At 37.3% G+C, this 71909-nt stretch overlaps 5 protein-coding genes and 1 non-coding gene across 9 annotated transcripts; 3 read left to right on the forward strand and 3 right to left on the reverse strand.

The window, feature by feature from the left end:
- The first annotated feature begins 11736 nt into the window (after nucleotides 1-11736).
- LOC113272628 (transcription termination factor 4, mitochondrial-like) lies at nucleotides 11737-12257 on the forward strand. The gene is made up of 2 exons (XM_026522440.1): nucleotides 11737-11832; nucleotides 11892-12257. Exons 1-2 carry the CDS (start codon nucleotides 11737-11739, stop codon nucleotides 12255-12257), a joined length of 462 nt encoding a protein of 153 aa, XP_026378225.1.
- Nucleotides 12258-34175: 21918 nt separating this feature from the next.
- On the forward strand, nucleotides 34176-36042 carry LOC113275736 (probable GMP synthase [glutamine-hydrolyzing]). The gene is made up of 5 exons (XM_026525288.1): nucleotides 34176-34645; nucleotides 34792-34849; nucleotides 34979-35062; nucleotides 35151-35292; nucleotides 35376-36042. Exons 1-5 carry the CDS (start codon nucleotides 34267-34269, stop codon nucleotides 35664-35666), a joined length of 954 nt encoding a protein of 317 aa, XP_026381073.1. The 5' UTR covers nucleotides 34176-34266; the 3' UTR covers nucleotides 35667-36042.
- A 488-nt stretch (nucleotides 36043-36530) lies between these two features.
- Nucleotides 36531-36602, reverse strand: TRNAT-CGU. Its single transcript has one exon. It is a non-coding gene; the product is annotated as a tRNA-Thr (tRNA).
- A 58-nt stretch (nucleotides 36603-36660) lies between these two features.
- Nucleotides 36661-40715, forward strand: LOC113275738 (calcium/calmodulin-regulated receptor-like kinase 2). 3 transcript variants are annotated; one of them, XM_026525292.1, is made up of 10 exons: nucleotides 36661-36677; nucleotides 36803-36868; nucleotides 37655-37806; nucleotides 38134-38520; nucleotides 38732-38885; nucleotides 39055-39181; nucleotides 39355-39440; nucleotides 39539-39610; nucleotides 39799-40002; nucleotides 40118-40715. In XM_026525292.1, the coding sequence occupies exons 4-10, from the start codon at nucleotides 38192-38194 to the stop codon at nucleotides 40418-40420; spliced, it is 1275 nt and encodes a 424-aa protein (XP_026381077.1). In that variant the 5' UTR covers nucleotides 36661-36677; nucleotides 36803-36868; nucleotides 37655-37806; nucleotides 38134-38191; the 3' UTR covers nucleotides 40421-40715. The 3 variants fall into 3 exon arrangements, with proteins under 3 accessions (XP_026381077.1, XP_026381078.1, XP_026381079.1); XM_026525293.1 differs by lacking the exon at nucleotides 36661-36677 and having other exon boundaries at nucleotides 36743-36868; nucleotides 37657-37806; XM_026525294.1 differs by lacking the exon at nucleotides 36661-36677 and having other exon boundaries at nucleotides 36757-36868; nucleotides 37664-37806.
- Nucleotides 40716-41220: 505 nt separating this feature from the next.
- On the reverse strand, nucleotides 41221-45796 carry LOC113275737 (phosphatidylinositol 4-kinase gamma 7-like). Of its 2 annotated transcripts, XM_026525290.1 has the most exons (3): nucleotides 45577-45796; nucleotides 44430-44869; nucleotides 41221-43831 (listed from the first exon to the last, which is right to left on the reverse strand). In XM_026525290.1, the coding sequence occupies exon 3, from the start codon at nucleotides 43540-43542 to the stop codon at nucleotides 41605-41607; it is 1938 nt and encodes a 645-aa protein (XP_026381075.1). In that variant the 5' UTR covers nucleotides 43543-43831; nucleotides 44430-44869; nucleotides 45577-45796; the 3' UTR covers nucleotides 41221-41604. The 2 variants fall into 2 exon arrangements, with proteins under 2 accessions (XP_026381075.1, XP_026381074.1); XM_026525289.1 differs by lacking the exon at nucleotides 44430-44869.
- Nucleotides 45797-47845: 2049 nt separating this feature from the next.
- Nucleotides 47846-51397, reverse strand: LOC113272629. The gene is made up of 6 exons (XM_026522442.1): nucleotides 51208-51397; nucleotides 50656-51114; nucleotides 50526-50607; nucleotides 50028-50418; nucleotides 49436-49530; nucleotides 47846-47909 (listed from the first exon to the last, which is right to left on the reverse strand). Exons 1-6 carry the CDS (start codon nucleotides 51395-51397, stop codon nucleotides 47846-47848), a joined length of 1281 nt encoding a protein of 426 aa, XP_026378227.1.
- Nucleotides 51398-71909: the final 20512 nt, after the last annotated feature.

The following is a 71909-nucleotide window of genomic DNA, read 5'->3' on the forward strand; positions in this document are numbered from 1 at the left end:
TAGAGTAGATGAAGTAGGTGGGGAAGGAGAAGATGAGAATGGAGTTGGGTTTCTGTTCGTGAAGATATTTTGGGAGAGAAAGGGGGAGGTGATTTGGTGCTGAGCGAGAACATCAAATTTAAAGAAATGGGTCTAGAAACAGGTCAGGCTCTGGGTTTACTTCTTTCATCAAGCCCACCTCTTCTTTTAAGCACTATGCAAACCAATTGTAAGAGAAATTGCAACCGTATTTTGCGCGACATTTCTTCTACACTTCTCACATCCATTTGTTTGAGGGTGAAAACAGTTTCTGCTGATTTTGGTAATTTCGAGTGTGTGGGTGAGAAACGAGTCTAAACCCTAAACAATGTACTGCAAGGGGGTACTTTGATTCGAGAGATCAATCTGTACAAATCCGGCCTAAACCAAGAAATGGTCGTTCCAGACTTGCTTTGGTCACAAAGTGAAGGAGAAGGGTTGGTCTAGGGAGGGAAGCGAAGAGAGTGTTGAGACCAAAATAGTTGATTCGGGAAGAGTAGTTGTTTGATGACTTGTATCAGAAAGTGGAAAGCTAACATATGGGAAAGCTAACGAGTGATTTATGAGTGTTATATTCTCCTAACCAAAACCTGTTCTTTGGTGGAAATGGGTGAGACCTATTTATACAAGTCACAACGAAACGTACCCTGGTCTCGTAAAAAGTGGAAACAATTTGAGTAAATGGAAGAAAGCGGTAACGGGTAACGCCTGGAAGCGATGTTTTCATAATAAAAGCAACGTTTCACCATTACTTCTTGTATTTAAGAAAGTCCTCACTCTTATGACACTTTCTTGTAACGGGCATAGTGTACGCCGCACGCTGTAAACCGCCATACCAATACCCTGATGAGCATCCCCCAGTTTGTGACATGTTTTGATGTATCGAGTGTTTTGTGTAGCATGTTGCTATTGTTTGGAAAGTTTATCTTGGGAGGCTTGCCGGTTCGGTGGTGATCTTCGACGGTCGAGATTTTTCATCTTGAGAGGAAGGTTAGCCTTTGATTGTGGTTACCTTCCGTTGGTAGCTAGTGGCGTGGCCACGGTGTTGGCATGGATTGCGCTTGCTCTTGGCGTGGCTAATTAGGGTTTGGTGCCTTGACCATAGAATTGGCATAGATAAATGTGCGCCCTGGCCAAAGAGTTGGCAGAGTAGCCAAAGGTTGCCACAAGTCGTTTGGTTTAGTGGCGAGCTTGTACGGTTGATATTTGCATCTCAGAAGCAAGGATAGTCGTTGATTGTTGCAACTTTCCGTTTGGCAGCCAGCGGCATGGAGGCATGGCCGGCATGGCTTTGGCGTGGACAAATTAGGGCTTTGGCACCGTGGCCAAATTAGGGTTTTGGCACCGTGGCCAAGAGTTGGCACCATAGCCAAGATATTGCCACAAGTCGTTTGGTGGAAAGTTTGTACGGCTGAGATTTGCATCACAGAGGGAAGGGTAGCCGTTGATTGTTGTAACCCTCCGTTTGGAAGCCAGCGTCATGGAGGCACGGCCGGCGTGTCTTTGGCATGGTTTAGGTGCGACCAAGCTAGGATTTTGGCATAGTTTTAGGCGCGGCCAAAATTAGGGTTTTGGCATAGTTTAGGCAGGCCAAAATTAGGGCCTGGCATTGGGCCAAAAGTTGCCACGCGTTTGGTGGCGAACTTGGACGGTTGAGATTTGCATCTCACAAGGAATGGTGGCCATTGATTGTTGCGACCCTTCGTTTTCCAGCCAACGGCATGGAGGCATGGATTTGGCGTGGTTTAGGCGTGACCAAGCTAGGATTTTGGCATAGTTTTAGGCGCGACCAAAATTAGGGTTTTGGCATAGTTTAGGCGCGACCAAAATTAGGGCTTGGCATTGGGCCAAAAGTTGCCACACGTTTGGTGGCGAACTTGGACGGCTGCGATTTGCATCTCAGAAGGAAGGGTGGTCGTTGATTGTCGCAACCCTTCGTTTGGCAGCCAGCGGCATGGAGGCATGGCCGGCGTGGCTTTGGCATGGTTTAGACACGGCCAAGCTAAGATTTTGGCATAGTTTTAGGCGCGGCCAAAATTTGGGTTTTGGCATAGTTTAGGCGCGGCCAAAATTAGGGCTTGGCATTGGGCCAAAAGTTGCCACGCGTTTGGTGGCGAATTTGGACGACTGATATTTGCATCTCAGAAGTAAGGGTGGTTTGATTGTTGCAACCCTTCGTTTGGCAGCCTTAGGCATGGCCGGCATGGCTTTGGTGCGGAGGTGTGGCTGGCATGGCATGCCATTGGCACTATGGTGTTGCTGGCACGATTGGTATGCCTTTGGCGCGAAGATGTGGCTGGCATGGCATGCCATTGGCACGGTGGTGCGGCTGGCATGGTTGGAATGCCTTTGGCGCGAAGATGTGGCTGGCACGACATGCCATTGGCCCAGTGGTGCGGCTGGCATGGTTGGCATGCCTTTGGCGCGAAGATGTGGCTGGCATGGCATGCCATTGGCACGGTGGTGCGGCTGGCATGGTTGGCATGCCTTTGCGCGGAGATGTGGCTGGAATGGCATGCCATTGGCACGGTGGTGCGGCTGGCATGGTTGGCATGCCTTTGGCGCGGAGATGTGGCTGGAATGGCATGTGATTGGCACGGTGGTGTAGCTGGCATGGTTGGCATGCCTTTGGCGCGGATATGTGGCTTGCATGGCATGCCATTGGCACGGTGGTGCGGCTGGCATGGTTGGCATGCTTTTGGTGCGGATATGTGGCTTGCATGGCATGCCATTGGCACGGTGGTGCGGCTGGCATGGTTGGCATGCCTTTGGCACAGAGATGTGTCTGGCTTGGCATGCCATTGGCACGGTGGTGCAGCTGGCATGGTTGGCATGCCTTTGGCACGGAGATATGGATATTAGGGTTTAGCGTGTCGAAACCCTAGTTTAAAATATGTGGCACGCGTGATTGGAACGTTTGGCTAGCATGCGCGACTGGCATGTGCAGATATGATGCCAGTCAGCACCGAGGGCTCTGCCATGGAGCATGGCATATAAAAAGGTATCCCGTTAATTTTACGCAGACATGTTGAGTGGTTCAATAAATGTGCTAGTGGCGATATTATTACTCAAGTGTGACGTCACTGTCTGACTAAGGTTTTACAATTTTAACCCTAAGCTAAAAACCACCATCAACACCATTCCGCGAAGCTCTTGCTTTCTGCCTCCGACCACCAATTCATTGCTCCTTTCTCTTCTCTAAGCTAAGCATCCAAGCTTTATTTACTACCTAAAATCGTAAAATTATATTAGATACAATAACTATACTTGAAAACAATAAAATACAACATTCGGCATAAAATGGGAATAAAGCACACAAAATGAGATAAATGCCAATAAAATGATAAAGAATTATGCAATATTTGGCACCTATCACCCATTCCTTCTCTCATAAAATATCAACAGTCGGCGTGGTTTTAAATTATCGACCTTGCCGACTAAAACACATAAATCATAATTTTTGATTATCTAACCTAATATAACAATCATACAATACATCAGAATAATGAGTTTCAGTTTAGAAATCACTTACAGTCTTCTTTTCGCTAGTGGATGGTTCTTCTCAACATTCTCAGGGATTGCATTCTCGGGTTTACTCATTCCAACTTTTTCTTTACCTTTTCCCTGTGATTCGGATCTTTTGATGTTACTTGTTGAATCTCTATTGCTACTGGATCGTTTAGAATCAACCATTTTTTGTAGAAAATCAAAGTTGAAATTTTTGGTTGATGTAATAAGATGAAGGAAGGAGAAGATGAGAGGGATTAGAGAAGATAGATTAGGAGAAAGATTAAATGGTTTTTAGTTTTTAAGTTTAGGGTTTAGTTTTAGGTTAATTAGTGCAGGGGTACTGAAGTAACTTCATCAAGTTTTGGTCTCCCATTAGTAAGGGCACTATGTCCATTTAAATCTGGGTATTACCCTAATTAATCCGGGTATACCCCAATCTCACCAGGTTTCTTAACGACTGATTAATTTTCGGTTAATCAATGTTTATTAGCTGTATAGGATGTGAAAGTAAAATCAACCAATGATAATCGACTTTGAAAATATGAAACAAATAGTAGAATTTGAATTCTTTTTAAAAACACCAACCCAAGTCCAGTGGTGTTCACGGCCACGTAGACCGATTCTGGGATGGTGTTCTTCATTCATGAAGAAAACCTATCGGTAAGAATTTATTTATATATAAGCTATTATAACAGTCGGCAGATATGAATGTTTTTATATCCTGATTGTGACATTTATTTATATAGATTAGGCAGTAACCCATGTTTCGCACCGGGTGAAAATAAATTATGCTAACCGTGGTGAATTTCCACCGGCATGGGCACAGGTTAGTGTTTTCTTCGTCTGGTTCCAAGTTTTTAGCTTGGTTGGTGATTTTGGGAATAACTCATGTCGCGGAATCCAAAATTTGTTTCCATTTTATTAACGAAGGAAATTAAAGATTCCTAAACACTTGATCAACACAAATGTACAAAAACACAGAATCATTTGAACAAGAAGATGATTGAGTTTGGGGTGAAAGGGGGTTACCCTCTATCCATAGTATGACCTAATTTGATCAAATTTGATGAACTCTTTAATTTTGAAAGAGACTCTCAACTCCTATAGCCCTTTCTCTCAAGATTACCTAAGTCATCTTAGATATTATCAGCAGATAAAAACCCATCTTTGATATTAGCACCCGTGTTGGGAATAGGAGCCTCAACAATCGTGCTAACATCACCACCATTTCCTTTAAGGGAAGCTACAACTTCATAATCCTTCTCTTTTTTCAGAATCCATATTTCACTTTCTTCTGCTGACATAAAATCGAGCCGTAATTAAAGTGCAACTTGTTCACAGGTATCACCCGAGTGATCGTTAATGAAACATTAATCACATGAATGGTATGGTTGCTTTTCTTAGTGATATTTGAATCAAGATTCGAATCCATATTCTGTTATTAACCATGCACTTCTCTTAAGTGGGGAAGTTAATTCTTTTTAGATTATGACCTTCACCAATCTGCCAATCCTTGGATGAGCATTTGGAGAATTTATTTCAATTTTTTTCTCTCCTAAGTATTGAATGATCTCGTTCACCAGAGACATATTAACATGTTCCAGTTGTAGGTTTTTAACTAAACAGTCCAGTTTTGACAAAGAAATTTAGTGTCTGCCAATGAGATTCTTGAGTTGAAGATACAACGAGCAAGTATTCTTTTACTGTCCAAAGAGCTTTCTTGATGATTTATTCTTGTTCTTTGGTCGAGCTAAACTTGAAGATGAAGAGATTAGGACCCATAAATTTTATTTACTTATTTTTATATTTCTTCCAAATCGCATTTTCCTCATCTATTACTTCTCTAACATCTAAAACCTCTAGGAAAAAGATCTTGCCAAGCCCGCTGTTGGTACAACCATCAGCAGCAGTTTGAGTCTGTTGACCACTTGAGCAGAACCAATGGTTCATTTATGTGGCTTGAAAACTCCAATATTGTTATGTTGCATTTGTGAGGTGATGCCGGAGACATAGATTTAAGAGTTAGTCACCATTTGAAAGCACAGAGAGTTGCACGAGTTGAATAGAGGGGTGTTAGAGATAGTTGTGGACTTAGGGTTTTATGTTAAGAAGGAAATGAAATGAAGAGGTTATTTATAAGAAAATATTTATTCTCTAATTTTAGAAGGATGGCACTGTTTCATTTTATCTATACAAGCTCTGATAAGTATAAATTGACAAAACATTTATATTACATATAAGTATAAAGTCCGGCAATAAAAACCGGAGAGTTACACTAAAATTTCACCAAAAATTCTCCCAAGTTAAAATTATCCTGGTGTCTCGGTCCCGAACAAGACAAAAACAAGATTAGCTACATTACTCTTACCAACTAATGTACCCAAAAATTATTGGGTGTAAAATCATGCTACAACCCCTTATTTGTATTATATCCACAAAATATCTCTTACAAACGAAAAAGACAAACAAACAACAGTTTTACGTTAACCGGAGATATGCCATGAAAATTATCTTATGACATAGTCTTGGACCCATCACAAAGAATTATACGAGGTGTTGTTCACACCAGTGGGGCCCATCAGGATTATGTCTTATAGGATTTCTCCAAGAACTACAGACACAATAAGTATATCATTTTTGGAAGAAAAAAAATGTGCACCTCAACCTTATAATTTGAGTAACGTCATCATCGTTTTGATTCATGTGATAGTGTATCTAAACAGTCATACTCAAAGCCTAGGCGGATCCATAAATAGTCTATGCATTTCATCTTTCCTTTATAGATCCATGTTTATTATCTTCCCTAGTTTGAGGTCTATGCCTTTTATTTGAAGCCTATTAATAAAAGACAACAGCGAGTCATTATGAAAAAATTTCAACAACCCCTTATCTACCTATTTTAGTTAATTACTAATATGCCCCTAATTAATTAGTGTTCATCTAGTTGATTAGTAGTAAAAAGTCGTGTTAGATGTGAAATTAACTTGTATTAATGAATCATCAGAATATGAAATTTTTTGAAATTTTGATTTATTTAAAAAAAACACCAACCTAGAATCGATTGATAATAAGGCGCCATAAACCAATTTTTGGTTGGTTCATCCACCAAGACCACTAAGAACCAGTGTATATTAAGTGCTTATATAACCGATTTTGAAAATTACACTCCAGAATCAATTTATGTTGATATTGGTGTCAACCGATTGTAACTTCAAACACATATACAAAATAGAATTTTTTTTTTACCTAGAATATGTTTATATGAAACATCACATCTACCGATTACGATGTTGAAAAACATCAAACACAATTTAATACATACTTCTTATATATAATCAAGTTAAGAATGAGTTTGAATTCATACTCATTACCATGTCAAGTAGTAATCATACCCAATTTGAGAATGAGTATGAAGTCATACTCATTTTCATTTCGAGTATAAATTATACTCATTTTCGGTTTGAGTATAAAAATCCAGGGATAAACTTATACTCATTCTCAATTCGGGTATAAAATTGTTTTCAACAATATCATTTTTAGTTCAAGTATACATTACCAGAATCGATTTACGTTAGTTCCCACATCGACCTATTCTAGGTTGAGTTCTTCAACCACGAAGAACACAAACCAGAATCGGTTTATGTGAGAGTCCATGTGAGCCGATTCTGGTTTGTTCCTTCAACCACGAAAAACACCAATTGAAATCATTCGATATGTATATGATCATCGACTAATTATATGGAATTGGTTAACGTATACATGGACATCAACCGATTCTGGTTAAACAAAAGAAATATGGATATCTAAATCTTGAAAAAATCAATCAAAAACATAACAAAGAAATATGGGTTACTAAAACTACATTACCATATTAATGCACTCGGCTGTTGATGGGGCAAAACGATTTGCTGGTTTTTTAAGAAAGTGAAAAGACGACCGTGAGGAAAAGACTTCTCGAACGACCAAATTCCTAAACCTCAAACAGATGTACTGCACGGGAGTGCTTTGAGTTCGAGAGATCAATTTGTGGGACTCCGGCCTAAACCAAGATAACAGCCGTTGCAGAGTCAATTCGGTCACAAAAAGGGAAGAGGGTCGATCAGTAAGAGGGAAGCTGAGAAGTGTGTGAGATCAATGGTGATCAAGGATCGTGAATGTGTTGTAGGTTTCTGCATATGAACTGCTGGGTTCAAATAAGTTTGAAGTATGCTTATTTGAGAGTGATTGTTCAGATGAGAATTCTTGCGATAATTCCTGTATATTTGTGCTTGTTTACACGATGATTCTTGGTTGTTCAATCGCGGATTCAGAAACTTATTTATATTGATAGAATGTAGACACAATGATTTCCAATAAGTGTGACGGTTGCTCGAGTGAAAGAATGGGAAAGTGGGAAATCGTGGTTAAACCAGTTCTAGGTCGTGTGGAGACTTGGTTGATTGTCCACCCACTACTTTGCTAACTACCTCAACTGCTTGCATGACTTACTCACATTTCTCATCGTGGATGAACACACATGCCATAGGCCGCCAGACCAAAACCCTAATTAATATTCCCTCATGTGACATGATTGATGCCTCACGATTGTGGAGTCTGCAAGGCAGACGTTTATTTAATTAGTCAGTTATTGACTTTACTAGACAATGAGTCTTAGCCTTAACGAGTCGAGCATAATGAACGAATGTGGTATGCTCTGAGACTCATGGATTGAAGATAAGATGTCTGCTGGGACAACAATGATGTTCAAATGTTGAGTCTTAATATCATTTTACCAGTAGAGATAATAATGATATTTTGATAATTTGGATCGATCGTCCGATGAAGTTGCTCGATAGAGGACTTATTTTGATATGACGAATATTCGACAGGAAATCAAAAATATTGTTGAATTATATAGAATGTTCTGATATATCATAAATGATGGAAGGATAAAGTAGGAATCAGGAATATTGGATGTTCGTCTGTTCAAACCATGTTGCTCAGTCGAGCAAATTATTAGTAGCAGTACCAGACATTAAATAAATTAAAATATTAATTGCTGGACCAATATAATTCTCCAATGTTAATAGTTGAATCTAACATGAAGAATACTTCTCAGTCAAGCAATTGATAGTTGAATCAATGAGTTTTGGACCCAATTGAATGAGCAAAATAAATATTGCGAGTTTAAGCAAATATTGCTCGATTCATGAATTACTGGTAGCAGGACCAAATAATATAATTAAAATACTGGCGGCTGACCGAATATTATTAATTAGGATGTTGATTGCTAGATCAACATAAAATTATTAGGGTTTGAACGTGTTCAGAATTAAGCTTTACAGAGCATTTGATTTGAAACCCTAATTTTGGTCGATTGTTGATCAATTGATGATTTACTGAAAATAAACCAATGAGCGGGAGAGGGACATGCTATATGGTATGATGGCCGACCATTTAGCGGGTAGGTGCTCGAGTGAGCGTGCACCTAAGTCCTTTATAGGCCCATTGGTGGAAGGATGATTAAATGATCATTTAATCATTATTGAAATAGTGCTCATCTAAGCATTAGTTGGTAAAACCTAATTATTGAGAGAGGAGGACCGGACAAGGGGTATGAGATGGGCCCTTGGTGGTCGTGGTACCGGCTAGTGGTCAATTGATCAAGTTCCAAGTTGGTTGGAAAGAATTTTAACCCAAAATGAACTGTAGAAGATTAATTAAGTCAAAATCATTAATATGATGTGGGACCCGCTCCTTTAAGCCTAAGGGAAGACCTTGGTCGGTCAAGGTGGCATGCCCATGTCACCATATATTTCGTGACTTAGTTATGAGAATTTGGGTATTTTCTGGTGCGCGTTTGAGAAATATTTTGGATTTTCAGAAGAGTTTGATCTTAACTGAAACTCTTGATTTTGCTTGAGTGAGCAAGTAAAATTTTGCTCGCGCGACCAATATTTTAAGAATTTTAAAATGAATGATATTTTAATATTTGTCGTGGAAAGCCTTGATGACTTTTGGGTTTTAGATAATTTTAGCAATATTTGAGAAAATGTGAAAAAACCAGGGTTTTTGCTCAAACGAAAGAGTTTCATGAGATGAAGGAAGGAATTATAATAACAAAATAAGGAATTGAGAGGTGTGGGACCGGCCAGGTTATGGAATGGCCGGACGGCACATGTGCTTGGTCCCGTGCTCTTCCCTATTTTATATTATTAATTTTCATCACTTGAGAAAATATGGAGAAACTAGGAGTTTTGCTCGAACGAGGAAGTTTACTCAAACAAGGAGTTTTCAAGAGACAAGGAAAATAATAAAATAAATTAAAAATAAAAGAAAGAGGCGTGGGACCGTCCACGAGGCATGGCCGTCCGGCCGGTGGGTCCGGTCCCATGCGCGCCTCTTTATGATTTTTTAATTATTTTTCTTCTCTGATTTTGCACAGGTTTCCTCGTTCGTCCATATTTTTGAATACTCGTTTATGCATTTGGGTACTTGTTCGTGCATTATTGTTAAGTACACTGGCACCGTTTTCTCGGGGCTTACTCGGTGGTGGCTCAGATTCCCGAACAATGAATATTTATTACTAATTTATGGAATTCAACTGAGAATAAGTCACGAAACAGAGTAATAAAATAGGTTGATTATCTATTACTAATTCATGGAATTCAGCCGGGAATAAGCCACGCAACGTAGTAATGGGATAGATTGATTATCTATTACTAATTCATGGAATTCAGTCGGAAATAAGCCATGAAATGGAGTAATGAGATAAAATGTATTATTTTTCTAGGAATTCAATTGATGAATGTCACGCTAGAGTTAATATATGAATTGCTCTATACTAGCATGCAATACGTCTAGGAGCGAGTTTATTCGAGAATCGAGGTATAAGATGATGGAAGCATCATACTCGTTCTGAATATTGGTCGTGTATAGTCAGGGAATAATATGATAATCTGAAGACGTTAGCGCTCTATACTAGCATGAAATATGTCTCGGAGACATCCAATCATTAAGAGATGCTATACACATTCTACCTATATAGTCAGGAAACAAACAATGTAACGTCCCGAAGATGTTAGCGCTCTATACTAGCATGTAATATGTCTAGGAGCCGTACAATCGTTTCGATTCTATGTAGAGGTGCTGTTGAAATATGCCAAGTATAGAAAAGCTAAGATGAGAGGCTTTACGAATAACATATTCATCATAGCTCAGAGAGGATGTTCGCTCAGTCAAAGATCGTGAAATGGTTTATGAATCATAAAATATGAGTTTCACATACATTTCTGAAGCCGTGTCAGAAACATGCAGTATCATGATTTTACGGTTTTAGCCTTTGTCGAAAATCCACCATTAACATTAAGTCCCCTGCTTAGTGAGGGACATTCATGTTCCGCAGTAAGCACTGAATGGTGATTTTCCTGTAGACGAGATAAGTAGTTCAACTTTGTCGTAAAATGCATTTCCAGAATCCCCTATTTGCTTCAGTGATGTCATGTTCAAGAAAATAACTAGATAAGGACTCCGGCAGTATGATAGAATGTCATCCCATGAGTACGGAGAGATGAGGCACCACTGATTTGTGCGGTCGGACGCCCAATTTTGGTCGGTTTAGCGTTTATGGTCCCGTGCCCAAAAAGGAAATTCTTGTGCAGGATCAGATGTTCGTTCATTCATTAATTTAAGAAACAAACAATAATCCCTAGCATAAGAGAGATTTTTTTTAATAGACCTGCGTCTAATGATAAAAAATTTGTCTATGAGCTTTCACGAAAACTATTTTTTTTTAATATGTGAGATTTCACAAAATGGAATAAACTCTCGTTTCAAAGTTGGATGCTCATACGAGAGATTTTTTTTTTTTTTTTTTTTTGCAAAAATCAAATTTTGATTTTGAATAATCATTGAAAATAAGCAATTATTTATGATGAAATAATGTCTTTACGTGAACGTCTTCCCAAATTTTAAAAAACTAGTGGATGTTTACACAGTAAAATTCACGTGAGTTGTTTACGGTTTTATGAAAATCAAATTTTGATTTTTGAATAATGAACTTTGCTCATCTTTGAATATTTGAAGAAACGAGCAAGTTATTGAAGCTTTTGCGGTATAATCACTATTGTTAGTGAAATTGTAAACATGTATGAGTTAGATTATTACCATTTTTGTTGCATGTTTGTTATTGGTATATCCATGTCTCCATGTATTTCATCTCAGATAATGATGACTTTTAGCTACAACCACTCTGCTGTCTCTTCCGGAGAACACTCCAGAAATACCAAGCCAAATATGAAGACTTATGCAGACGTTTATGCCAAGGTGAATTAACCTTCCAGAGATGCTGGAAAGATGATACATGGTATGTATCTCGATCATAGAAGAGAAAAGCTGAGGATGAAAAGCTTGCAGCTTATCATCAAAAAAGGCACCAGCTTCAGCAAGTGAGACTATCGGTTGAAGATGCAGTTCGATCTTGCGCGGACGGTGTAGCTTCTGATTCAGATGTGGAGGAAATTGAATTCGTCTGGAAACCTATTGAACGTGAGGTTGAGCCATATCCACCTAGTAAAAGGGTTGAACGATTGTCCAAAGATGATTTCCGAGCCGAATGTGATGAAGACGACTATTTGGATGCAACTTATGATGATCCCGAAGACCATCTAGAAGAAGTTCTCGAAGAAAATTCAGAAGATGCTTCTGAAGAAGAACTTGAAGAAGATTCTGATCATGAAGATGATGACTGACGATCAATCATTGTAGTAGTTGAACATCTTTTGATTTTTGTAGGTGCCTTGATTATTTCAGTATTTTTACTTCATGAATATCAGAAACCTTGCTTGTCTCTTTTCCTCTGATTGAATAGGGTGGATGTCCGTCCATATGCACGAAGGATCACGATTCTTATTCAGACAATTTTAGCTTGTTCATCCAATTGATGTGAATTTTGGACATGTTTTAGTGGACCTACGTGTGGAGAAAATGACATGTCCTTCGATTCTTCATCAAATACTCCAAGTTGTCGATTTGCGCAGGATAATGCAAAATTTTATTAGATGAGCTTGTTGCAAAAACACCCATATGCTTACGTCTTCGAAACTTATGGAGCCTTCATGGTGAGACGTGCAGTATCACGGTGGTATACTGTGAGTCCACAGTATTGGTGGGGATCTAGGGGATGTCGCTTGACTGTGAGTGTTATGAATCCCGTCTAGAAATTTCTGCTTGTACGTCATTAATGAGTGCTAAAAAGTGCATATTTCTATATATTTTTCTTGGCATTTAACTCATCTTTTGTGCAGTAATTCTACATTTTATCCCATATTCTGTATTTTCATTGTTTTCAAGAATAAATATTTTTCTTACTTAATTTTGCATTTTTAGGTAATAAATAAAGTCTGGATGACTTGCGGAGCGGAAAAGAGCTGAAGAGTAGTGAAAGGCCGGAAGAAATTACGCAAGGAAGCCGCAAAGAATGGAGCGCACGTCCAAAAAGCTAGGAATGGGCTCAAGAAGGAAGAATTGTTCTTAAAGAAGATATGGGCTTGGCATACCCAAGGCCCAAAACCCTTACCCAAACCCATTTTCTATATCCATACCCGCCTCCATTCTCAGCCGTTAGATCGGATCCATCTCATCATCCAATGGTCGCTTCTTCATCGTTCATCAAAATCTGAAGTCCCTGCAAAACACCATAGTACCTAAATTCCAAGCCTTCATATTAGATCACATTTAGATCCTACGGTCGCTTCTTTGCCTGCTCATCAAATCTCGATACTTCCGCTTAACACTACAACACCTAACCTCGATCTTCGCCGTTAACTTTGTTGTATTTCACAATCCAACGGTCGAAGTGATTCATCTCTCATACCACCGTTAGATCTACCAACCATCTTCACATCCAACGCGTCTCCTCGCTAGACATCAAAGTTTGATGAACCCGCTCAACACCTTAGCCATCGAACCCATCGACCTCAAGCCAAACACCCTCTTCTTCCCAAATCATTTTCTTTCCCCAAAACTTCTTCTCCACCACCATACCGCCTGCAACTCCACTGCCACCACCATCTCTTCCATCACCACCTCGAGCTTCACCATCTCCATTCTCTCGACCAAATCAGAGCCTTCACCATCATCCAGCTCCCTAGTATTCCCCTTTCTTGTTCTTAGCATCAACCCTAGGTGCTACAGATAAGAAAGAGAAAAGCTAGGGCATCAGTAGACGCAATTGGGAGCAGTTCGAGCTGAGGAGGAGCAGAGGGAACATCAACAGGTCATGGGTCGAGCAGAATTCACACATGGGTGAGAGAATTTGATTTTCCCCAAATCAATTTAGGGTTTTCAAATTTTAGGGTTTCTCAAAATTAGGGATTTTGTTGTAAACTATAAGTAGGAACTGATGTAGGATGTTAAAGGGTGTTCTTGGTTAGCCGAGACACCCCCTAATTGGGTTAATTTAATTTCACTGTTAATTTTTAGGGTTCTTGTTTTGCAATTTTCATTCACTGTTTAGTAGTTTAAATGTTGTGTTGTTCCTGTTAAATGTGTGTTGTTCCTGTTAATGTGTGTTGTTTACATGTGTGTTACTGTTTTTCCATTCTAAATGTGTTCCTGTTAAATGTGTTGTTCCTGTTAAATGTGTGTTGTTCCTGTTAATCATGTTTAGTTCCATTGTAGTGTTAATTATGTTCTGAGTTCACTGTTGAGGCTCAGATGAAACCTTAGTGCACTAATGAATGATGAATTGCTAGGAAGGCCTGTTTTGCTTGAGTAATGGGAAGAAGTTGGTGCTCTGATATGCCTGTGATTGACTGTGATTTCAAAAGACAGTCAATGCTAGGGGCAAATCAGTGAGCAAGCTGATTCTCTTCCCATTCTAGTTGGATGCTTAAGTTTTTGCATTGTTTAGCTAGGACACAAGGTGGATTCTAAGCCTTAGCTTAGACACAACTGCAACCTCCTCTCTGCCCTTGGCTCATAGCCTTGGTTTACTTCAATACCATTGCTTCACATCATCTTCACTGTCACCTTTCTCTTACCACTTTCTTTTGTAACTTACTTTGCTTCGTTGGCACTTTGCCACTGTTAACAATCACCATTTTACTACCATCTTCATTGTCATTGTAAATGCCATCCTTGGCCCTGTGTGATTTTGTTTCCTGTCTGCCTTTGCTTCTGCTGCCTTGTTCTCCCCCTGCTGCTACTACTTGCCGTTGCTGTTCTGCTGCTCTCCCTTTCCCTGCTGAAGCCACTGCTGCTGCTGCAACTGAGCTTGGCTCAGCTAAGACCACAGTTCAGGTTAAGGCCCAGCCACAGTTCACTGTGAAAGCCCGCTCACAGTTCACTTTCCAAGCTAAGTCCTGTCACTGTCAAGCCCAGATCCTCATACAAGCCAACTGAGCCCAAAGCTCACTTCAACACTGAGCCCAAGTTCAGTTCATTGAAACCAAAGGCTAAAAGCCCAGGTTTAATCCCAAGGCCAGTGCAATTCAAAAGACCAAAAGCCCATAAGTTCACAGTCAATCCAAAAGCCCACTGAGCCCAAAACCATTTCATTGTTAAAAACAAACCCATTAAGCCCAATTTACTCAAAGGGTATTCAAAGCCCAACAGTTCCAAAGGTATTCATAACCCATTGGTGCCACACCCTTTGATACCTAAAGCCCAATAGCCAACTAGAACCCAAAATAGCTAACACTCCAAACACACCCATCTCTGTGGATCGACCCGTACTTGCACGAGCTACAACTGACGACCGTGCACTTGCGGTATTACTGTAGGCCCGTTTTCATTTCACTTCAATTTTATACGCTTTCCCGGGCCACCAAGTTTTTGGCGCCGCTGCCGGGGATTGGTGCTGTGTTTTTCTTGTAGTTTTATTAGCTATTTTTGCATTTCACTGCATAGCATTTGCATCTGCATCTGCTTCACTTCATTTGCTGTTGGACCTGCTGTTCTGAACCTGTTTTTCCTCTGCTGGGACGCCACCAAGGAAAAGAACCAAAGCCCAACTGGGTTTTTGCAACAATATCAGAGCAGCTGGGCTGTGCTTAAAAGGTAACCCATTTAAGAGAACCCGAATTGTGGGCTTCCAATTTTTAATTGTGGGCTTGTAATATTAAAGCCAATTTTTGGGCTTTTTATTTTCTGTTGGGTTTGTAATAATTATTTTGTGGGCTTGTTTGTTTAATTTGTGGGCTTGTATTTAATTTTTGTGAGCTTGTTTAATTTGGACTTGTATTTTGTATTCTGGGTTTTTAAACCCAGCTGAGCTTGTAACCGATCACGCTAGGTTAACTCGTTAGTGGGCCGAGTACCCAAATTCTAGGCCGAGATTTTGGACTCAGTTTCACCAAACGTTTTCAAACCAGCTGAGCCAAAGCAAACACAAAACCAACAGTGGGCTTGCTCCCATTCAAAAACCAAATTTTATTTTTTTTTAAAAAAAAAAAAAAAAAAAAAAAATTTACTTTTCTCCCATTCAAAAACCAAATTTTACTTGCTCCCATTTTAACAACCAAATTTTTTCTTCTTTATCCCATTAAAACCAAACTTGCTCCCAAATTTTAAAAAACCAAAAAAATGTCTCCAAAACCAAATTTTTCCCAAAAATCCAAACCCTTTAAAAACCAAATTTTTGACTTTGTACATTTACTTAGCTTTTGAGCCAATCATGTCTAGATTTTGGCCTGCTTCGGGGAGTGGAAACAAAACACTTAGAGAACTTGCTTACGGGCCAAATTCACATTGTGATCCTCCCCCATTCCATGATGTCAATAGTTATAGGAATTATATGGACATTTTCAAAGTCCCGAGCCGCAATACATGAACCCTAATGACTATTCATACATGCATCATTCATCGCAACGTGAAAATGAACATTTGCTGCCTCACTCACACAATCATCACTTATGGATCAAATAGAAGCTCGAATCACAGCTTTAGAAATGCAATCACATGAGGAATCTGTCACATCTAATTTTCTTAGGCAACCTGAAATCTATGCATGTCCCGCATGTGGTAGTTTAGACCACCCTGTTGAGAATTGTCATATTTTGCATAATTTTAGGCAATCTAGAGAAAATCCAAGGTATGAAATGCCCATAAATTGTGAGAATGGTAGTCATTGGGACCATAATCAATCCTTTGAGGGTTGCGATCAATATTTTGTAAACCCTAATGACCATGCACACATGTACCATTCACCACAATTTGAACATGAAGAATTTGTACTCCCATGAATTTAGACTCCACCACAGAAGCTTTAAGACTCTGAGCAAAAGACTATGATAGATCTACATCACGAATTCATGCATATTTAGATCAGATTTTGCTTCACCTACAAAAGGAGGAAATTCATGAGGAAATGTATGTTGTCCCTAATGAAGTGTCTAGTCCCATTCATGTAAATAATGTTGAATATGAACCTAATTTAGAGGAACATGAATCGACTAATGACACCACCACTGTTAATGAGGACCAATATGCATGCTACCATGATGATGATTTATGATGATATGTTAGAAGAACATGAAAATATTGTGGAACCTGTTGGTTCAAAACATATGGCTTCTCGCCCTCGACCTTCATGAATGTTGTTTTTCTAATACTCATTGTAATTCATATGATTTTGATATTGACATGGGATTCGTACAATTATTCTGTGAAGATGAGCATGACATAGGAATAGTTGAATCTTCTGTAGACACTAATATGCATGAAAATATATTTGATGTGTCTGATTCTCTACCTAGGTCACATTGTGATATTTCTCCTGATTTGCCGATGCATGAGAATAATGTTGATGATGTTGATGACTCTGATTGTGATCTTGCCAATTTGTTTGATGATTGTGAGCATGTTGTGACACTTGTAGAAGACTTAGGAGATGTTGATGTGATTAGTAATGATGTGCCTATCTTCCTACATAAGTCACAATCTGATGGCCTTCCACCCAACCTAGATTTGGTTTGTACCCATATTGTCAAACCGACTTTTCTGAGAGTCCCTAATCTAGGTTTGGAACTGTGTGCTTCCCAAGTCCTCTTGGACTATTTTGCTTCTAAGTATAATACATTTGAGGAACCACAGTTGGAATTAGCATGTTTGCCCGTCCCTAGCACAGTTCATTTCGAGCTAGACCTTGTGCATGATGAACCCCCGAAACTGCGCGATTTTGTTTTCAAAATTATATCTTCTGTAAAATCCAGGTTTGGGGGTAGCTCATTTTGTTTCACAGCTTCACTTGCATGCTATCATATTATTATTGTGTGAAGCTGTTGAAACCTCTACACTTTGTCTTTTGGGTTGATCCTCAACTCTTTAGATTGTTAGTGTATGGTGAATTTTTGTATATAATCCAGTAGATAAAATTTCTTAAAAACCCTTTTGTTCCTTTTGTATATTTTGCTAATCCAATATGATCTCGGCTGACATATGTTGGATTTTGCCTTGAATAACGGAGTTCTAATATTGCTTTCGCCGAAATCGGGTATTCTCTTTTTTTCTCTACTCAACATGATCCTCTTCATATGTTGTATTATAATTTTGTTCATATTTTGAAACATTGAGGACAATGTTTAGTTTAGGTTTGGGGGTGAAAAGTAGATACTTTGATAATATGCCATAATTGAAAACAAAACTCCTTCTTTTTGAAAAATTGAAAAATTCCAAAAAAATTGAAAATAAAAAAAAATTAAAAAAAAATAAAAAATTAAAAAAAAACATAAAAATGGAGCTCATTTACCTTGAAATGTTGACTCTTGTGCAAATATGTAATTATTAGGAGTCTTAGTCTAGATATTTAGGCACCCTGATTCTAGCACAATTCACATAGTGATAAGAAATTTGCACGCGCACGATCTACCAATACATGTATGGCCTCGATCTTCAAGGTGTTTGATAGGAAGTACGATTGCCAATCACTTTAGAATACTGAACGAAACTTGACTAGCTTGTTCTTTGGTTGGTTGGGATAGAAGGTGGAGGTTACATTAAGAAAGACAACCATCGAATTTAACTGGGTGCATCAAAAAGGGCTACCTCTTGCAAAGTGTCATGTAATTTTTGTTTCCTTTTGTATGTATCAAAAGTGTTTCTTTTCAAAAAAAAAAAAAAAAAAAAAAAATCAAAATAAAAAAAAAAAATCAAGTATTTATCAATTCCATCTCTCTTGTTCCAAAAATAAAAGAGAGTAGTCAATGTAAATAAGAGTCATGTAAAGAGTCATTTTGTTGTTTCATTGTAATAAGCAAGGAGGGTGTATGCCATTGATGTACAACGCGAGTAATTGTGAAATACCTCCAACTCATTCACAATTCTCGTAAAGTCCGGACAGCTAGCTAGATTTCGACCTTGGTTCTTAGCCTGAGAAACTATCTCTTGGTGATTAGTAGTCATAACTTCAGATCTTTCTTTACACATGTGTAGATACACTTTACACTCTTATCACATGTCTTTTTTGTTATCAGTGCTAGGATTGTGCCTTCGATAGCTAGATTGACATCTCCATTTTGCTGTGAGCTTAACTGACTTGCACATGTCACATTTGATGGAATCTGAGCTATATTTTGACCTAGAACTTTGTAGGTACGTTCTAAGCAAACCTTCACGAGACTTCAACTCGTCCACTAGGGACACTTAGTGGTTTAAAAGGCTTAGTGCATACGCTAAATGCATTCGAGAGACCAGCGACAGTGGTATAGGTAGGATTTCCTTAGTTTTGTTTTACTTGAGGACAAGTAAAATTCAGGTTTGGGGGTATTTGATGAGTGCTAAAAAGTGCATATTTCTTATATTTTTCTTGGCATTTAACTCATCTTTTGTGCAGTAATTCTACATTTTATCCCATATTCTGTATTTTCATTGTTTTCAAGAATAAATATTTTTCTTACTTAATTTTGCATTTTTAGGTAATAAATAAAGTCTGGATGACTTGCGGAGCAAAAGAGCTGAAGAGTAGTGAAAGCCGGAAGAAATTACGCAAGGAAGCCGCAAAGAATGGAGCGCACGTCCAAAAAGCTAGGAATGGGCTCAAGAAGGAAGAATTGTTCTTAAAGAAGATATGGGCTTGGCATACCCAAGGCCCAAAACCCTTACCCAAACCCATTTTCTATATCCATACCCGCCTCCATTCTCAGCCGTTAGATCGGATCCATCTCATCATCCAATGGTCGCTTCTTCATCGTTCATCAAAATCTGAAGTCCCTGCAAAACACCATAGTACCTAAATTCCAAGCCTTCAGATTAGATCACATTTAGATCCTACGGTCGCTTCTTTGCCTGCTCATCAAATCTCGATACTTCCGCTTAACACTACAGCACCTAACCTCGATCTTCGCCGTTAACTTTGTTGTATTTCACAATCCAACGGTCGAAGTGATTCATCTCTCATACCACCGTTAGATCTACCAACCATCTTCACATCCAACGCGTCTCCTCGCTAGACATCAAAGTTTGATGAACCCGTTCAACACCTTAGCCATCGAACCCATCGACCTCAAGCCAAACACCCTCTTCTTCCCAAATCATTTTCTTTCCCCAAAACTTCTTCTCCACCACCATACCGCCTGCAACTCCACTGCCACCACCATCTCTTCCATCACCACCTCGAGCTTCACCATCTCCATTCTCTCGACCAAATCAGAGCCTTCACCATCATCCAGCTCCCTAGTATTTCCCTTTCTTGTTCTTAGCATCAACCCTAGGTGCTACAGATAAGAAAGAGAAAAGCTAGGGCATCAGTAGACGCAATTGGGAGCAGTTCGAGCTGAGGAGGAGCAGAGGGAACATCAACAGGTCATGGGTCGAGCAGAATTCAACATGGGTGAGAGAATTTGATTTTCCCCAAATCAATTTAGGGTTTTCAAATTTTAGGGTTTCTCAAAATTATGGATTTTGTTGTAAACTATAAGTAGGAACTGATGTAGGATGTTAAAGGGTGTTCTTGGTTAGCCGAGACACCCCCTAATTGGGTTAATTTAATTTCACTGTTAATTTTTAGGGTTCTTGTTTTGCAATTTTCATTCACTGTTTAGTAGTTTAAATGTTGTGTTATTCCTGTTAAATGTGTGTTGTTCCTGTTAATGTGTGTTGTTTACATGTGTGTTACTGTTTTGCCATTCTAAATGTGTTCCTGTTAAATGTGTTGTTCCTGTTAAATGTGTGTTGTTTAAATGTGTGTTGTTCCTGTTAATCATGTTTAGTTCTATTGTAGTGTTAATTATGTTCTGAGTTCACTGTTGAGGCTCAGATGAAACCTTAGTGCACTAATGAATGATGAATTGCTAGGAAGGCCTGTTTTGCTTGAGTAATGGGAAGAAGTTGGTGCTCTGATATGCCTGTGATTGACTGTGCTTTCAAAAGACAGTCAATGCTAGGGGCAAATCAGTGAGCAAGCTGATTCTCTTCCCATTCTAGTTGGATGCTTAAGTTTTTGCATTGTTTAGCTAGGACACAAGGTGGATTCTAAGCCTTAGCTTAGCCACAACTGCAACCTCCTCTCTGCCCTTGGCTCATAGCCTTGGTTTACTTCAATACCATTGCTTCACATCATCTTCACTGTCACCTTTCTCTTACCACTTTCTTTTGTAACTTACTTTGCTTCGTTGGCACTTTGCCACTGTTAACAATCACCATTTCACTACCATCTTCATTGTCATTGTAAATGCCATCCTTGGCCCTGTGTGATTTTGTTTCCTGTCTGCCTTTGCTTCTGCTGCCTTGTTCTCCCCCTGCTGCTACTACTTGCCGTTGCTGTTTCTGCTGCTCTCCCTTTCCCTGCTGAAGCCACTGCTGCTGCTGCAACTGAGCTTGGCTCAGCTAAGACCACAGTTCAGGTTAAGGCCCAGCCACAGTTCACTGTGAAAGCCCGGCTCACAGTTCACTTTCCAAGCTAAGGCCTGTCACTGTCAAGCCCAGATCCTCATACAAGCCAACTGAGCCCAAAGCTCACTTCAACACTGAGCCCAAGTTCAGTTCATTGAAACCAAAGGCTAAAAGCCCAGGTTTAATCCCAAGGCCAAGTACAATTCAAAAGACCAAAAGCCCATAAGTTCACAGTCAATCCAAAAGCCCACTGAGCCCAAAATCATTTCATTGTTAAAAACAAACCCATTAAGCCCAATTTACTCAAAGGGTATTCAAAGCCCAACAGTTCCAAAAGGTATTCATAACCCATTGGTGCCACACCCCTTTGATACCTAAAGCCCAATAGCCAACTAGAACCCAAAATAGCTAAACACTCCAAACACACCCAATCTCTGTGGATCGACCCGTACTTGCACGAGTTACAACCGACGACCGTGCACTTGCGGTATTACTGTAGGCCCGTTTTCATTTCGCTTCAATTTTATAGCTTTCCCGGGCCCACCAGTCATCCGCTCTGGAAGTTGTTGAAACTTCATACGATGTCGTAATTCGATGCTTGACCACAAATTTCGAATCTAAGAGACTGAGAAATCATATGCAAAAAGAATCCTTCATTTTGGATATGTCTAGGGCAGTCAATGACACATGCACATTCATAACTTGTAATCCTGTGCAAATTTTCAGATTCCATAAAACTGAGTGTGGAAGCCACATCTTTCTGATCGTATGTCTAATTGATGTGCCCTTTTGGTATTTCGTAGAAAATACATAGACGAAAATCTTTTGTTGAGGAAGGATTGTCCAATTCATCACACATTGGTACGTATATGCAAACCCATGGCCTGAAGTGAAGTGTGTTGTATATCATTTGTAGAGGTGATGAGAACATCTTGTAGAAGACTTTGGATTGTGCCCGCCCATCGTGCAAGATTTGGGAAGACTTTCATGTGAACATGTTTTCATGTATACACATCTTGATATGAATCATTAGTGCTTGGAGAAGTCCGCTTCATCGAGTAACACTTTAGAGAATGGTTAGTTGATGAAGCCCTGTCATGAGGATGTTGCTCCTGAGACCGTTGTTGATGCTGAGATCACGATTGAATTTTTTCCAGACATTCTTATTGATGCTGAGACTATGGATGGAGTTCCTCTAGAGATAATTGTTGATGTTGATACTATGGTTGAAGTTGATCAAGAGACCGAAAAAGTTAGAACCATGATTATCGACATAGTCTTTGATACTCCATCCGATGAGCCTTTATATTCACAAACTAATTGATTAGTTGAGCATTTCTAAGATGAAGGTGTACTGGGAGTTCAACCCAAATTCTCCCGAATAGTATGACTTTACTGTAAAGTGGCTTTTTCAGGGAATCGATGTTGTTGCGGCAGATAACAGCGGAAGTTTCCATTCCAGATGTGATCGGTGAGGAGAAAAAGTTCCTTAGTCGTGCAAGGTTTGTGATGTAGAGAGGTTCCTTGATGGCGTTTCATGGCATCACATCAGGTTTCAATGACTTTTTATATGGAACACATTTATTGAAATAGATCTGAATTGATCTTTCCAACAAGATCAAGTCCCCGAGTGCATCCCGGAGGTATTCATCTGCTTAGAAAAATATATATGTTGAACGAGTTTGCGCCATCCATGGACGAATGATGTTGCATCTGCTTTAGAAGTCTTGCCATGGGGATAGTAAAGACTTATCGATTGTAGTACAGTTGCACTTTGATCGTCTTGGTATTGAATCAGTGTGTCAGCGTCGCGATATTTGTGCTGAAGCTATATGCGCTATTATCAAAGGTGTACTCTTTGATTGGGGATACACTTTGAAGGCTTCTGAAGAATATAACACTCAGAGATGAGAGGTTTTTGACTTTCGGTTGGCCTCAGAGAAGTAGGTGATTGACAGTTGTAGGGATTTTATTTTGGTTTGATAGGTTCAATTACTTAATGCAAGCATTGCATATATTTTGGAGGAATTGAAAATAACGGATAAGTTAAGAAAATCCTAAATGCTTCAAACCTTAGATGCTTGAGCGTCGAAGTGTCATATCCCTTAAGCGTCGAATTTCTTAGGCTTGAGCGTCTCGGCCCCGAGTATCCTCTGTTGATTCGGCATTCCTTTTGCGGTGGGATTCCACACTTGTGCAGACATTAAAGCTTTCTGATTTTGTGGCACATATGGATACTCATGCAAAAGTTACGGGGAATACCTAAGATATTTTTTGTCGTGCTTGAAAATCATCTCAGTAATGAATGTCTCAGTGAGATGCTCGATTCGGAGAGGTGTCAGATTCAACCACTTAATAAAATATTTTTGTGGTGAAGCTACCCATTCATAACGTCTTGCAATAGCAGAGTTGCTAGCAGAATTGAATCCCCATACTAGGATAGCATGTGAGAAAATAAAGGACATAAATATGGGAGGAATGAGACTTGCCTGAGTGTGGAATCTCTTGATGAATATCTATGCATCTTTTGCAGGTTTTTGTTTCAACCTCGTCAAAGTTCGAAATTCCTCCAAGAGTGCTCTGATGATGGAACGTCCGCCAAATCTTCTGGATCAGAACTTTCTTCATTGGAGAGATGTGCAACCAAATAATCTTTGTTTCTAGCCATTTTTTTAGCATGAATCCATGCTCGTCTTAGGATCATGTCATATATTGGATCTTCTTGATTATGTGAAACTTGGTTTCAGTCCAGGTTGAACCCATTTTCACTTTGAGAGTGATGTATCCATAAAGATATTTGAGCGCTCATTCATGGTCTCCGATTGAGATGGGAGCATGAGTAGCTTCTTGTCGAGTGATGCGTGCGACTCTGAGGGATTTTAGTGGAATAATGTTGATAGGGGTGCCAGCATCGATCAACATTCTCCCAAATTCGTTTCCTTTGAGATTAACTGTGGTAAGTAGTCCCCAGTCGTACATGTCTTTGTATGTGGCCAGAGGCTCATGAAATATTTCTGGAATGGACTTCCTGAAACGATGTGATTCAGTGCTGCGAACATGTCTCTCCTTTGTGTTTTCGAAAGATAAAGCAAGGTTCATATATGCTCGACCAAGGATTGAAATGCTTCATTGAAAGGTTGTTCGGAGAGATTAATGTCCCGATTGGGAGAGAATCCATGTGCACTCCTTCAGTCCCCAGTTGAAGCTATTGTGGATCAACCTTCTATTTAAAGATGTACTTCAAAATATTGCAATTACTTGTTGGATAATTGATGAAACTATGAAGGCGAACATACCTGGTATACTTCAATTCTTTTTCAGTTGGCTCTCTCCCGATGAACGACAATTTGATTGCACCATCTTGACCCTAGACTTTCAGTAACTTGATCACTTCTTCAATGAGAAGATGAAAGTTTGAGTATGTCTGATCATTTCCCCGTTTGTTGATGCCGGGTCGAGGTTTGTGAATTTCAGGATTAGTTATCCTTTCTTAATACTTTTGCAGACTGGGATGTTGGATAATCGTTCCTAAGATGCTGTGCCTCAGATTTCATCTTGCTCCTTTAAGCAACAACATTCGTGGAAGGTTGGAGATTGTATTGCTTATTAATCAGGCGCCTGGTGCTGCTCGAGTTTTTCGCGGTTCCTCAATTTTTGTAGTTTTTGCTCTTTTCAGAAGGCCATAACAGTGGTTGTTGATCGTTTGGCTTCTTCATGAAGCTCTGAGAAAGTCTAGAATCGAAGATTTTCCAGTAAAGCTCTGTATATCGAGATCATTCCGTTAATGCACAATTCTACAAGTTGTTATTCAATGATATTTGGATCGTGACAATCCAAAGCTTGGACTCTGAATATTTTGTCGTAATCATAGGGATGTTCATTGTTCCTCTGAAACATCCTTCCCAAATCAGAGAGTGACTTGCTCCGAGAAAAAAAAGTACTTTATTTAGAAAGAGTTAATAATTTCTCCCCAATTGGTGATGCTTCCTGGTGGGATGTTGTTGTACCAGGTGTATGCTCTGCCTATCAGAGACTTTGAAAATTCTTTCAAACGTTGTACTCATGCTCTCCTAATGATTCCAATAACTAGATATGTGTTCTCGAGCATTGCATGTTCCATCATAAAGTGTAAACGTTGGAGAAGTATAATCTTCCGGGAGAGAAACCTTCTGTACGACAGAAGGGTATGGAGGTTGATGACGGTGGACAGATGGTGTATTGTCTTTTCCTCGATCCCCCATGAAATGTTCTAGATCTTTACGAGTGATGGAACTTAATGGTTCCTTTGCTGGTGTCTTATTTGCAGCATTGCGGACTTGATTATCTTCTACAACATGAATTAGGGAGATTTCTGGATCAGCAACCGAGGATGTTTCCTAAACTTTTCCTTTCTTCTGAGTTTTCTATGATATCTTGTTCGTGAGAGTTTTGAGATAATTACACAACTCTTTCTGTGTTGCATCCATGTCAATCTGATTTTTGGACAGAGTCTCTTGCACCTTCATGAGATCAACTATGGTAGGAGAATTTCTCTGATTTCTTCAGGAGACCGGCCGAAAATAGGATTGTTTCCGATGTGGGTTTGAGGAGGACTAGTGTCACCAGCACCGTTGAAGCGGGGAGTACCACCATTGTTGCTAGTGCTAGCACCATTTGGTTTAATATTTGTAACTGAACCCGACCTAAGATCAACCATTTCTGGTTTTTTAGGAAAGTGAAGAGAAGACCGTGTGGACGGGACTCCTCGAACGAGAAAATTTCTTAACGTTAAACATATGCACTACACGGTAGTGCATTGAGTTTGAGAGATCAATCTGTAGAACTTCGGCCTAAACAAGACAATGGCCGTTCCAGAGTCAATTCGGTCACAAAAAGGGAAGATGGTCGATCTGAAGGAGGGATGCTGAGAAATGTGTGAGATCAATGGTGATCAAGGATCGTGAATGCGTTGCAGCTATCTGCAAATGAACTGTTGGGTTTGAATAAGTTTGAATTCTGCTCATTTGAGAGTGATTGTTAAGATGAGAATTCTTGCGATAATTCTCGTATATATGTGCTTATTTACACGATGATTCTTGGTTGTTCAATCGTGGATTCAGAAACTTATTTATATTGCCAGAATGTAGACACATTGTTCTCTAATAAGTGTGACGGTTGATCGAGTGAAAGAGTGGGAAAGTGGGAAATCGTGGTTAAACCAGTTCCAACTCATATATAGACTTGGTTGATTGTCCACCCACTACTTTGCTAACTCCCTCGACTGCTTGCACGACTTACTCATATTTCTCATCATGGATGAACACACGTGCCGTAGGCCGCCATACCAAGACCCTAATTAATATCCCCTCATGTGACATGATTGATGCCTCATGATTGTGGAGTCTGCAAGGCATACGTGTATTTAATTAGTCAGTTATTGACTTGACTAGACAATGAGTCTTAGCCTTGATGAGTCGAGCATAATGTACGAATGTGGTATGCTATGAGACTCATGGATTGAAGATAAGATGTCTGTTGGGATAGTAATGATGTTCAGACGTTGAGTCTTGATATCATTTTACCAGTAGAGATAATAATGATATTTTGATAATTTGGATCGATCGTCCAATGAAGTTGCTCGATCGAGGACTTATTTTGATATGTCGAATATTCGACAGGAAATCAAAAATATTGTTGAATTATAAATAATGCTCTAATATATCATGAATGATCGAACGATAAAGTAGGAATCAGGAATATTGGATGGTCGCATGTTCGAACCATGTTGCTCAGTCGAGCAAAATGTTGGTAGCAGGACCAGACATTAAATAAATTAGATTATTGATTGCTGGATCAATATAATTCTCGAATATTGATAGTTGAATCAAACATGAAGAATATTTCTTAGTCGAGCAATTGATAGTTGAATCAATGAGGTCTGAACCCAGTTGAATAAGCAAAATAAATATTGTGATTTTAAGCAAATATTGCTCGATTCATGAATTATTGGTGACGGGACCAAATAATATAATTAAAATACTGCGGCTCACTGAATATTATTAATTAGGATGTTGATTGGTAGATCAACGTAAAATTATGAGGGTTTGAACGTGTTCAGAATTATGCTTTGCGGAGCATTTCATTTGAAACCCTAATTTTGGTCGATTGCTGATTAATTGATGATTTACTGAAAATCAACCAATTAGCGAGAGAGGGACCATCTGCATGGGATGATGTCCGGTCATGTAGCTCCCAGGTGCTCGAGTGAGCGCGCACCAAATTCCTTTGTAGGACCGTTGGTGGAAGGATGATTAAATGCTCGTTTAATCATTATTGAAATAATGCTCGTCTGAGCATTAAGTGATAATACCTAATTATGGAGAGAGGAGGACATGCCAAGGGGTATGATATCGGCCCTTGGTAGTCGTGGGACCGGATGGTGGTCGATTGATCAAGTTCCAAGTTGGTTGGAAAGAGTTTGAACCCAATATGAACTGTAGAAGATCAATTAGGTCAAAATCATTAATAGGATGTGAGACTGGCTCCTGCAATCCTAAAGGCCGACCTTGGTCGGTCAAGGTGGCATTACCGTGTCACCATATTGTCCGTGACTCAATTATGAGAATTTGGGTATTTTCTGGTGCACGTTTGAGCAATATTTTGGATTTTCAGAAGAGTTTGATCTTAACTGAAAATCTCGATTTTGCTTGAGTGAGCAAGTAGAATTTTGCTCGCGCGACCAATATTCTAAGAATATTAAAATGAATGATATTTTAATATTTGTCGTGGAAAGCCTGGATGGTCATGTGATCATTTGACTTTTTGGTTTTTGATAGTTTGAGCAATATTTAAGAAAATATGAAAAACCAGGGTTTTTGCTCAAACGACGGAGTTTCATGAGATGAAGGAAGGAATGATAATAATAAAATAAGTAATTGGGAGATGTGGAACCGGGCAAAGCTAGGGCGTGGACGTCCGACCCATATGCTCGGTCTCATGCTCTTTCCTATTTTATATTATTATTTTTCATCACTTGAGGAAATATGGAGAAACTAGGAGTTTTGCTCGAACGAGGAAGTTTGCTCAAACATTGAGTTTTCAAGAGACAGGGAAAATAATAAAATAAATTAAAAATAAAAGAAAGAAGTGTGGGACCGACCACGATGGCATGGCTGGCCGGATAGTGGGCCCGGACCCTTGCGCGCCTCTTTATTATTTTTTTAATTATTTTCCTTCTCTGATTTTATACAGGTTTCCTCGTTCGTCCATATTTTTGAATGCTTGTTTATGCATTGAGGTATTTTGCAAAAGGGTCGTATCTTTATAATCTAATTAGGGTATGGGTCGTGGAAGATGCAATTGATGCATTTGGGTCGTAGACTAGCTTTGACCGTCTAAGTTTTTATCAAACTTCCTTCAATAATAGTTAAATGACATTATACCTAATTTTGTTAAAATTTAACAAACGACATTTCCTCAAACACCATGACTGCATTTTGAAACCACCATATGTATACATTGAGTTTCTTCGAATTTGGTTAGTTATCTGCAAACATTCCAAAATGAACAACATCCGGTAGATGTATCAAGTTGAGTCGCAAAAGCAGTAAGCTACATAAGACTCGAAGATAAACCAATGATGGAGATTTTTGCTATAGATTATTATAACCTTCATGAATGAAAAGTAAACATAGTCTTTGCGCCCAAATTTTAGAGTATCAAAAAAAAGGTTAACCTTGTTGTTCAAACAAAAAATAAAAGGTGGTTTTTATGTAGGACTAACCCCAAGTGGAAGAGCCTCCCCCAAATCCACCTGAACATTGTTGATCCAAACCCCGAGAGAACCTAAATAAGAAACACAAAACTGAGAGAGAAGAAATATGGAATTTTTAGGGTGGATGCATACTTATTAAGTACTTATTTGAAAGCAATAGCAACGGCTTAACAATATTTTGTGAAATGTAAAATCATCAAGTGGTAGTGCTGAATCAGTCCGTTGATTTGGAGATTAGAAATAGAAGACGACGGAAAGGACAAGAGATTATGTCAATGCTTTCACAGTATTTGAACGGCTTTTAGAGCATAGCTCGGTTGAACCCACCAAGCATTGGTATGTCAAGTTTGGTTTTCATATTTTAGTGAATCAAAACTCATTTAAAGAGTCGCTTGATTATTTACTAGAGTCAATTTCGTATAAGTTAGCTAGAAAATTACTAGGATATGAGACTTACGAGTATTACGTGAAGACTTGAAGAATGTGAAGAAGTAAAGAGCTACATCAACGACATCATCCTTCCTCTTGAGGTTAGTAATATTTGACTTAAAATGTTTCATTCCTAACGTATCTTTCAAGTCGTGCATATTGAAAACATAACCGCGTAACTGTGAATGATTATACTCTAGTTATACATAGTATTAAGGAATTACAATACGAAGTATAACGTCTATCTTTTGAACTTCATATATAAGACATCGACATAATCGTATGAATGCTATTGTGATTATGTAAGGGTACGGGTGAAGATTTCGTCCTAGGAAACAATGTTTTACATTCGTTTAAAAGAAGTGCAATTCATAAACTTGTTTTGTGAATCGAAAGGGAAATCGCTAGGCTTATTGGTATTATTATTCATTGCAAATCTTTGGATTACCAATATGTGTGTTTAGTATAACCGCTCATAACTTGTTTATGTATCTTGGTAAAACTATTCACAATGCCTGACTTTTGTATTGGTATGACTATCATTAGTGAAACCGATCTTAAGTAATCACCTGAGATGGTATGATCGATATGTTGTAATTGGTATGACCAACTATAGACATTGGGGAAACGATCCTAGTAAGAGGTGCAACCGATCACAATTATGTGGAATCGATCCTTGTAAGAGGTCTAACAAGTCTTAGTAATTAGTAACCGATCATATGACTTGTGCAACCGATCACAAGTAAAATACCATAATTATGTGGTAACCGATCCTAGTACCTAGTCAACTAATTTTTGGAAAGCTAGTATGACTGATCCTAGTACCCACATGGAGGTAGAACTGAAGCTTTGTGTTTTGGTAGAACCGTGAAACCCATTAATGGTGATTTGATAGGATAAACCAATTCTAAACTCGTTTGGAAGTGTGGCAAATTGGTTCCAAGATTGTAAATATGAAAAAGGATTCACAAAGTAAAGATGCCCGACATACTTTGAACATGTGAAGTAACTCTTATATTTTATTGTTCAAAGATATTCCTTAATAAGAATCTCGGATCGAAATAAATTGAGAATCTTTTAATTAAGGTTTTTAGTTTTTATATGCTTTTAATTTCCAGCAATTAAATGCATATCTTTAGAAAATAAAAATTAGTAATGTGCATTTACTAATTGGAGATTTTCTACTGAGATTTCGGTCAATATTTGGATAGTGCATTTCCAGGAATTATGAAAACCGATTTTGGCTTTATTGCATATCTTTGAGAATATTTGGTTTTGGAAATTCCTTGGTGTCCAAACTTCCTTGGTCTATAAATATTGAAGTTTTCATTTCGAGCAAACTAATCCTCAGAGCCAGCAAAACTACCTAGTTGTGTTGTTACTGGTGGAGCCGTCTATTCGGAGAGGAAAGTACCCTAATTAGGCGAAATATCTTACGACTACTCGTTTTAAAGACTTCTTTGGGATTGAGAAGCTCTACGAGTACCGTTGGTGGGAAACTAGATAATTGCAGTTTATTATTAGTTTTCGATTGATTTGATTGACTAACAGTTGTTGAACTTTGATTGCACCTAGTTTGTTTGTGCTTGAGAATCTTCTCTTCTGATATAAGATTCACTCAAACTAGATCGAAGTGTCGACGGGGATCTTTAGACTGTTTTTAGATCTAAAGATGTCCTGTGATAATCCATTGTTAACAGACATCGTTCTGTGTGTGATTGATCATAAGAGATTCAAGTTGTTTGTGTGCAGGTGTTTATTGAAGATCTAAGAAGATTTGAAGACAAAAAAGATTTCTTATTTGAGTTCATAATCTTTGGTGTGCACAAAACTTGATCGGTTGGGGATCCAACTATAATTGGTTTATCTTTGTGATAACCTTGATTGGTTGGTTGAGTAGATCGACATCAATACATTTCTTTGTGATTAAGAGTATTGATTGCATAGTCTAAACAATTACTTTGGTAGTTGTTGAATAGATAGATCTAAGAACCCGACAAAGCAGTTTATTGAGATAAACGGAAGAGCCTTTTGTCAAACTCATATCACGTTATTTGAAAAGAGTTGTTAGCGAACAAATTTTTTGTTCCTTTACTGTTTGGAATACGAACCAAAGGAATTTTTCCAAGTGCGTGACTTATTACAAGTTGGAGGCGCAAGGATACTGAGGGAACTAGGTGAACTATAGGTTTAGTTGCTTGGTCTCAGCTATACGAAGTTGGTTTAGATTTTGTATAGCGGCTTAATTCTGAGAGTATTCAATTATGGACAAGGTCCCGGTGTTTTTCTGCGTTTGCGGTTTCCTCGTTAACAAAATCTTGCTATGTCTTTTACTTTTCTATTTCCGCAATTATAATTGATTTATTATAATTATAAGTAAAATACACAAACGTTAATTCCTAATTACTTGATATCAATCCTATAGTGTTTGGTTAAGTCCGAACCTATTACCAAGTAATCATACTTGGTTGTTGTATTGTATCGATCTTGTATCCATAGTCAATCACGCAAGTTATCTTGTTGTCGTATTGTCTCGATCTCGTATCCATAGACGATCACACGAAGTGTGAACCGATTAGTTGTATTGTCTCGACTCAGTCCATAGACAATCACTTTCGGAGAAAGGGCTTATAGGTGGAAAAGTTTTAGATTGAGGTATATTTGGTTACCCTCGTCTTTTCAACGGTCAATGCTTTTCAACTGGTGGTCATGGTGTTATGCAAAATAAAAAAAGTCAGCTAGCCATTTTCTAACGGTCTCTGGTTAGTCTCCGACCCAAATGCATCGACTGCATCTTTTATGACCCAGACCCTAATTACATTATAAGCATACGACCATTTTACAAAATATCTCTTATGCATTTGGGCGCTCGCTCGTGCATTATTTTTAAGTACACTCGCACCATTTTCTCGGGGCTTACTCGGTGGTGGTTCAGATGTCCAAACAATGGATATTTATTACTAATTCATGGAATTCAGCTGAGAATAAGCCACAAAACAGAGTAATAAAATAGATTGATTATCTATTACTAATTCATGGAATTCAGCCGGAAATAAGCCACGAAATGTAGTAGTGAGATAAATTGATTATCTATTACTAATTCATGGAATTTAGTCAGGAATAAGCCATGAAACAGATTAATGAGATAAAATAGATTATTTTCTAGGAATTCAGTTGATGAATGTCACGCTAGAGTTAATCTATGAATTGCCCTATACTAGCATGCAATATGTCTAGGAGCGAGTTTATTAGAGAATCGAGGTATGAGATGATGGAAGCATACTCGTTCTGAATATTAGTCGTGTATAGTCAGGGAACAGTATTACATCCTGAAGACGTTAGCGCACTATACTAGCATGCAATATGTCTAGGAGCCGGCCAATCATTAAGAGATTCTATACACATTCTCTCTACATAGTCGGGGAACAAACAGTGTGACGTCATGAAGACGTTAACGCTCTATACAAGCATGCAATATGTCTAGGAGCCGTCCAATCATTTCGATTCTATGTAGAGGTGCTGCTGAAATATGCCAAGTGTCGAAAAGCTCAGCTAAGAGGCTTTACGAATAACATATTCATCATAGCTCAGAGAGGATGTTCGCTCAGTCAGAGATCGCGAAATAATTCACGAATCATAAAATATGAGTTTCACATACATTTCTGAAGCCATGTCAGAAACATGCAATATCATGATTTTACGATTTTAGACTTTGTCGAAAATCCACCATCAATATCGTCGCTTTTAGTTTAAAAAGAAAATTTAAAATCAAACGAGAGAATGAATTAATTTGATAGGTGTATTTAATTTTAGGTTTGATCGTTGAGAAACATATGATTTTAGTGAAGTGTTAATTGAATAGATTTGATTGTTAGAAAGTTTATGTTTAGATAAGAATAATAAGGGTATTCATTACTTTCGCCATTTTTAGACACCCCTTATCCTTTTCTATTGGGTAAATGAAGAAATCTATGTGCCTCAAATAAAAGCCATATAGGCCTCAAACTAGGGAGGTTTATTATCTCTCCACTTTTCTTCCTTCATTCATCCTAAACCTCCATCTCAGAATTGTATTAAATGAATGCAAACAAGATATCAAAAACATTCTCGATCAAGCTTTGCAGAAATGGTAGTGAAGAAAAGATGGAAATCTATTTTTTGTGGGATGGGATTTCTTTATCTAATGTGGCAACAAGTATGTCTCAGGACTAGTTGAAGTACAATCTAAGATTATACAAAGACCCTGCAACCAAAACTAGGCTTCTTTTTCTTCATTTCATTATCTACTTTATAAATAAATTATCAATATCTCAACTCTACACTCACATTTTCATTCCAAAGATACCCCAACTCGAATTTTAATTAAGAGGAAATATACATTTCATTGATAAAGATACCATGTTGCTAATACGCTATAGGGTTGTCATAATGCATGGATTGCAAGTTCATATCACTAAATGTGGGATAAGAAAAGAGTGATTGATGTATTAAACCTTATTACAAAGCAAAGCCCACCATTTTTGAAGAACAAATTTCCTTAAAGGCTAATTAAGGGATCAACTAGTTTATTTTTAGTATTAATAGGTCTACAAACAAGTGACATTTCACCAAACATTTCCACTTATATATGTGTACCTAAATTCCTTCTCATAATCCATATTTATTTAATCTAATTATATTTATTTCAAAACCACCAACTTCCCAAGTTTTGCGAAAAAAAAATTAAAGGAAAGGAAATTTGATCAAGTATGGTAAGGAAACATGTTTTCGATCACCGGAATAATAATAATAATTCAAGTTTCAGAGAGAAAGAGAAACAAAACCAGCCAGGAGGAGGAGGTTATTTATCATCACCCATACATCTTAGGAGAGTGTACCCGATAGGGATTGAGAGGAGTAACTCATCGTTCTCACTTTCTTCATCACTAAACTCAAATGATTCTTCTCTTAAAGGTTCTATCATCCTTGGAGATTGGAAAATACCGGTACGTCGTCATGAGTTAAGTCGCCCGCCACCTCCACGAAAACTCGTGAAGTCGGTACATAATGTTGTAGCTCGACAACTTAGCCATAATGTATCTGGTGATGGAAGTTTAACTAGGTGCCATTGGATCACTAAAACAACTGGTAAGCTATATTTTCGCAGTGTGCACTGTGTAGTGTACTGGTCCAAATCGGCAAACCAACAACTATATGTATATTTTACTGTCCCGTTTGAAATGCTAAAAGGCGGCCTATTATCTTGTACTGACGATCGCGGTTCATTTACACAGATGAAGTTTACGTTGTTTACCACGACCAGAGTTGGGGAGTTCCAGTATATGATGACTTGTTAAGTGATTTCGTTCTTTTTTATTTTCATATATATATATATAATATATATATATATATATCTTTTCTTTTTTATTTCAAACATTTTTATTGTAGTAATTTTGACAATGCATGGAATCTGTGCAACAGCCAATTATTCGAGCTGCTCGCGCTATCGGGGATGCTGATGTATCATTTCTGGATCGAAATTATCAAAAGAAAAGATTTGTACAGGTTCAGTTCCTTCCCAATACAGTCTCACCAACATTTTTAGAACTACTAGAGCACATAATAATTTGTGTGTTTTGTACGTATAATGCAGAGAAGCTTTTTCCAACTTTGATCCTTACATAGTAGCGAAAATGGGAGAGAAAGAAATCAAAGAAATCAGTTCTAACAAGGCATTGATGCTAGATGAAAGTCTCGTCCGTTGCATCATAGACAATGCCAACTCCATACTAAAGGCAAGTCTTCGAGCTATTGATAGATACATACATACCTCATTTCGGTAACTGGTCATAACTCAGTTTTTTTTTTGTACGTGCAGATTATAATGGAATACGGGTCATTCAGTGATTATTTATGGGGACACATGAGTTACAAACCGATGATTAGCCGGTACAGACATGCAAAAAGTGTCCCTTTGAGAAGCCCCAAAGCTGAAGTTATCAGTAGGAATTTAGTGAGAAGAGGTTTTCGGTTCGTAGGACCTGTGATCATACATTCATTCATGCAAGCTGCTGGGATGACAAACGATCACCTCACTGATTGTTTCCGGTTTAATGAATGTGTGAGACTTGCAGGAGTAGATCATGATTATGAGGACGAATCGTTCTAAACCATCATACATCAGTCACCTAACTCGAGTCTCATCTGTCATTTTTTCTTAACTTAAGTGGGTGATAAGTTGGTGGTACATACCGGTATTGCCTGTGGTGCAGTTGAGGTCACTGAACACGAATCATCGGTCCGGTTTGGTGCACTAGTTCCCCAAAACCAAGAGTTTTATTTATTTTTTGTAACTAATTTTGTTTTGAGATATTGTATTAATTTACTACCAGTTGTGTTGGTTGGGAATTGAGTTTGTTAATCTATTATCAGAGACGTTGGTTTGATTGTAAGTTTACTAAGTATGAGACAGGAAATTTTGTGATCTTTTCAAACTTGCTTGGTCTTTTTTGTTCAGCGAAATGATAATATGATGTTGGTGTTATGCATATATCAAAAAGGGTTTTGGTGTTATTTAATCCTTGGGGTAAACCCTGCAGATATTAGAAATTGGCTTACATCCTAATTGTAACTATACTTCAGAGGCTGACAGATTATCTTTAGAAGAATGCCTTTCACATAGAATGAGAGTTTCTTGTTCAGTCGCAAAATGTGAAGACGGGTAGGTATATCCTACAGCTCATACCCCACAAACAGCAGGAGAGTAGTATATTTGTAAGGTTGCGTGCAGATGCAGTGGTGTTGGTTTACCAACTACGCACCCCTTTAACACTATAGCCGTCCAATACTCAACTGAAACCGCGTACTTTTAAAAGAAACCCTGTTATGGTTCCTCCAACAACCTGATTTTCCTCTCATGGCACATTCTGGATTGGATTGAAGTCAAAATGTAATCCAAATCAATACACTAGTGATGAGTCCCTTGAAAAGAAAAAAAATTGAGTAAGGGAAAAAAAATAAAAAAATAAATAAAAGCTCCCGGTGAGGATCGAACTCACGACCTTTCCCTTACGAAGGGAACGCACTACCACTATGCTACGGAAGCGTTGGTGTTAAACCTGCGGTATATAATATTTATTCACCACTGACATTTCAGGATTAGTCTGACGTATTACACGGGGTACATAACATCTGCATCTAGTAACACTAGATTTCGGTTAATTAAAGTAGTCTCTTTATTCACTTGACGACTTCATTCTGCATAACTTTTCATTTCTTCTCTCTTTCTTTGTCTGCTGCTTTCAGTCCACCACTTCTTTACCTGGTCTTGTAGGGATCGGCGGTTTCAGTTTTATCTGATTGCTTCATCAGGTATGTTTTCTTTATGGGTTTGAGGAGTTTTTGTGAAATGGGTTCAATCTGTTTGATCTTTGGTGTTATGAATTTCATGATTTTAGATTGTTTGGGAAACATATGGGTGTTGAATTATGATATTCTAGGAGAACCCAAGATGTTGTTATTGGATTTTATGATTCATAATGTGATCTTTGTTCTAGGTGTAGATGTGGAATTCAGATTTCATTGTTATTCTGAATTGAACATCAATGGGCACGATTTTAGGTGTTTGATGTACGTGTAGTAGATTACCAGGGAAATAGATGGGATGGTCTTGTTGGTTTATAACAACTGAATTTTGTGTGTCTTGGTTTTACGAAACTTATCACACAATTCTGATTTGATTGGGCTATGTAGCCTGATATGTGACAGCAACTCAACGGGACCATTCAGACCAGGATGAATGGGTATTGATTCGGTAGAATTTGTTGGCGCAATAAGAAACTTGTCCCGTTTAAAATTAAATTGTAAAGAGTTACATAATAGATGAGGATCATTGAAAATCAGTCCATTTTCTTATAAGCAGACTCTGGTTTCTAAGGTTTATATAGACTCGTTTTAGCTAGATATTATGTCTCGTCTTTCTTGAATGTTCCCAACATCCATATGTTTGATTAGTCGAGTCATGTTCCATCTCTTTTAGAAAGGAACTCCGGAAGTCATATTATCTAGTTCATATGAGCATAGTGCTGGCAATTGGAGTTAACTTTGACAAAATTTTAAGATTATCTTTAATGCTGATACACCCTTCTGTTCAACTAGAGACTGCAGGCGTAACATTCAAAATCAGAGCAATTTTTGGTACGCAAGTGGGTAACAAACCCGAGTCTACAGTATCATGAACGTTGGCAAACTGGCTGGAACCTACAGCGAAAATTTCTTAACAATCAAGCGCGTATTTCATATCAGATAAGGTAGTTGTCTGATTCACCTAGCACTTGCTTAGTTGCTTACCATTCACAAAACATTTCATATCAAAGTAGTCTTTATAAGTCATACTCATCATTCTAGTATTGAAAAGTCTGTCTTTAGTGGTACTATTTTCAATTTCTTTAACATAAATTCGCTGCTCCTATTTCTAGTTAAACATCTTGTTAGGTCAAAATGTAAGAATTAGCTTTTCTGGCAAGTAGCATCCTGTTTAGTTTTGATGCCAAGTGGGATTTATTTGTGGTTACTGCATCTCTGGTTGTGTGTAAGCTTTGGAGGGTTCATAATTGTGCTTGTCAATTTCATGGCAGAGAGAATGAAGGTATTAGAAACAGAAGATGCTCTCACCTTGTGAGTATCGTACAACAAATGGCAGCTCCAGCTGGTTTGGTTGTTATTGGTATCTCAGTTGGCGTTGCAATTGGCTTGTTATTAGCAGTATGCTCATTCTTCGGTTTAAGGTGGTATAGAAAGCGTTCTCATCTTCGACAAAATTCAACTGCGCGTAGTAGTGTAAGTTCCCTCCCCATACGTACTAATGGCTTGGGCGCAAGCATAGATAGCAGTGCATCAATCTCAAGTTCCATATCAGTTAACATCTCAGACATGCCTGCTGCAATTACTCCTCGATCTTGGTGGAACCACCAGAATAAAGATGCATTTGCTTCAAACTCGGGCATTCCAAGATACTCATACAAGTGGGTTGTCTATTTATAGTTTCCCTCCAGGCTAATTTCGACGGTTAAACATTTTATGAGTTTATCCATCTTTTTTTTTTTTACTGTGGTGACTGTTTTTATGCCCTTTGACTAATCTGAGAACTTGAAGTTGATCTGTGCTGGCATACATGTTAATGTGCTTTGCTATTGTTGTTTTTTGTTCCTTTTTTTAATTAATTTATTTTTGTAGGGATATCCAAAAAGCTACACAGAACTTCACAACCATTTTAGGACAAGGATCTTTTGGTCCAGTATATAAAGCTACAATGGCTACAAATGAAGTCGTAGCCGTAAAAGTGCTAGCATCCAATTCAAAACAGGGGGAGAAGGAATTCCAAACAGAGGTAACTACTATCTCCTGGAAGGATAATACTCATTAATCTTTTCCCCTCCTCCTATTTTGGAAAAAGGTGAAGTGAGCATGCTCCGTTGTCCAAAAAGTGGTTTCTGTCTTTCATATATCAGTCTGTTAAGATCATGTTGCATTAGCCTTTTACTTTCTTTTTCTACCAGGTACTTCTCCTGGGTAGACTCCATCATCGGAATCTTGTGAATTTAGTTGGATATTGTGTAGATAAAGGTCAACACATGTTGATATATCAATATATGAGTAACGGGAGTTTGGAAAGTCACTTATATAGTAAGTCCGTATTACCATTTTTGTTTTCTTTTCCATGAAAAACGTTCTTCCAATGGGAAGCTAAATGTTTGACCTACTTACAAGTTAAACAGATGCTTTAAAATACCCCATCAGAAAAATTGTGTGCTGTAATCTTGAGGTTTTCTGATAAAGAGTGGTGTTTATACACTCAGGTGAAGGTGAAAAGGTCTTGACCTGGGAACAAAGGCTCCAAGTTGCTTTGGATATTTCACATGGAATTGAATATCTTCATGAAGGGGTATGTCACATATGTTACTTCCCTGAAAAGCTTAAGTGATATTCTTTTTCCATAAAATGTTCAAATTCCAGGACTAAAACATGCAAATCTTGGAACAGGCTGTCCCTCCCGTCATACATCGAGACCTAAAGTCTGGTAATATATTATTGGACCGATCAATGGGAGCAAAGGTACGTCGACTTGTTGCATGTACTTTAGTTTATTTTCCTACTTCAATGTGATTTTTGAGAGTGCCTTGGGTCCTGAGCAAGAGACCAAGCGGTCCACACTGCAATTGAGATTTTCAAAGTAGAAGCTGAAGAAATTGAGCAAGTGACATCTGTATCAGACTGATATTAACAATGATTCATCAAATTAGGTTGCAGATTTTGGGTTGTCCAAGGAAGAGGTATTTGATGGTCGGAAATCAGGTCTGAAGGGTACATATGGTTACATGGACCCTGATTACATATCCAGTAGCAGGTTAACAAAGAAGAGTGATGTCTATAGTTTTGGGATAATCATCTTCGAACTGATCACAGGCATCCATCCTCAGCAAAACCTGTTGGAATACGTCAATCTTGTATGTCTCCCCTCTTTTGTGTTTCAACTGATAATCTGATATAAAATCTCTCCACAGAGTTACCTTGAATGACTTATTTTCTTCATTTCCCCCCTAACTTTTCTTCCTTTTAAAGGCGGGTATGAGCTCAGATGGTGTGGATGAAATACTAGATAAGCATATTGTCGGGAAATGCAATATTGAGGAAGTAAGACTCCTTGCTAGCATTGGTCACAAGTGCATACACAAAACACCGAGAAGGCGTCCATCAATTGCAGATGTTTCACAAGCCATCTCAAGAATAAAGCGGCGGCATCTTACCAAGGAGGACACAATGTCTTTTGCAGGAGGAGATGTTCACGATGTCTTGAGGCGGATAGAAAATCAGCAGGTGGAATTGAGTTCATTAACAAGCATCAAAGAGAGAGTACAAGCATAATCTTTAACAACTATGCTCCAGTTTTCCCTGATCCTCTGATTGTGGTTTGTATGGGCTTTTGCAATTCATCGTACTTAAAACTTCAGAACATCTTTACGATCCCTTTGAGACTTCGACCAAATCCCATTTGTCTAACCTAGTGATAGAACCATGTCAAAAGAAAAGACTTATTTAGCCAGGGTTGGGATCTGAAGTTGGGGCTATCTAGAACCAGAGAGACAGAGAGAGGCCTATAAACATGTACAGTTACTCTTCATTTCATATATCAAAAGTAATCCGATTTTATCACTTTGTACAAAAGATTTGGAGGACTTCACTGCAAGAATTGATAGTACCTTACAAAGTATTGGTATTACCTCTATTTTTGGGTTTTCACTGTCTTCAACTAGATTTTCCTTGGGTCACACCCTCATTTCTGAAAATAAAAGAATGCGTGAAAGGGAGATGGCAAAATTAAAGCTTACTACGGAAGAAAGTTTTCTGGATATGCCATATTCTTTAAAGCTTTGTGTTGCTGTCCGGAATCGGAGATAGATTACATAGGCCTCCTTGTCCCTTGTGTTGATATACAAGGTATGCCTGCACTGTCTGGAGAGACGGACACCTTCCAGACTAACTCATGGGGAAGCCTTCAAGACAGAGGTAGCAGTACCATTCCAATGGTGTCCGCAGCAAAGACCGAGAAAATTGGAATAATCAAAGATAATTCTTCTTTACTAATTGAGTTCATTCCGGGCACAACACCAGTTTTCATCAGACTAGTAACTCAAAATGCAAGTCTAGTTCAAGAAAAAGTAACATTAGGCTGTACATAAACTTTTCTTTCCCTTAGTTTTATTATTCAAGATAATGTTCTAACTGACAACGACAGATAAGCAGTGGAAAAAGAAAATAAAGAAAGAAAAATCAAGCAAACTTTCAAACTCCAGCTCAAAGTGTTTCTTACTCTTACTCTCCCTCTCTCTCAATCTGAATCTCTCCAACACTACAATTCCTAAAAGAATATTTACAGCAAAGTCTTGCTACTATTAATGCTACACTACCACTTCTACTCCCACCTTTAAATTCCCTCATGCTGCAAGGAAATCTGAGGCGAAACCTACACACTAACATTCCTTCTCCCTCGCTCCCAACACCATATCAGTACTTTATTCTCTTTATCCTCGAAGCACTGATTGTAGTTCTCAAAACTGGCACGACGTTCCAAGCCTTTGCTTCTGTCCAATACCCACAGATCTACGGCTTTCAAATGCAGGATGGAGAAGCTCTTGGAATATATCAAGAAACAAAACCCACTCGCTCTCCTTCATGTCTGAAATTTTCACGAAGCACGAGCTCCCAGGCACCTGCTCATTGGCACTCCTCCAGTCACCTGAAGAAGTACCTGCCAGATGATTTCCTTCTGGTTTTGCAACCTGAAACAAGGGTTTTCTCTCACCTAGACTGATATTCTTCAACGACATTGAGAGTTTCGGAATTTTCGGGGTAATGTTCTTAACAGAAAAACCGCCATCAAAATGCAGCTTTCCAGCATCTTCTTCACCTTCACTATCTTCCTCCTCAATGCTCTCCTCTAATTTAGAAAGTGGGTTTCGCCCAAACCCACCTCGGAACCCCATATTAAATGGAGCCTTGCTGTGGAAATCCTCGCCTAACTTCCGCACGACTTCGTTTTCGGCTTCCACACAATCTAAATCAAACTGAAATTCTTCATAATCTTCTCGTTCTTCACCATTTTCAGCTTCAGGAGATGAGATTTCCCGATCTGCTATCACCCTCCTCCTGGCCTCAATGCAAACAACCGCAAATTCACTTGGTTCTTCTTCGCGGCTCCTAAATTCCCTAGTCATCATTTCCCCAATCTCAGCAAGACAAAGACCAAATGCTGCTGCTTCCTTTAGAAAAATTGTGCTGAGAACCAATACACGAAGGCATGCCTCCCGGATCATTGGCAAATCAATCCGAAGCATTTCAGCATCCTTAACAGCATCGAGTTTTGATATATACTCGAGCTCATCCTCAGAAAAGGGAATCGAAGCCTGCGGCCAATGTATCCACTCAAAATAAGGGTCCTCGGGGTCTTCGGGCAAGCAAAGGCCATGGTCGATGGGGATGAGCTCCATCTGCCCAAATCCTCCAATTCCGTCACCTTTCCTCACCAGAAGGTTTCCACCATGTCTGTCAGTGTTAAAGATCCTGATATCCAATATCCCTATCCTATGCACAGAAGTAACAGGGAAGCTGGAGCAACCATAGTCACTGGCATCAAAATCGTGACGAACAAACTGCTGGAAAGATGCAATCTTGCTAACCTGATTCTTCTGATGAGATTTGCTATTGACCCCTTCATTAACATTGAAGACAGAATGAGTTACCTTTATCAGCATAGTAGGAGGCACATTGGCAAATTGATCATGGTCGAGTAGGTAAGCGGCGACTTCTCTATACCCTGTCTCACCAATCCTAACTGACCGCTTCAGGCCTGGCTGTCCAAGGGCTTTCCCAACAAAACCTTTTGGGTTATTTGGTGCAAAGGGCTCTTCATCAGTTGGTTTCACAATAGCAACACTCTCACCTTTGCTGTTTCTGAAATAGTAAGCACCACCCATCCCAATATGAACAGGCAATGGATCAACACCCATCTTAATAGCCTTCACTATATCCTTCACCAGTTGCTTCGTAATCGCAAAACGAGCCGAACGCCCTAATATTTCAATAGGACCACTTCGATCTTTTTGCTGAAGATCGGTAGCTGCAGGAGAGAGACAAGGAGTTGATGAACTTCTATGCATGATGTTCCTTTTGAGCAGAAGAGGGGAGTCATTTCGAACTGCATCCAAATCGTTATTCAGCACACGATCCCCAAATACAAGTGAGCTTTCATCAGTCGGGACATTGAAAGCCACTTGCAGTTTCCTTTTCACGGTATGGGCATTATCGGTGCGATCCAAATCTAACCCCAAAACAAAACCCATGTCAGTTTGCACAAAAACACGTCTCCTCCCAGTTGTATGCTTTGCCTCCGTCTTGCTGCTGTTCCCATGATATTCTCCATTAATTGGGCCATTTGGGACTGCAACTGCCATCTGAGTCTGAACAGGGCTGTCCAAGTTAGGAGACATGGAAGAACAAGGGCACCTGCAGACGTTCTACGACAAAGGGCACAGCAGCAAACAGCTTCCTTTTTCTCACTCTAGCAGACACCAGATATTCAAAACACCAATGCTTTTCGTAATCCAAATAAACAATCAATAATTAACCGACTCCTTTTGAAGCCCAATTTGTCACCACAATAACACAGCCTAAGAAGAACGAAACCAGGTGGTGAACCGCAAATGAGACGATTGCGAAAATTGCTATTGTGGAGGAGAAGCCATCTTCTAATAAAGGATTAACCCAAGGAATCAAAATCTGCAATTTTTCAAAAAAATATAATCCATCAAATGCTATTAAATATTAACCAAAACTTTGGCTGCAAGAAATAATATCAGAAATTATGAAAAAAAAAATTGCCTTCAGCATCAAGAAAAAAATCAACAAAATATACTAATCCAATCAATAAAGTTGAAATATTCTTTATTCAATATAAATGCTTTTGACATCTTCAAACATCTAACAAAAAAACCTACCAAACATTCCACCCCCTAATAACCTTTTTTCCCAATTTTTGACGGCTGCTGTTCAAATTTTACAGATCAAATTTCTAATACATCTAATTACTTATTCCACACATTCCTAATTTCATATTCAACATTCAAATTACAATTAAATCGATTTTCCATAACAAATTTATGGATTGATAATAATCATTGTTAGCAAAACTGCCAATCTCCAGTCTTCCCAGAGACTCTCAACAACTCTAGTCTATAGGCTAGAAATTAGGTCTTTTAAGTTGTTTTCAACTCTTCTTTGTTTGTTAGGAAATATTCAAAATCTGTAACAAATCTGTTGGATTCCTAATATAAATAAGAACCATATCTCTACAAGATTATTGTGGAAGATATTCTACCAAATATCATGTTCTAAGTTGGTATCAGGAGGGTTCGATCCTCATTCTTCCGCTGTGATCTTCACCATCTGATTTTAGTTTCAAAAAAAAAAAAAAAATCCAAAGAGTTTTGAACTCTACATCATCTCTCTCTGGAGCGCACCCTTCAATAAGCAAAAAAAAAAAAGAAAACAGAAAATACACCATCACCACCAAACCAGGCTAATGGAGATGTGATGGATCTTTCCCCAGTTAGTAACAAGTGGAGGAAGGATTTCTTCCCTCATGGGACTGATGAAGACAATTTGTCAAATAATGCTCCTGCTGATCGTGCTCAAGTCAGGGAGATCCACCCTGTCGAGCCTACCTGGCTGAATGGGTTTAATGGGACGACGAGGAGTAACGCCCATGGGCCTGTTGCTGCGAAAACTATTTATGAAGCTGAAGAAGGTTATAATCATCTGTTTGGAGATAATAATTTTGTCACAAATCACAAAGATGATGGTGGTAAAACAGTTCAACTTCAACTAAACAAATTTCAATACCTTTCAACCAATTTTAAACACCTTGCAACAACAATACCCGAACAAATTAATACCATTACCAATTTTATCTGTTAACCAACACAGATCAATACTACCAAATGAAGAGGTATTTCGAATATCTCACACAACCATTTGAAGAGGTATTTTGACTATCTCACACTATGAATTTGAAGAGAAACACCAATTTTCTCATACAACAGTTAAGGGAATTTAAGGGGCCATGAAACAGACTTCTCAAGGTTTCAAATTCTTCGGTCCAAGTTGCACATCCGTAAACTACAGCACAACTTGAGGGGTGGTGTTAGCACAACTGCCAATCTCCAGTCTTCCCAGAGACTCTCAACAACTCTAGTCTATAGGCTAGAAATTAGGTCTTTTAAGTTGTTTTCAACTCTTCTTTGTTTGTTAGGAAATATTCAAAATCTATAACAAATCTGTTGGATTCCTAATATAAATAAGAACCATATCTCTACAAGATTATTGTGGAAGATATTCTACCAAATATCATGTTCTAAGTATCATAATAAAATTCATTGATGAAAACAACAAATTTAATCAAAATTTGAAGAAACAATGCAGCAAAAAACAAAAACAAATTGAATAAAATGTAGATATGAGCTTACCAGAAACTGAGAAATCAACAGAAGCTTGATTCAAACAAATCGGGACCGTCAGAGATTGAAGAAGATAATAAATCAAAGGAACGGATACGAGATACGGAACGGTATAGATTCTATCACCCTCACCTCACCCACTAGTATATAGTACTACCTCTGAAACCTCTTCTCCGAACCAAAACCCTTTCCTTTTCTGTTTATCTCTCTCTCTGCAAAATCTTCAACTCCAGAAAGAGACTTAACCCCTTCTCCTTTAACTGTGATTAAATTCTGAACCTAGAGTTAAATAAAATAAACTAACCGTGGTTTAGATAACCGCGTAATCTTCACCTTCTTCTGTCAGGTTACCCAATGAGAACAAGATTTGATCAGAACCGTTTATTGGTGGGTCCATCGCGAATGCGATGTTGACATATTTTGAAGAGGTGGGACCTAGTTACGTTACTAAATTTAGAGCCATGTCGATATCAGGTTTTTTTACGTCGGTCGGTGAGAAACTGGCAACACTGAATCATTTTAATAACAAACTTTGTTTTTCTATTTTCTGCCCCCTGTTTTGGTGCCGATGAATTTGTTTTTTCTCTGAATACCAGAAAAAATTAATAACATTTTTAATTAATGAAGGAAGTCTTAATTTAAGAGTTTATGTAGGATTAATACAGAAAGAAACATACGTGCGAACCTTAATTGAGTTTACGTTTTTGAAGATCAGTCAAAAAGATTGAAGTGTACGTGTATAATCGTGTTGTTTTCTTTATGAAAGTGATTTAGATAAGAGCTCCACGTAAAGCTCACGTGCCATGTTCATAAAAGGCTAAAAATCTTCTGCCGATTGACACGGTACGGATGAGGTTTTGTATTCAGGCGATCGTCGTGGGATATTTTCCCTGTCATTCTGGATATGTTCCGGGTTCATTGTGAGTCATGTGGCCGTGTGTATTTAAGGGCCGGATTTAGTAAATGATTGCAACTATTGTTGTTGAGAACTAGGTAGAGTTTATGAAGGAAAATCTTTTTGGTGCTGACGATATGAAACATAGTATGAACTATGGGTCATTAGAAAAAGAAAAGTTTAGCCCATACAGTGGTAATATAAGATCCAAAGATAGTGTCATAGCTATGATACAGAGTCATATAAGGAACATCGGCAATGATCCAAAATGCATGAATCCGACAATATCTGTCTCAGAGTGTGTGCAATGATATCGTTCGCGTTGGGTGATAATTGACAATGGTACCAACAACGAAAAAGAAATGGTTATCTCAATTGCTAATTAAGATGATGGATTTCATATCAATATGTCACTTGTTCAACAAATTGTGCTTATAAAATTGTTCACTTGCGAGAGTGATATTCTAATGAATTGTGCTTATATTAGATCTTGAATGACACATTCAAAATCCAACAGCAACATGTATAATATATGCTACAAGTAGGCAGCAAACTATCTTATGCATACTAAACTAAAGGTTGATTTACAAAACGAACACAAAAAAAAAAGAAAGACTGTGACCCTAAAGTACTAGCGCTAGCATGAAGCCATAAATTCGTACGGACAATTTCAACACCGTGTAAAACGTAATTTTAACTCCATGTTCTCCGACACGTATTTATCATCACACTGTCCGTGTCACTAATGGTTTCCCTAGTAGCGTGCACATGGTCATAAAAAAAAGTACATGGATAGAATTACAGCCAGGTGTAAGTAACATGTACATGGATGGAATCACTGTCAGGTGAGGCCATGTACTTGCAGCAGCAGATTTTTTGAGATTTGGGCCTTAGGACGAAGTTTTAAGTACAGCGATAACCTGAGCCCACCTGGATATAAATCATTCACATCAGTGTTGGATTTTTATTCCTCCGGCGGCATCTTTTGAGCAGGGTGACATATCAATTAATTCACTATTTATGCAAATATGGCGATTGAGTAAGTGATACTTAACCAATCGTATTATAGATTTTGCACTAACGAATACAGAAAGAAGAAATGACAGTTTAACTACTACATATGAAATTGGAATTCAAATCACATCAACTGTTATGAATGATTAATGACGTTCACTTTCTTCAGGTAGCTGGGGTAGCTGTGATGAAAGTGAAACTACTGCCGAGTTCGCTACGGGCATGTACATAATCATCCAGGAAACTCTGTCAGCTGTAAAGCTTGTTGAAAAACTTTCTTCAAGTTAAATATTCCAACTTCAATCTTTTTTTTTTTTTTTTTTTTTGGTCCAATCAACATATTTCAATTCATTCAAATCAAAATAGTAATTACATAATCGCATAATCGCGTACAAGAGTAACAAAAACATCAAAATACAATATGATTAAACCCCTAATACAATTAAAGATACCAATTACAAGTAAATCGCGAAGAGAAAGAGCGATAAACCGTAAAGATACCCAATTTTTGTTTATGTAGTAGGAAAAAATGATGGTATTATCCGGAATCAATCCCGACCATTTAATCTGATTTTCTTCTTCTTTGAAAAGAGATGCTCCTGAAAGAAAGGAGTACTTTTCCCGTAATCTTGTATACCCAAACGAACCTGGATGCCCTAAATTTCTTATGTCGAAAATAGATTCAAAGCGATACCGTGTTGAATGGTTGATGTTTTTGAACCGAGAATAGCAAGCCACGATCCAGCCATGAAGATTTGAAAAAATCACCCGCAAAGCGAAGAGACAATCGTCCAAAATGACGAAGAAAAGCCGCCCCAAATGGCGAAAAAATATGTCGAAAGACATCAAAACCATAGAAAACATGTTTTATTTGATTAAATAATGACTAAAACTTAAAAAAGAAAAGAAATCTTGCTCAGATCTGGTCCAAAAGGACCAAATCTGAGCAAGAGGTTGATGAAAGCTTGGTTTTTTTTTTCTTTTAGAGAAAGAAAAGAGAGAGAAGAGCCAACTTCAATCTAAGAAAAACAAAAACCCATTTCAGTTTTTTCTTTGTTTTTCTCTCTAGATGAAATATTGCAGCATTTATTGGTGAATACAATTGATGATCATAATGGTGCAGAAAATAGGAAACCAAAATCCCAAATTGTGCACAAAAAATGGCGATTTTTCTAATCAAAAACTCACCCTCTTAATTGTTTCTATCCTTGTGATTGATTCATTTTAAGAGAGTGTGCTAATTGAACTTCTCCGCTGTCCAAGGTCGGATTTTTGATCCTTCTCCTTGAAGCCGAGTTCTTTTTTTTAATTATTATAGCAAAGACAAGATTTTATTGAATTAAAAAGGGGAGTACAATAGAATCATACCCACCCATAGATGGAGAAAAGAAAAAGAAAAGACAAAAAGAATAGAATCATGGAAAACTAGAAAATATTCTCCAATTAAGGAGGTTTAAATCACACACGAAACCAGTTCTCAATCACCCCATTGAAAGACACTTCCTCAAGATTTTTCAAACATAAGGCCCATTGAAAAAGAGCGTATTTGACCATGCGAATGGTATGTTCCACATTATGATGCTTAGTCGAAAAAACACGTCCATTTCTCTCCTTCCATATACACTAAAGAATCGACGCAACAACAAGGTTCCACACAGTCTGTTTCTGAGTATTGAAGTGATGAAATTTCCAAGACAAGAGAGTTGTAGGGACATCTCCGGGCATAATGAAAATTTAGCTTCAAATCTTTGAGAAAATGATACCAAAAATCCTTCGCATAACTACAATGGAGAAATAGATTCATCTTCAAAAGAGACAAGAAAATGGAACTGTAATACCCTTTCGAATAAGAGAATCCCTGGTAGGTAATCTGCTATGACTTATACGGCAAATAAAGAAAGAAATCTTTGGCGGAAATTTTTGTCTCCAAATATAAGGGAAAATGTCAGAATTACACACCTCCAAATTGCTGGAATATCTATCCGTTGCTCATAGCTTGACATGACAGAAAATTTCTTCTTTGAAGTTGATAACCATTCTAAATCATCGTTACACTGAAAAGTAACACCAAAGTCAGCAAGAAAATTGGAAATTAACTACCACTTACTTCTTGCAGGAGTAGAAAATCTTCTAGTAATATGAAGTTTACTTAAAATTTCAGAAGGAGTGCTATTACAAATCGCAACAACTGAAAAAGACTTAGACCCCGCCACTGCATATAAATTGGGAAACAAATGACACAAGGGATTATTCAAAATCCAAATGTCCTCCCAAAATCTAGTATTAACCCCGTTATTAACCTTAAATCTGACATTCTTCACAAAAACATCTTTTCAACTCATAACACTTTTCCGAATGGTTGATCCAAAAGTGCCTTTTGGAGTTTTGGAAATACACTCCACTTCGCTTAAACCATATTTTTCCTGGATAATAGATTTCCACGGAATTTTTTCTTCGGTAGCAAAACGCTAAAGCTACTTAACTAATAAAGATTCATTCACGCCCTTTAATTTTTCACACCTAGGCCACCATTCTTCTTTTTTCTACTTACAGAATTCAATTTTACCAAATGCAACTTTCTATTTCCTTTGTTATCATGCCACAAGAAGTTTTTCATTATTCTTTCTAATTTGACCTCAACAGATTTAGGAAATTCAAAGAGTAGCATATAATAAATCGGTAAGCTAGATAAGACACTCTTTATTAACACAATTTTACCTGCCCTTGTAAGTAAAGGTCTTTTGCATCCATCCAGCTTAGAAATAAATCTATCAATCGCATTGTCCCACTTATGAATGCCTTTGTACTTGTCGCCAAGAGGAAGTCCCAAATAAGAAGTAGGAAGAATTGAATTATAACAACCCAATAAAGAAGTAAAAGTAGACATATCACCTGCATCTCCAACTGCATACAAATGGCTCTTGGAAAAATTGATACGAAGACTGGTAAGTAATTCAAAACAGAGAAGTAAAATTCTAAGAAACTTCACCTGATCAACACTTGCATCTAGAAAAATCAGAGTGTCATTTGCGAATTGCAAATGACATACGTTAGTTCCATTTCAGAAACTTTAAACCCATTCAAATGACCGTCAACTTGAGATTTATGAATCATTGCAGTTAGAGATTCACCTACGATCAAAAATATAAAAGGTGACAGTGGGTCACTTTGCCTAATACCTTTATCACTTTTGAAGTAACCCTTTGCACTTCCATTCACAAGCACTGAAAACCTTACATGCTCAACACAACATTGTATACATCTTCTCCATTTATTGCTAAAACCCATCTTCTCCAAAGATTTAACAAGAAATCGCCAATTTACATGATCAAAGGCCTTCTCGAAATCAATTTTACATAGCAATCCAGGAATACCACTTTTCCTTATGGAATCAATCAGCTCATTTGCAATCAAGACTCCATCTAAAATTTGCCTCTGCTTAACAAAAGTTGATTGTTGTTGGGATATCACATGAGGTAAATACACTTTAAATCTCTCCGCCAGTACTTTTGAAAGAATTTTATACACCCTATTAATAAGACTTACGGGTCTCAAATCTTTAATCTCATCCACAATATCCTCTCGGGGATTAAGGCAATAAACGTATTCTTCAATCTCCAATCCAAAAAACCTCGGCTCTGCAATTCATCGAAAACATTCATCACATCCACCATAATAATGCTCCAAGTTTGCTGGTAAAAGGCTATTGGATAGCCGTTTGGACCCGGAGCCTTTGTTTTTCTTAATTGCATTCAGCGCCTTATCCTCATCAATGTCCCCTTCTAACCAAGCACACATATCATCGGGAATTGAATTGAAATTCATCCCATCCATATTAGGTCTAGCATGATTCTCTTCTTGAAAAATATTCTTGAAGAAGTCCACTATACCTGATTTTATAACATTCTGATCATCTGACATTTGTCCATTCACATTAATTTTTGCAATAAAATTTCCCTTTCATCTGTCCGGAGCAAACCTGTGGAAGTACTTAGTGTTTTTATCTACATATTGCAAGTAATAAATATTTTCTCTACTTCTCCATTTCTTTACTTCCAAAATAATCAGTTTACAATACTCCTGTCTAGATTTCAACCTTAAGTCCCATTGAGTTTCAGTTAGGCCATTGTTAGCATTCTCCTCAGCATCTAATTGCACAAAAGTTTCTTCTAAATCCTCCAATTGTCTATCTAACTGACCAAATTCTTATTTACTCCAAGCTCGACGCTTTTGTTTCAAAATTTGCAACTTCTTGTTTAACACAAAACCATCACTACCTGCAAAAGAAAAATACTCCCACCAAGGTTGCATTAAAGTTAAAAACAAAGGGCGAGACATCGAAAATACCTCAAAGCGAAAAAGACTAGGTCCACCAGGAACACTTTCGCACAACTAGTCTATAGCGCAGTGATCGGAACAAAGCCTAGCTAAGGATAATTGAGTGACAAATGGGAACTGAGCCTCCTACTTGGAAGAAATAAGAAATCTATCGATTCTGCTTCTTATGCTTTGTAACTGGTTGTTGTTCCAAGTATAGGTAGCACCATTCAAGGGAAGGTCAATAAGTTCATGATCGGCGATTAAATTTTTGAATCTTGTCATGCCACTAGTAACTTCACCGCCAGATGACCTTTCATGAGTATACCTTATTTTATTAAACTCACCTCCTAGGATCCGGAGTAAATTCCATAAACCTATAGACTCCTCCAATTCTCTCCAGTATAACCTCCTTTCATTTGGATCATGGTGAAGATAAACACCGCTAAATATCCACTCAAAATTAATGTCTGATAAGCAACAATGCAGACTAATCGAATACCACCCAACAAGACAATCAATTACATTTATTTTTTGAATCATCCGACATACATAAGATACCTTCAGATCTCCGTTTTTGTTGATTAGCGGAGTTTTTTTTGTTATCGCTTTTTTTTTCTTTTTTTTTCCATTATGTTATCCTCGATTCAGATTTTACTAAAATCAAAATTGTTTGATCTTTCTTGGTCTTCAAAAGGTAGATCCAGAGAACTCAAAGTGTTAGAAATATATAAAGGTTTTAAAAACTGGATTTTTCTGCCAGATTATGTCGTGGCTTGGGTGAGACAGGTTACTACAGAGGTAATCGCTTGGTTATCTAAATATCCAAAAAAGTGGACTCGAAGATTCAAACATGAGGTTTTACTGGTTGAGATGTGTTCCAATTCTCATGGTTCCCATCTCAAGATTTGAATCAGATGCTGACTTTAGACAACGATTCATTTGTCTACCGTCGATCTATATTGGTTTAGTTTGATCTTTTGTATCCCTAAATCAGAAGTCTTCAGATTCCTTTAATCATAAGGAAGATGACTTTCCATTCATTCCTTCCCAAGATCAAATTTGAAAAATTCAACCTGTTGAAGATTTCGGTATTGTTGTGGAAGTTTTGAAATTTGAAATCACATGCATGATGGCATAAAATGTCCAATGATATAATGAAAAAATTCAATTAGCATGGATATCTCAAATTACGTTGTATCAGTGGAAATTTTGCTTTCTTCAGCGCTAAGTATAATGATGTATTTGATTATTTTAAGGTTAGCAAGATGATTAAATTAGGTAAATCAAAAATTATTCTCTTCACTGGAGGAATGATGATGCTCTAATTAATCAAGCTAACATCTCGAACAATAATCATTGGATTGGTATTCGTGGTTTGCCTTTTAATCTCTGGATTCTCAAAAAAATTTAAAGTATTTATTCTCCATGGAGAAAGGTGGTGGAGTTACATTCTGCGACTCTTTCTTTCAGTAAGTTTGTTTAGTTAGATTCACTGTTGATCTTTATAAAATCCCAGTTGCGGTTCTTTTTGATGGCATCTGGTTAAGCATCGAGTGGCTACATGATCAAAAACAACTAAACTTGAAAAAACATCATGATCATCATATGTTACCGAAAATCAAATCAAATGTGGTGTTCAGGGAAGAGGATGAATTAACAGAATCCACTTGGTCAAATGTCTCTTCAAGAAAAGATATTTTGGTTGGTTCTCTGGACGTTAATTATTCCAGTTTGAAATCTTCCATCTCGAAATTATCGTCGGAAATTAAGTCACGTTCAAATTCAAATTATTCTTTGGATTCAAATTCGCGGTAAAACGTTTAAAGAAAGTTTGGAAAAGGGTGTATGAAATTCATCTAAGGGGTAACCACCTTGATAAAAAATCTTAAGTTCAAAATGGAGAGTTGAATATCCCCTAGGTTACGGTACGTAAAAAGGTTTCGGGTAAAGATACGGGTCGTGATATGGTCTAGATGGGGACAGTGTCACCTATGGGTTTCGGCTCTACCATTTTGATAGGAATTCCTGCCCATGACTCGAGCACGGTTGATAATTTGGATCTAAATATGGATCATACATGAGGGACGTTTTCTTCTAAATATTTAGAATTCGGCTCTACCATTTTGATAGTTACTCCATCCCAAGATCTAGCTATTCAACACCCGGCTAACCAGCTTGTGGTCCAGAAGGATGGTGAAGTGTTAGACTCTGATTTTGTCCATATTGTGAAAATATCTAACCCATTAGATCATATTCAATCTTCAGATGTAGAAAATACTAGCCTTTTATCAAAACATCAATTTTTTTCTTCTCCTGCTTCGGTAAACCCAAACTTTTTCTCTGATACTAATATCATCGATCTAGATTTACATGGGAAAATAAACAATCAATTGATGTTCAATAAAATTCTCGGTATATCCACAGAGCATCCTAATTCAGATTCATTTGTCAAGACTTAATTGATTGAGATTTGAATCATTATGCTGATACTGAAATTCCATTCAATGAGGATGATGATGGTCTTGGGAAAATTGATACAGATAGAGATTTACAGATTCAAGTAATGATGTATCAGATGAGAAAATTGACGCAGTGAATTGTGCTGCTGATGCTGAAAATCTGGATTTGAGACCGAGTTTCAATCCAATTGCGCCTAGGACATCTCTGGTGTGTGATGGACCATAGAATTTTTAGTTGCATATTAGGGTTTTGGGTGAATACCAAAAACTTATTGTTATTAGAAATTCCATTAGGAGGAATAATCCTACTATCTGCACAATTTAAGAATCAAAGAAAGAGCCGGTGGATGATTGTTTAATTAGATCTTTATGGGGAAGTAACATGTGCAGTTATATGTTTCTTTCTTCAGAAGGTGCTTCTGGTGGCATCATAGTGACGTGGAAAGAAGGTATACCGACTATGGAAGATTATCTAATTGGGGATTTTTTTTATATCGATTTAATTTCAAAATGTTGCAGATAACTTTGTCTGGTTTTTTACTTTTGTTTATGGTACTATGGATTCAGGTTATTGTTACCAATCTTGGCAGGAATTAAGATATATTCAAATTTTGTTTGAGGATCCATGACTGGTTGTTGGTGATTTTAATGCAATTCTTTCCCCGCATGAAAGAAATGTTCACGGTGGAGTTTTGAGAAACAAAATATTATTTAAGGCTTTTGTGAGAAGATTCTCATTGGTTAATTTACCTATGACATGAGAGAGATTCACCTGGACTAACCCGCAGCAGCCACCACTTCTAGTCAGGTTAGACATATTCCTTTTAAGTCCTGATTTTCTTGAGCATTGTCTTGTGCCCATGGAAATTAGGCTTAGAAGACCTATATCTGACATATGCCAATTCTATTGTGTTTCAAGTACGGTGACAATTTGAAATCTCTATTTACGATAGACAACTTTATTCTTCATCATCCTGATTTTCTTAAAAATCTTAAAATTTGGTGGGACAGTATTGTTTTCTCAGGTAAACCAAGTTTTATTTTTGCCAAAAAAAACATTTTTTGTGAAAAATGGCAAAAAGAAACTTTTGGTGATTTGTATGATCAACTAGATAATTTAGAGATTATTATAGATATGCTTGATAACCTTGAGGAAGTAATGGGTCTATTTGATGAAGATATTGTGGAAAGGGAAAAAGATAAAATTAAACAAAACTTTGTTTCCTTAAGTATTGCTAGAAGAGCAAATCAGAGGGTTGAAGAGAGATTTGCAAAAGATGGTGAAAGAAATTCTGCATATTTACATCAAATGGCTAGCTTCAGATACAAGATCAATAGTATCAACTGCCTAAAAACAGATGATGCTTTGTGTTTTGATAGGAAGTTGATTGCTAAAGAGAGAAAACCTTTTATTCTTCTTTGTTTTCATCTCATAGGATTAAACCTGATTTTGAGCATCTCACTATGCCTACTATTTCAGCGGAAGAGAGTAAGCATTTCGAAAGATATTTCTCTGAGGATGAAGTAAAAGCTGGGATTTTTCATTTCGGCACAAACAAAAGCCCGGGACCAGATGGATTTACGATGGAATTTTATAAGCATGCATGAGAGGTAATTAAATCTGATCTTATGAAGGTGATTAATGAGTTTGAGGTTTCTAACATGCTTGATTGGGTGATGTATTTTTACACAATTATAGACCTATTATCTTAATTAGTAGTATCTATAAGATTATCCCTAAAGTATTAGCTGAAATAATGAAATTAGTTCTTCTGAATATTATTTCTGATTTCCAGGAAGCTTTCGTCCAAGGAAGGCAAATTCAAAATGGTATTTTAATTGCTTCGGAACTCATCGATTCCAAGATTTGGAAGCAAGACACTGCTTTGATATGTAAAGTGGATTTTGAGGAAACTTTCGACGATGTTAATTGAAATTGTGTTGACTTGACTCTTTAGAAATTTGGTTTTGGATCCAAATGGAGAAGTTGGATAAATTGGTGTATCACAAATCCTAGATTTGTTGTTCTGTTGAAAGGTGAAGCAACTGAGCTCTTTAAAAGTCGGAAAGGTATCAGGCAGGGTGACCCGATTTATTTTTTTTGTTCATTTTAGTTGTTGGGGTCTTGTCTTTGATGATTAAAAAAACTACGGAAGAAGGTCTTATCTATGGTTTTCAGGTGAGTTCTAATGGTTCGGTAATTAATCACCTTCACGTTGATGACTTAATTATGTTTCTCAAAGATGATCCATCTCAAATTCAGAATTTGAAGAGTATTCTCTTAGGTTTGAAACCTATTAGAGCACTGCTTGGTCGAACTCGCAAGCATTGCTATCTCAAGCTTGTTTGTCAAGTTTAGTTGCCAAAACTATAAGTCTTGATTTCTAATCTACTTATAGCTAAGTCTCGGATTAGGATAGAATTTATAATTGAGCTTTAGACTTCACGGCGTTCATCGATTGAAGATGAAGAAATACTAAGGGGAGCTTGTGGAACTTCATCAACAAAAGGTATGTGGAGACTTGAGCTCATCTGTCACTCAAAAGTCTATTTCTACTCTATCTTCTATTTGAGACAAAATTCGTATAGCTATATAGACTTCAATTATATACATTTGATATTTTGAGCTGAGTTTAAATCACTTACATGTTTCTCAAAATATGTGTTGGTAAGATTTCGCTTCAACCAAGTTCATCTTATATTCTTGACGAAGGTCAAAAGATGATCATGTGAAAATCGCCTGGTAACATTATATATGATTTGTGTGAGATAGTCATTTGGTGTAGACTAGGAATGTTTCGTATTGATCATTGATCACTTTAAAATTGCTTTAAAGCTAATAGTTTGTGTGAGACAATTATTGTCGTCTTGTAAGAATGTTTCAATGATTGAAATGGGAGTTTAGAACAATTAACCATTAATTGGATATAGCACAGTATGCGTACTTGTATGCTAACTGTTGCAAGTTATTCCAAGTCCGGGAACCATAGTATGCATACTCGTATGCGTAATGGTTTGATAGTTGAAGTCCGGGCACTTAGTATGCATACCCTTATGCGTACCGACGTAAGTTCAAGTCCAGAAATTCAACTGAGTTTGGTCATGTTCGACAGTATGCGTACTCAGACCAAGTCCGGCTACTTAGGTATGTGTACTCGTTTGCATACTTGAGTGGTTTATGTTCAAAATCGGTTTGTTCATGAAATAATACATTTATAAAATAAGGAATACAATCTTTTGAAAACCGTGGCTATAATGTTCATGAATCGATTCGAGTGAATCAAAAATCAATTTTGCTTCAATCGTGTCTTGTATACTTCTATGAGAATATAAACAATTGAACAACTATATAACTAGTTTCATTTGAGTCATTTGAACTAGTTGTGTTAAGATGAAAAAAGTTGATATTGAAAAGACGAGGGTACCCAAATATACCTCAAGCTAAAACTTTTCCTACATATAAGTCCCTTCTCCGAAAGTGATTGTCTATGGACTGAGTCGAGACAATGCAACTAATCGGTTCACACTTCGTGTGGTCGTCTATGGATACGAGATCGAGACAATACAACAATGAAGTATGTTACTTGATAAAAAGGTTTGGACTTAACCAAACACAATAGGATTCACTTATCAAGTAAATAGGAATTAATGTTTGTGTGATTTACTTTAATTATAATAAAACAATTATAATGCAGAAAATAAAAGTAAATGACACAACAAGATTTTTTTAACGAGGAAACCCGCAAATGCAGAAAAACCACGGGACCTAGTCCAGAATTGAATACTCTCAGGATTAAGCCGCTACACAAAATTACACCAACTTTGTATAGTTGAGACCAAGCAACTAAACCTACAGTTCACCTAGTTCCTTCTGTATTCCCACGCCTCCAATTTATAAATAAGTCACGTACTTGGATCAATTCCTTTGGTTCGTATTCCAAACAGTAAAGGAACAACAAATCTGTTTGGTATCAACTCTCCTCAACCAAGTGATATGAGTAGGACAAAGGCTCTTCTGTTTATCTTAACATAAACTCCTTCTTCAGGTACTTAGATCTATCTTATGTTAAATTACCAAAGTAATCGTTAAGATTTTGCAATCAACACTCTTAACCCAAAGAATTGTGTTAATGCCAATCTACTCAATTAATCAATCCAATTATATCACAAGGATAAAACCGATTATTAATTGGATCCTCTTTTTACTGAAACAAGTATTGTGCACACCAAAGATTATGAACTCACAAATCAGAAATCTTCAATATCTTCTTCGTCTTCAAATCTTCTTAGATCTTCAATAAACACCTGCACACAATCACTTGAATCTCTTGTGATCAATCACGCACATAACGGAGTCTGTTAACAATGGATTATCACAAGATCTTCTTTAGAAATAATAACAGTCTAAAGATCCCTGTCGAAACTCTGAACTAGTTTGAGTGAATCTTATATCAGAAGAGAAGATTCTCAAGCATAACCAAACTAGGTGCAATCAAAGTTCAATCACTGTTAGTCAATTAAATCAATGAAAATAAAAGATAAACCGCAATTATCTAGTTTCCCACCAACGGTACTGACTAGAGCTTCTCAATCCCAAAGAAGACTTTAAACCGAGCGGTCGTAGGAAATTTCGCCTAATTAGGTTACTCTCCTCTCCGAATTAGGTGGCTTCACCAGTAGCAGCACAACAAGAGGTAGTTTGCTGTTACGAAGGATTAGTTTGCTAGAAATGCAAACTTCAGTATTTATAGACTAGGAAGTTTGGACACCAAGGAATTTCCAAAAACCGAAAATATTCTCAAGATATTCATTAAAGCACAAATTCGGTTCCATAATTCCTGGAAATGCTCTGTCCAAAAATAATGATCGAAATCTTTCAGAAAATCTCTATTTAGTAAATGCACATTACTAATTCTTATTTTCCTAAAATAAAATTAAAATCCTTAAATAAAAGATTCTTAACTTATTTATGTTTCGATCCTGCGATTCTCTTCCCTTAGCTATTAAGGAATAACTTTGAACAATTAAATAATAAACATTCACAGCACGTGTTCAAAGTATGTCGACATCCTAACTTTGTAAGTTCTCTTTCATACTTACAACCTTGAAGCCGATTTGCCACACTTCCAAACATGTTTAGAATTGGTTCATTTGACTCTCAATATTGATTATGGCGATTTCTTATCTACAAAGTTTAATGGCAAAGCAATAAACCTCGTATTGTATTCCTTAATACTATGTCTATCTAGAGTTCAAACATGCTTCACAATTATGTTTTCAATATGCACGACTTGAAAGATACGTTAGGGAATGAAACAGTTCAAGTCAAATATCACTAACATTAAGTAGAAGGATAATTGTTGTTGTTCTAGCTCCTTGCTTCTTCACATCTTCAAGTCTTCGCAATACTTGTAATGTCTCATATCCTAATACTTTCAAGCTAACCTATACGAAGTTGACTCTAGTACATATCAAGCGACTCTTAACATGAGTTTTGATTCACTAAAATATGACAACCAAACTTGACATACCAACGCTTGGTGGGTTCAACCGAGCTATGCTCTAATAATCTCCCCCTTTTTCAATTTTAGTGACAAAACTCTTACATCATATGGATAAACAAATTACAAGAATGCATTACACATACGCTTGATTCTCGAATTCAATAGCACAATAAACTGCATACATTCAATCCTCAAAAATGTTGTTGTTGACATTATAATAACAAAGCTAATACTCCCCCTAAGGAAGACAGGTAGATATTCAATCCGCACTTCTTTGTTATACCACTAATATAACATGTTACTCCCCCTTAGTCTGTGCTTTCACTCTTTCGTTTAGATAAACGTTCAAGCACCAATGTTATTTTCCTTAGCGATACCAATCAATATAAAATCAATGCCAGTATCACTTGTTTACTCCATATATTTCTCCCTTTTTTATCACAAAATGACACGGAAACGAAAAAATAAAGGACAGCACGAAAAGAATCTTACAAATCTCAAAATAAACTTGCAACCTGTAGAGTTAGGCACGAGGGTTCTACACATCATGTTCTGATAACCAATATCAAAACTGAAACTACAAGTAGTTTTATTTTGATATGTTATCAAGGAAATAATTGTCCGAAACAATTTTTCCACTTTAGTTTAGCAAACCAAAAGTCAACTAAGCACCTTAGTTCCTTTGCTAAACCGATTGTACAAAAACAATCGCTTATTCGATAAGACCAAAATAAAGATAACTCTATTTTTCTCATCAGGTTTTAATTATCCATAAACTTAGACCTTTCAATTTTAAACAAGACAAGTACTAGGTTAGTTAACTAGCATTTCTTGGTAAGGCATTCGATTAGACTTGAATAACCGAAACCTCACTTCGATAAGTCTAACTAAGTTCAGAATTAACTTAGTTTCTCTTATCCGGAATCTAATTGGACTAAAAAACTCATCCCGTAAACCTTTTATTTCGTTAAGCTATAAATAATTCATGCAAACCAAATAAATCAACTTGCATAATTATTCACCTCAACCGGAAACAATTGAAATAGCATAGACATTATAGCACCGCAATTGCACCGAAATTTTGTAAGCCTAAACAATTGATACCACACAATAAATCAAGATAACAATAGTTTTTCTTAACCGGAACCAATTGAATCACACATACATCCATACACACATGATGGAATAAACATCAGTTGTACCGAAATTTTGTTAAGCAAAATCAATAAATATATATGAAATAAACTCAGGCTTTTCTTAAACAGAAAAACAATTAACTAGCAACATTGTTACCTCAAATTTCACATCCACTTCCCCAATAAGTTCGCATCTTCGTCCAGGGAGAATCGATATCGAAAAATTATCATGTTGTCATCCTTATGAAAAAACAAAAGAATAACAACAACCAACCTTTACCAGATAAAGGTTGAAAATCGGTTTTAACATTTGCAAGCAAAAGTTGAAAACCGTCGAAACACATATGCTTTTATGCTAAACCAAAACGATTCAACATATTGTGACTTTTTCACACATTGTTTCTATCAGAACCCCTCATGATTCTTTGATAAAACCTACCAACATGGGATAGAACTTAATCCCGCTAAATCAAAAAGTAACCCAAACCACAAGGGTTCACAATATATGAGATCGAATATTAAGGTAGTAAAACCGAAATCAAACATCCCATAAACATACATAGCAATAATATAAAAGCATTCAAGCAGAGGCTATGTAGACCAAAAACTATCATAAGAAAAATTATAAATCAAATAATTTTATTCATAATACACCTTACATAAAGTATCCTAGTTTCAAATAAGAATTTAATCTTATCTTTGCTTTGCATTCCTTACTGGAGAATTCCTTTAGAAGAATCTCAATTTTGGTTTCTTCGCCTTTAGAATATTCTAAATTCTCCAAGGTCTTTAGTCATCTATACTTTGCAATAGATTTTTTGTATCCAATGATACTCATCTTAGTACCAGTAAGATCATCCTTGAGAAGGTCTCTTCTTCCAATCAGTTCCATTATTCCCTCAAACAAATTTTGAGAAAGAATTGTTGAGGGAGATGTCTTGATAGGAAAAGAACAATAATCGGAACAAATTCCATATATTCTTTTCTCATAATATGTGCGGCTAGACTCAGGAGTCCTTTTAATTTTTTCCACACAACTATTACAGACAACATCATACCGTTCTTTTCCTTCCACCATGAAAGGGATCATATAAAGAATTTTTGAACGGGGCAAAGTAATGCATGAGCTAATTATTTCCGAAATTTCTTTTGACAAGTCTTCCTCACTTTCAACATACGGTGAAAGCATTGTAACACGATATTACCAGAGGAGCACAATCGGACTTGTTTAAAATCCATGTTTTACAACTAAAAAAGAAAGTTTTTCTAACCAATTCCGAAAAAACAACTCTTTCCTTACAGAAGAAAAAGAACAATTACTATGGTTTGAGAGGTTCTAGAATCCTGGTGGGCCCTCTATTTGTTTTTCTACTATGCTGTAGATCATCAGAATATGTTTTCACATTGATATCACTGGATATATCTAGATCCTGTTTGAGTCTAACCACTAGACTTTCATAGTCATATTTGTCTAAAATTATAACAAGATTGTTTTTCTTAGACATGATTTTAGATGACTTCCTTTCTGATACCTTCTCAGACTTTGGTATCAACGTGTAGGTAGATTTTGAATGAAGATTCTCCATCTCTGGAGACATTGCATCATTCCATTTTGGAACATCAGATCTCATATCCTTTTTGAAAAAGGCATTACCGTTTGCATTATTTCTCCTTTTAGGAATGTTATTTTTCGGATATTGAAAAAGCGGGGGTCTAACAACACCACCCAATATTTTGCTTAGCAATCTGTATGGACTAACTCCGAATTACTTTCTAGAGAATCAACTAGACAGTCAGACTCAATCTAGGTAAAAGTATCTCAAGGAGTTAATATCTCTCTCTCTTGTTTTGATTTACTCGAGCTAATAGAAATCAGCGAGTCTTTAATCAAACACAAGGAATAACTTGGATGGTACCAAAGACCAATATCCATGGATCAATCAATTTAAATAAACAACCAAAGGTTGGATATTCTAATTGATGATCTACAACGCACAACCTGTATTATTTCAATTATAAAGATAAAACAATATAATGCGGAAATTGAAATAACACAGACACCAGAAATTTTGTTAACGAGGAAGCCGCAAATCCAGTAAAACCCCGGGACCTAGTCCAGATTCAACACACACTGTATTAAGCCGCTACAGACACTAGCCTACTCCAAGCTAACTTCGGACTGGACTGTAGTTGAACCCCAATCAATCTCCCACTGATCCAAGGTACAATTATGATCCTACGCCTCTGATCCCAGCAGGATACTACGCACTTGATTCCCTTAGCTGATCTCACCAACAACTAAGAGTTGCTACGACCTGAAATTGCAGGCTTTGACAATAAACAAATATGTCTCCCACAGAAAAATCTATCAAAGGATCAATCTGTCTCCCACAGATAAACCCTAAAGTTCTTGTTCCGTATTTTGATAAAAATCAAGGTGAACATGAACCAATTGATAATCCGGTGTTATATTCCCGAAGAACATCCTAGAGTTATCAATCACCTCACAACAATCTTAATCGTATGGTAGCGAAACAAGATGTTGCGGAATCACAAACAATGAGACGAAGATGTTTGTGATTACTTTTTATATCTTACATATCGGAGAAATCAATCTCAAGTCAATCAATCTTATTGTACTCGTACGATAGAAGATGAAAGATCAGAGCACACAACTACGATAAAAGTAGTATCGGTCTGGCTTCGCAATCCCAATGAAGTATTTAAGTCAATAACCTGGTTTTAGAAGAAGAAAACCAAAGATTAAAGGAGAATCGACTCTAGCACGCAAACTAGTATCACACATAAGGTGTGGGAATAAATTTTGCACAATACTAGATGTCTCCTTTATATAGTCTTTCAAATCAGGGTTTGCAATCAATGTTAGCTTAGTAACAAAGAATTCAATATTCACCGTTAGATGAAAACTTGATTTAGATTCAAGCTAATATTTGTCAACCGTTAGATCGAAAACTTAGCTTGTTACACACACTTGACAATGCACGCTTCTAGGTTTGTTAACCGTACCCAAACGTATGCACTTGTTGGTTCAACAATAGTTAACCAAAAGGTTAGCCATATGAGCATTTCATATCAACCATGTTATTCTTCACCATAACTAGTTCAAATGACTTCAAATGAACTAGTTTGAGAGTTGTTAATTTGCAAGGAAATCTCATGTACTACACAAGATACAATTGAAGCAAAGATGATTTGATTCACTTGAATCGTTTCATGAACTTTTATAGCCACGGTTTGCAAATTGCATTCCTTAGTCTTTTTATAGTTTAAGTTCAGAAATCATCTTCAGATATATAACCTTCTCAAGTTCGTAGAATAGGTTCGCGGACTTAAGTTGTCGGGCAGAGTTTACAAACTCCAGCAGAAATTCTCAGGTTTGAGAACTTCGCCGGTTCACGGACTGGGTTCGCGGACTGAGTTCGCGGAATTAGCTTCACGCAAGTAGTTTGTCAACTCCAGCAGAAATTCTCGGGTTTGAGAACTTCTGCAGTTCGTGGACTGAGTTCGCGGACTTGGATCACGCCATTCTTACGGTTCTCTTGATCAACAAAGTTCGCAAAATTTGGTTCAAGGAATAGGACTTGTACATAAATGTGTTTCCACAACAATGCTTATGTTGGTTATGGAATATAAACTCTCATTTCAATCATTGAAACATTCTTAGAGGACGTTATATAGTTGTTACACCATTTCTCGTCAAAGCAATTTTCAAAGTGATTGAAACATATCATGACTTTCGTCACTAGGTAAAGATAAACTTGATCGAAGCGAAAAGATTATCAACACATATTTCGAGATATAGATAGGCGAGGTATACTCGGCTCGAAATACCAAATGTGTATAATTCAAGTCTATCTATATAGCATACGACTTCTTGTCTCAAAGAGTAGGAGATAGAGTAGATAGACTTTTGAATGACAGATAAGTTCAAGTCTTCACACTGTGATGAAAATTCTCAACCAATGTATTTATGGAAAGATTATCAAGGTTATTTCCCTCAACGACGGCATGCTTCTTAGACTCGTATCTAGATGGCAGCGATTTGAGAATTTTCATCACAGTGTCCTTTTCAGGAATAGTCTTACCCAATGCAAAAGATGCATTAACAATTTCAGACACTTTGTGATTAAACTCATTAAATGTATCTTCATCTGCCATACAAAGGTTCTCCCAATCAGAATTAAGGTTTTGAAGCCTAGCTTCCTTTTCACTAGAGTTACCTTCAAATACGGTATCTATGATATCCCAAGCATCTTAATACTTAGTGCAATTTGACACATGGTGCTGAATATTTGGGATAATGGCATGTATGATGGCATTCAAACCGTCGGAATTTTGCTTTGCAGCAAGTATCTCGGCAGGATTATATTCACCAATATTCTTGGGAACGTTTACATCTCCAACTGCCACAACGGGAGCATCATAGCCATTAAAAACATATACCCATGATTGAAAATCACGCGCTTGAAGAAAAGATCGCATAACAATTTTCCACCATAAGTAATTAGAGCCATCGAAGACTGGTGATACGTTAATAGGGATAACACCTCTGTCCATAGAGTCATACCGCTACAAACACATACTTGTAAGGTCTTAAACGTGTTTGCCTGCTCTTATACCAATTGAAAAAGCGGGGGTCTAACAACACCACCCAATATTTCGCTTAGCAATCTGTATGGACTAACTCCGAATTACTTTCTAGAGAATCAACTAGACAGTCAGACTCAATCCAGGTAAAAGTAACTCAATGAGTTAATATCTCTCTCTTGTTTTGATTTACTCGAGCTAATAGAAATCAGCGAGTCTTTAATCAAATACAAGGAATAACTTGGATGGTACCAAAGATCAATATCCAAGGATCAATCAATTTAAATCAACATCCAAAGGTTGGATATTCTAATGGATGATCTACAACGCACAACCTGTATTATTTCAATTATAAAGATAAAACAATATAATGCGGAAATTGAAATAACACAGACACCAGAAATTTTGTTAACGAGGAAACCGCAAATGCAGAAAAACCCCGGGACCTAGTCCAGATTGAATACACACTGTATTAAGCCGCTACAGACACTAGCCTACTCCAAGCTAACTTCAGACTGGACTGTAGTTGAACCTCAATCAATCTCCCACTGATCCAAGGTGCAATTATGCTCCTACGCCTCTGATCCCAGCAGGATACTGCGCACTTGATTCCCTTAGATGATCTCACCCACAACAAAGAGTTTCTACGACCCAAAATCACAGGCTTTGACAATAAACAAATCTGTCTCCCACAGAAAGTCTATCAAAGGATCAATCTGTCTCCCACAGATAAACCCTAAAGGTTTTGTTCCGTCTTTTGATAATAATCAAGGTGAACAGGAACCAATTGATTATTTGGTCTTATATTCCTGAAGAACAGCCTAGAGATGTCAATCACCTCACAACAATCGTAATCATATGGTAGCGAAACAAGATGTTGGTGAATCACAAACAATGAGACGAAGATGTCTGTGATTACTTTTTATATCTTGCCTATCGGAGATATCAATCTCAAGCCAATCAATCTGACTGTACTCGTACGATAAAAGATACAAGATCAGATCACACAACTACGATAAAAGTAGTATCGGTCTATCTTTACAATTCTAATGAAGTCTTTAAGTCGTTAACTTGGTTTTAGAAGAAGAAAACCAAAGGTTAAAGGAGAATCGACTCTAGCACGCAAACTAGTATCACACATAAGGTGTGGGGATTAGTTTTGCACAATACTAGATGTCTCATTTATATAGTCTTTCAAATCAGGGTTTGCAATCAATGTTAGCTTAGCAACAAAGCATTCAATATTCATCGTTAGATGAAAACCTGATTTATATTCAAGCTAATATTTCTCAACCATTAGATCGAAAACTTAGCTTGTTATACACACTTGACAATGCACACTTCTAGGTTTGTTAACCGTACCCAAACGTATGCACTTGTTGGTTCAACAATAGTTAACCAAAAGGTTAGCCATATGATCATTTCATATCAACCATGTTCTTCTTCACCATAACTAGTTCAAATGACTTCAAATGAACTAGTTAGAGAGTTGTTCAATTGCAAGGAAATCTCATGTACTACACAAGACACAATTTAAGCAAAGATGATTTGATTCACTTGAATCGGTTCATGAACTTTATATCCACGGTTTGCAGACTGCATTCCTTAGTCTTTTTAAAGTTTAAGTTCAGAAATCATCTTCATATATATAACCTTCTCAAGTTCGCAGACTTAAGTTACCGGGCAGAGTTTACAAACTCCAGCAGAAATTCTCAAGTTTGAGAACTTTGTCGGTTCGCGGACTTAGCTTCACGCAAGTAGTTTGTCAACTCCAGCAGAAATTCTCGGGTTTGAGCACTTCGACAGTTCGCGTACTTGGCTCACGCTATTCTTCCGGTTCTCTTGATCAACAAAGTTCGCAAACTTTGGTTCAAGGAATAGGACTTATACATAAATGTGTTTCCACAACAATGCTTATGTCCACCATTGGTTATGTAATATAAACTCTCATTTCAATCATTGAAACATTCTTAGAGGACGTTATAAAATTGTTACACCATTTCTCGTCAAAGCAATTTTCAAGATGATTGAAACATATCATGACTTTCGTCACATGGTAAAGATAAACTTGATCGAAGCGAAAAGCTTACCAACACATATTTCGAGATATAGATAGGCGAAGTATACTCGGCTCGAAATACCAAATTTATATAATCAAAGTCTATATATATAGCATACGAAGTCTCAAAGAGTAGGAGATAGAGTAGATAGATTTTTGAGTGATAGATAAGTTCAAGTCTTCACATACCTTTTTATCGAGAAGTTCCACCTGTTCCTTGAGTAGTTCTTCTACTTGTATGAAGAATCGCCATGAAGTCCTTGAGCTCAACTACACTTCCTATCCTAGTCTGAGACTTAGCTATAATAGACTAGAAATCAAGACTTATAGTTTTGATCACTAACATTGATAAACATGCTTGAGATAGAAACGCATGCGAGTTCGACCGAGCAATGCTCTAACAATCTCCCCCTTTGTCAATTTTAGTGACAAAACTTTTATTACATATGGAATACAAAAAAAATAAAGAAACTTTAGTAGCTCCTATTCCACATGTCTAATCTTCAACATTCCTCGAAATCTTAGTCACTTCCAAGTACTCCAATGATCCCAAAGGTTATAAGTTTAGCATCACCGCTGTTAAAGATTCGTAGCTATAACAATGAGAAAACATAGTTCTTGATCATTGTTATATAGTGTCATAATATTATTACACAGCGTCAAAGTTCAATTGTATCACAACTTCAACAATAATCCTATGGTGATATGTATCACTCCCCCTTAGTAAATACTCTATCTCACATGGAAACCACTCCCCCTTACATAATGATCCGAAAACCATATGTATTTGTAGTATGAACTACATATTAATTATCCCCCTTTTTGTCAATAAAATTGGCAAAGGTACAAGAACGGGATCATAATGAAATTTCCGAGAGAGACATTTCATGACAAAAAGAAAAAAATACATACCAACTAATTTAGATGCAATCATAAAGCCGAAGCTAAATGAATTCATCAAGGAGTTTAAAGATACAAGATATCCCCTCTAAAATTCCACAGCCTCACACCCCTCAAGATATGACCAATAAGCACAAGTTCAAAAGAACTCTCCCCCATTTGATGTCAATTCCCGAAAGAACAACAAGAGCGACCTTAATTTCAAAAGATAAGAAGAATTTTATTGGACACCAAAAACCATGAGAACGATTTTCTATATCCAAAGAACTCAATCAAATTAATCACAAGTAAACCCATGATTAATTTAATCGGAATACACAATCAAATTAAACACAAGAGGTGATCAATTCAAATGATTATGCTCAACACAAGAGAATTTATGGAGACACGAAAATACTCAACTAGATTAATTACAAGAGAACCCATAATTAATCTAATTGGAATACACAACCAAACTAATCACAAAAGTAATCAATTTAATTGTCATTTGTTTTACCCGACATAAGAAAACTTACGGAGCAATAACTGAATAACCAAACAAGATGATTAATTTAGTTTAATATGCTCTACATAACATATCTCACGGAACACCAACTAAGCTAAAAGACCAACTTGGTTGTATAGTGCTCAACATAAGATACATTACGGAGCCTCACAGTAATACATAAAATATGGATCAGGGATGATCAATACTGCGGGAATACACAAGGATTCATTCTATCCTTGAAAACAAAAGATTTTAACCTATATTCCATCAAATGCTTGACAATATAGGCTTAACTTTTGTATTTTTCAAAAGTCTATTCATTCTTTTACCAGTACGTGAATACCGATCACAAACGACTTTACTTTTGACTGGGTATGGGACAAACATAGTTCACGGACGTAAACACCAATATCCCATAACAAATTGAAATAATATCAAATCATAAAGATTAATACTGCAAAACATCATCCTCCAAATATTTTTAGAATTTAAACCAATAAACCTAAAAAAACAAGAAGATGAAACATAATAGCTATGTGTAGTCACAATCATTGCTATTCAAACACTAGTTATTCTTCCAACTAAACCAAAAACAACACATACTAGGCAACAATGTCTTTGAGAAATTCCTTATCATTCCCGAACTCCTTGTCGTCAACATCCATTGGAATATAAGGTTCGTGGAGGAAGGAGTCAATACCAACGAACCGTCTTGGATGATGATGTCGAACCAAGGCCTTCTGAATTTCCAAAGATATTAAAACGCAAGCCTTTATTTCACTAATATCCTTTCTTACTTCCTTGAACTCATCAAGAACATCGGAAAACTTCTGAGAGTTAGAAGGGACAGCCCTTGGCTTTCTTGTATTCCTCATCTTTCTTTTCAAGGAAGGAGTTACTGGAGATTTCTCTTTTTCCTTGATTGATGGCTTAACAATCATATTGACATCTTTTTCATCCAAAGACATGATGCTTAGAGAACAATTATAAACAACTGTTTTTTGTGAGTGGAATTCACAATCTCATCAAGCTGTCTTAAGATATAAAGGATATCAGAGAGGAAAAAAGGAATGTAGGGTTCGCAACCTTTAAAAAGGTTCGTGGACGCCCAACTCTAAACCTTATAAGAGAAGAATTGTCGATAATAACCCTTTCTTTTATTTTTATAGACAAACAACTAAGAAAAGAAGAAGAAAAACTTTTCCTAAAGCCTGATTGGACATAACCTTGTCTCTTTGATCAGACACATGAGACAAGATTTACCAAACAACACAATCAATTTGTGTTGTGGTGGACAACAATTTGTCCACCATTTTCCTCTAGAGAGGAATCCTCAGACTTCTGTCTATCACAGCGATTTGAACATACCTTCTTTTCGGTCTTATTTTGTCTTTGGAAACCAACTTCTTAGACGAAGATAAAATCCTACATACCTCAGCAGTCTTCTGAGCAAGTTTAAGCTTCCTTGACAATCGATTTACTCTTCATTGAAGTTTGTTGGCGTGCCTCACTTGATGTTTGTACTTGTAACATCTTGATAGTTCATGACCCTTCTGAGAACAAAACGAGCACGTCAAACTTGGATAGTATTCAGGTATCTGTGGTGTGAAAGCAGCCAGACACATAATAGATCCTGAAACATTACAACCAGAGTTTCCAAAGGATGGGTCAATTGATTCTTCCAGCTTGATTGGACTCTCTTCTTCACCGAAACCATCAAGGTTGATATATGTATTGCTACAATTATCAAAATCAATGTTTTCACATAGACGACCAACACTTGATTTCCTATCTTCATCAGAATCATAGATCTCAGACATCTCATCAAGTGTTACAGCAAGACCTTTATTCCCAATGTATTTTCGGCGATTTGGGAACTCGTTTGCTAAATGACCAAAACCTTTACACTTAAAGCATTGTGGCATGTCCTCGTCAGCATCCCTGTTTTTATGAGGGACGCGATTGTGAGGTTTATCTGACGAAGTAGTTTTGTCTCTTGAAAACCGTTTACTTTTCTTCAATAGAAGATCCCTAAATTGTCTTGTGATCAAGGAGACTGATTTGTCAAGATCTTCATCCGAAAAATCGCCCTCAGACTGATCATCCTCAGAGACATAAACACTTTTATTTTTATCAAGTAACTTAGTGTTCTTCTGTGCTTTAAAGGCAACATCCTTTCCGATTTTGGATGTACGCTCATGATCAAAGATCTTTAGCTTTCCAACCAATGTATTTCTGGAAATATTATCAAGGTTATTTCCCTCAACGACGGCATGCTTCTTAGACTCGTATCTAGATGACAACGATCTGAGAATTTTCATCACAATGTCCTTTTCAGGAATAGTCTTACCCAATGCAAAAGATGCATTAACAATTTCAGACACTTGTTGATTAAACTCATCAAATGTATCTTCATCTGCCATACGAAGGTTCTCCCAATCAGAATTAAGGTTTTGAAGCCTAGCTTCCTTTTCACTAGAGTTACCTTCAAATACGGTTTCTAAGATATCCCAAGCATCTTTAGACCTAGTGCAATTTGACACATGGTGCTGAAGATTTGGGGTAATAGCACGTATGATGGCATTCAAACCGTCGGAATTTTTCTTTGCAACAAGTATCTCTGCAGGATTATATTCACCAATATTCTTGGGAATGTTTACATCTCCAACTTCCACAACGGGAGAATCATAGCCATTAACAACATATACCCATGATTGAAAATCACGCGCTTGAAGAAAAGCTCGCATAACAATTTTCCACCATAAGTAATTAGAGCCATCGAAGACTGGTGGTACGCTAATAGAGATAGCACCTCTGTCTATAAAGTGAGATCGCTACAAACAAAGACTTATAAGGTCTTAAACGTGTTTGCCTTCTCTGATACCAATTGAAAAAGCGGGGGTCTAACAACACCACCCAATATTTCGTTTAGCAATCTATATGGACCAACTCCAATATAC

Source organism: Papaver somniferum, chromosome 4 (assembly GCF_003573695.1).
Source record: "Papaver somniferum cultivar HN1 chromosome 4, ASM357369v1, whole genome shotgun sequence".
Classification (NCBI taxonomy): Eukaryota; Viridiplantae; Streptophyta; class Magnoliopsida; order Ranunculales; family Papaveraceae; genus Papaver; species Papaver somniferum.

Coding starts and splice junctions, on each gene's coding strand:
- LOC113272629 (XM_026522442.1), bottom strand. CDS start 51,397: ATGTCAGATGATCAGAATGTTATAAAATCAGGTATAGTGGACTTCTTC. Junction 50,608..50,655: donor TTACTTCAAAAGTGATAAAG/GTATTAGGCAAA, acceptor TTTTGATCGTAG/GTGAATCTCTAACTGCAATG. Junction 50,419..50,525: donor GTTTCTGAAATGGAACTAAC/GTATGTCATTTG, acceptor ATTACTTACCAG/TCTTCGTATCAATTTTTCCA.
- LOC113275738 (XM_026525292.1), top strand. CDS start 38,192: ATGGCAGCTCCAGCTGGTTTGGTTGTTATTGGTATCTCAGTTGGCGTT. Junction 39,182..39,354: donor TTTGGAAAGTCACTTATATA/GTAAGTCCGTAT, acceptor TTATACACTCAG/GTGAAGGTGAAAAGGTCTTG. Junction 40,003..40,117: donor TGTTGGAATACGTCAATCTT/GTATGTCTCCCC, acceptor TTCCTTTTAAAG/GCGGGTATGAGCTCAGATGG.
- LOC113272628 (XM_026522440.1), top strand. CDS start 11,737: ATGACTTTTAGCTACAACCACTCTGCTGTCTCTTCCGGAGAACACTCC. Junction 11,833..11,891: donor ATGCAGACGTTTATGCCAAG/GTGAATTAACCT, acceptor TCTCGATCATAG/AAGAGAAAAGCTGAGGATGA.
- LOC113275736 (XM_026525288.1), top strand. CDS start 34,267: ATGGTAAGGAAACATGTTTTCGATCACCGGAATAATAATAATAATTCA. Junction 34,850..34,978: donor GTTCCAGTATATGATGACTT/GTTAAGTGATTT, acceptor TCTGTGCAACAG/CCAATTATTCGAGCTGCTCG. Junction 35,293..35,375: donor ATGCCAACTCCATACTAAAG/GCAAGTCTTCGA, acceptor TTGTACGTGCAG/ATTATAATGGAATACGGGTC.
- LOC113275737 (XM_026525289.1), bottom strand. CDS start 43,542: ATGTCTCCTAACTTGGACAGCCCTGTTCAGACTCAGATGGCAGTTGCA.